We start from the raw sequence: 70689 nt of genomic DNA, 5'->3' as shown, positions 1-70689 counted from the left end.
GGAACGGGTTAATAAAAGTGGGGCTGTCCAGAGTTTTCATTTCTAAAATATTGTTCTGGAGTGTCTCTAACACATCCCACTGTTTTTTGTAGCACTGGCCTTTCCTTAGTGCCCGTTCCAGGCTGTTTTGTGCTGTTCCGGGAGCTTTTTGTCATGGAACGGGTTAATAAAAGTGGGGCAGTCCAGAGTTTTCATTTCTAAAATATTGTTCTGGAGTGTCTCTAACACATTCCCCTCTTTTTTGTGGCACTGGCCTTTTTTTTAAAATTTTTTTATTTTTACCACTGTCCTTTCTTTAGTGCCCTTTCCGGGCCATTTTGTGCTGTTCCGGGAGCTTTTTGGCATGGAACGGGTTAATAAAAGCGGGGCAGTCCAGAGTTTTCATTTCTAAAATATTGTTCTGGAGTGTCTCTAACACATCCCACTGTTTTTTGTGGCACTGGCCTTTCTTTAGTGCCCGTTCTGGGCTGTTTTGTGCTTTACTGGGAGCTTTTTGGCATGGAATGGGTTAATAAAAGTGGGGCAGTCCAGAGTTTTCATTTCTAAAATATTGTTCTGGAGTATCTCTAACACATCTCACTGTTTTTTATGGCACTGGCATTTCTTTAGTGCCCGTTCCGGGCTGTTTTGTGCTATTCCGGGAGCTTTTTGGCATGGAATGGGTTAATTAAAGGGTGCCAGTCCAGAGTTTTCATTTCTAAAATATTGTTATGGAGTGTCTCTAACACATCCCCCTCTTTTTTGTGGCACTGGCCTTTCTTTAGTGCCCTTTCCGGGCTCTTTTGTGTTGTTCCGGGAGCTTTTTGGCATGGAACGGGTTAATAAAAGTGGGGCTGTCCAGAGTTTTCATTTCTAAAATATTGTTCTGGAGTGTCTCTAACACATCTCACTGTTTTTTGTGCCACTGGCCTTTCTTTAGTTCCCGTTCCGGGCTCTTTTGTGTTGTTCCGGGAGCTTTTTGGCATGGAATGGGTTAATTAAAGGGTGCCAGTCCAGAGTTTTCATTTCTAAAATATTGTTCTGGAGTGTCTCTAACACATCCCACTGTTTTTTGTGGCACTGGCCTTTCTTTAGTGCCCGTTCCGGGCTCTTTTGTGTTGTTCCGGGAGCTTTTTGGCATGGAACGGGTTAATAAAAGTGGGGCTGTCCAGAGTTTTCATTTCTAAAATATTGTTCTGGAGTGTCTCTAACACATCTCACTGTTTTTTGTGGCACTGGCCTTTCTTTAGTTCCCGTTCCGGGCTGTTTTGTGCTGTTCCAAGAGCTTTTTGGCATGGAATGGGTTAATTAAAGGGTGCCAGTCCAGAGTTTTCATTTCTAAAATATTGTTCTGGAGTGTCTCTAACACATCCCACTGTTTTTTGTGGCACTGGCCTTTCTTTAGTGCCCGTTCCGGGCTGTTTTGTGCTGTTCCAAGAGCTTTTTGGCATGGAACGGGTTAATAAAAGTGGGGCTGTCCAGAGTTTTCATTTCTAAAATATTGTTCTGGAGTGTCTCTAACAAATCTCACTTTTTTTGTAGCACTGGCCTTTCCTTAGTGCCCGTTCCAGGCTGTTTTGTGCTGTTCCGGGAGATTTTTGGCATGGAACGGGTTAATAAAAGCGGGGCAGTCCAGAGTTTTCATTTCTAAAATATTGTTCTGGAGTGTCTCTAACACATCCCACTGTTTTTTTGTGGCACTGGCCTTTCTTTAGTGCCCGTTCTGGGCTGTTTTGTGCTTTACTGGGAGCTTTTTGGCATGGAATGGGTTAATAAAAGTGGGGCAGTCCAGAGTTTTCATTTCTAAAATATTGTTCTGGAGTGTCTCTAACACATCTCACTGTTTTTTATGGCACTGACATTTCTTTAGTGCCCGTTCCGGGCTGTTTTGTGCTATTCCGGGAGCTTTTTGGCATGGAATGGGTTAATTAAAGGGTGCCAGTCCAGAGTTTTCATTTCTAAAATATTGTTATGGAGTGTCTCTAACACATCCCCCTCTTTTTTTGTGGCACTGGCCTTTCTTTAGTGCCCGTTCCGGGCTCTTTTGTGTTGTTCCGGGAGCTTTTTGGCATGGAACGGGTTAATAAAAGTGGGGCTGTCCAGAGTTTTCATTTCTAAAATATTGTTCTGGAGTGTCTCTAACACATCTCACTGTTTTTTGTGGCACTGGCCTTTCTTTAGTTCCCGTTCCGGGCTGTTTTGTGCTGTTCTAATAGCTTTTTGGCATGGAATGGGTTAATTAAAGGGTGCCAGTCCAGAGTTTTCATTTCTAAAATATTGTTCTGGAGTGTCTCTAACACATCCCACTGTTTTTTGTGGCACTGGCCTTTCTTTAGTGCCCGTTCCGGGCTGTTTTGTGCTGTTCCAAGAGCTTTTTGGCATGGAACGGGTTAATAAAAGTGGGGCTGTCCAGAGTTTTCATTTCTAAAATATTGTTCTGGAGTGTCTCTAACACATCCCACTGTTTTTTGTAGCACTGGCCTTTCCTTAGTGCCCGTTCCAGGCTGTTTTGTGCTGTTCCGGGAGCTTTTTGTCATGGAACGGGTTAATAAAAGTGGGGCAGTCCAGAGTTTTCATTTCTAAAATATTGTTCTGGAGTGTCTCTAACACATTCCCCTCTTTTTTGTGGCACTGGCCTTTTTTTAAAATTTTTTTATTTTTACCACTGTCCTTTCTTTAGTGCCCTTTCCGGGCCATTTTGTGCTGTTCCGGGAGCTTTTTGGCATGGAACGGGTTAATAAAAGCGGGGCAGTCCAGAGTTTTCATTTCTAAAATATTGTTCTGGAGTGTCTCTAACACATCCCACTGTTTTTTGTGGCACTGGCCTTTCTTTAGTGCCCGTTCTGGGCTGTTTTGTGCTTTACTGGGAGCTTTTTGGCATGGAATGGGTTAATAAAAGTGGGGCAGTCCAGAGTTTTCATTTCTAAAATATTGTTCTGGAGTATCTCTAACACATCTCACTGTTTTTTATGGCACTGGCATTTCTTTAGTGCCCGTTCCGGGCTGTTTTGTGCTATTCCGGGAGCTTTTTGGCATGGAATGGGTTAATTAAAGGGTGCCAGTCCAGAGTTTTCATTTCTAAAATATTGTTATGGAGTGTCTCTAACACATCCCCCTCTTTTTTGTGGCACTGGCCTTTCTTTAGTGCCCTTTCCGGGCTCTTTTGTGTTGTTCCGGGAGCTTTTTGGCATGGAACGGGTTAATAAAAGTGGGGCTGTCCAGAGTTTTCATTTCTAAAATATTGTTCTGGAGTGTCTCTAACACATCTCACTGTTTTTTGTGCCACTGGCCTTTCTTTAGTTCCCGTTCCGGGCTCTTTTGTGTTGTTCCGGGAGCTTTTTGGCATGGAATGGGTTAATTAAAGGGTGCCAGTCCAGAGTTTTCATTTCTAAAATATTGTTCTGGAGTGTCTCTAACACATCCCACTGTTTTTTGTGGCACTGGCCTTTCTTTAGTGCCCGTTCCGGGCTCTTTTGTGTTGTTCCGGGAGCTTTTTGGCATGGAACGGGTTAATAAAAGTGGGGCTGTCCAGAGTTTTCATTTCTAAAATATTGTTCTGGAGTGTCTCTAACACATCTCACTGTTTTTTGTGGCACTGGCCTTTCTTTAGTTCCCGTTCCGGGCTGTTTTGTGCTGTTCCAAGAGCTTTTTGGCATGGAATGGGTTAATTAAAGGGTGCCAGTCCAGAGTTTTCATTTCTAAAATATTGTTCTGGAGTGTCTCTAACACATCCCACTGTTTTTTGTGGCACTGGCCTTTCTTTAGTGCCCGTTCCGGGCTGTTTTGTGCTGTTCCAAGAGCTTTTTGGCATGGAACGGGTTAATAAAAGTGGGGCTGTCCAGAGTTTTCATTTCTAAAATATTGTTCTGGAGTGTCTCTAACAAATCTCACTTTTTTTGTAGCACTGGCCTTTCCTTAGTGCCCGTTCCAGGCTGTTTTGTGCTGTTCCGGGAGATTTTTGGCATGGAACGGGTTAATAAAAGCGGGGCAGTCCAGAGTTTTCATTTCTAAAATATTGTTCTGGAGTGTCTCTAACACATCCCACTGTTTTTTGTGGCACTGGCCTTTCTTTAGTGCCCGTTCTGGGCTGTTTTGTGCTTTACTGGGAGCTTTTTGGCATGGAATGGGTTAATAAAAGTGGGGCAGTCCAGAGTTTTCATTTCTAAAATATTGTTCTGGAGTGTCTCTAACACATCTCACTGTTTTTTATGGCACTGACATTTCTTTAGTGCCCGTTCCGGGCTGTTTTGTGCTATTCCGGGAGCTTTTTGGCATGGAATGGGTTAATTAAAGGGTGCCAGTCCAGAGTTTTCATTTCTAAAATATTGTTATGGAGTGTCTCTAACACATCCCCCTCTTTTTTGTGGCACTGGCCTTTCTTTAGTGCCCGTTCCGGGCTCTTTTGTGTTGTTCCGGGAGCTTTTTGGCATGGAACGGGTTAATAAAAGTGGGGCTGTCCAGAGTTTTCATTTCTAAAATATTGTTCTGGAGTGTCTCTAACACATCTCACTGTTTTTTGTGGCACTGGCCTTTCTTTAGTTCCCGTTCCGGGCTGTTTTGTGCTGTTCTAATAGCTTTTTGGCATGGAATGGGTTAATTAAAGGGTGCCAGTCCAGAGTTTTCATTTCTAAAATATTGTTCTGGAGTGTTTCTAACACATCCCACTGTTTTTTGTGGCACTGGCCTTTATTTAGTGCCCGTTCCGGGCTCTTTTGTGTTGTTCCGGGAGCTTTTTGGCATGGAACGGGTTAATAAAAGTGGGGCTGTCCAGAGTTTTCATTTCTAAAATATTGTTCTGGAGTGTCTCTAACACATCTCACTTTTTTTGTAGCACTGGCCTTTCTTTAGTGCCCGTTCCAGGCTGTTTTGTGCTGGTCCGGGAGCTTTTTGGCATGGAACGGGTTAATAAAAGTGGGGAAGTCCAGAGTTTTCATTTCTAAAATATTGTTCTGGAGTCTCTCTAACACATTCCCCTCTTTTTTGTGGCACTGGCCTTTTTTTTTAAATTTTTTTATTTTTACCACTGGCCTTTCTTTAGTGCCCGTTCCGGGCCGTTTTGTGCTGTTCCGGGAGCTTTTTGGCATGGAACGGGTTAATAAAAGCGGGGCAGTCCAGAGTTTTCATTTCTAAAATATTGTTCTGGAGTGTCTCTAACACATCCCACTGTTTTTTGTGGCACTGGCCTTTCTTTAGTGCCCGTTCTGGGCTGTTTTGTGCTTTACTGGGAGCTTTTTGGCATGGAATGGGTTAATAAAAGTGGGGCAGTCGAGAGTTTTCATTTCTAAAATATTGTTCTGGAGTGTCTCTAACACATCTCACTGTTTTTTGTGGCACTGGCATTTCTTTAGTGCCCGTTCTGGGCTGTTTTGTGCTATTCCGGGAGCTTTTTGGCATGGAATGGGTTAATTAAAGGGTGCCAGTCCAGAGTTTTCATTTCTAAAATATTGTTCTGGAGTGTCTCTAACACATCCTTCTCTTTTTTGTGGCACTGGCCTTTCTTTAGTGCCCGTTCTGGGATGTTTTGTGCTGTTCTGGGAGCTTTTTGGCATGGAATGGGTTAATAAAAGTGGGGCAGGCGAGTTTTCATTTCTAAAATATTGTTCTGGAGTGTCTCTAACACATCTCACTGTTTTTTGTGGCACTGGCCTTTCTTTAGTGCCTGTTCTGGGCTGTTTTGTGCTGTTCTAGGAGCTTTTTGGCATGGAACGGGTTAATAAAAGTGGGACAGTCCAGAGTTTTCATTTCTAAAATATTGTTCTGGAGTGTCTCTAACACATCCCACTGTTTTTTGTGGCACTGGCCTTTCTTTAGTGCCTGTTCTGGGTTGTTTTGTGCTGTTCTAGGAGCTTTTTGGCATGGAACGGGTTAATAAAAGTGGGACAGTCCAGAGTTTTCATTTCTAAAATATTGTTTTGGAGTATCTTTAACACATCTCAATGTTTTTTGTGGCACTGGCCTTTCTTTAGTGCCAGTTCCAGGCTGTTTTGTGCTGTTCCGGGAGCTTTTTGGCATGGAACGGGTTAATAAAAGTGGGGTAGTCCAGAGTTTTCATTTCTAAAATATTGTTCTGGAGTGTCTCTAACACATCCCACTGTTTTTTGTGGCACTGGCCTTTCTTTAGTGCCCGTTCCGGGCTATTTTGTGCTGTTCTGGGAGCTTTTTGGTATGGAACGGGTTAATAAAAGCGGGGCAGTCCAGAGTTTTCATTTCTAAAATATTGTTCTGGAGTGTCTCTAACACATCCCACTGTTTTTTGTGGCACTGGCCTTTCTTTAGTGCCCGTTCTGGGATGTTTTGTGCTGTTCTGGGAGCTTTTTGGCATGGAATGGGTTAATAAAAGTGGGGCAGGCGAGTTTTCATTTCTAAAATATTGTTCTGGAGTGTCTCTAACACATCTCACTGTTTTTTGTGGCACTGGCCTTTCTTTAGTGCCTGTTCTGGGCTGTTTTGTGCTGTTCTAGGAGCTTTTTGGCATGGAACGGGTTAATAAAAGTGGGACAGTCCAGAGTTTTCATTTCTAAAATATTGTTCTGGAGTGTCTCTAACACATCCCACTGTTTTTTGTGGCACTGGCCTTTCTTTAGTGCCTGTTCTGGGTTGTTTTGTGCTGTTCTAGGAGCTTTTTGGCATGGAAAGGGTTAATAAAAGTGGGACAGTCCAGAGTTTTCATTTCTAAAATATTGTTTTGGAGTATCTTTAACACATCTCAATGTTTTTTGTGGCACTGGCCTTTCTTTAGTGCCAGTTCCAGGCTGTTTTGTGCTGTTCCGGGAGCTTTTTGGCATGGAACGGGTTAATAAAAGTGGGGTAGTCCAGAGTTTTCATTTCTAAAATATTGTTCTGGAGTGTCTCTAACACATCCCACTGTTTTTTGTGGCACTGGCCTTTCTTTAGTTCCCGTTCCAGGCTGTTTTGTGCTGTTCCAAGCGCTTTTTGGCATGGAATGGGTTAATAATAGCGGGGCAGTCCAGAGTTTTCATTTCTAAAATATCGTTTTGGAGTGTCTCTAACACATCCCCCTCTTTTTTGTGGCACTGGCCTTTCTTTAGTGCCCGTTCCGGGCTCTTTTGTGTTGTTCCGGGAGCTTTTTGGCATGGAACGGGTTAATAAAAGTGGGGCTGTCCAGAGTTTTCATTTCTAAAATATTGTTCTGGAGTGTCTCTAACACATCTCACTGTTTTTTGTGGCACTGGCCTTTCTTTAGTTCCCGTTCCGGGCTGTTTTGTGCTGTTCCAAGCGCTTTTTGGCATGGAATGGGTTAATAATAGCAGGGCAGTCCAGAGTTTTCATTTCTAAAATATCGTTCTGGAGTGTCTCTAACACATCCCCCTCTTTTTTGTGGCACTGGCCTTTCTTTAGTGCCTGTTCCGGGCTCTTTTGTGTTGTTCCGGGAGCTTTTTGGCATGGAACGGTTTAATAAAAGTGGGGCAGTCCAGCGTTTTCATTTCTAAAATATTGTTCTGGAGTGTCTCTAACACATCCCACTGTTTTTTGTGGCACTGGCCTTTCTTTAGTGCCAGTTCCAGGCTGTTTTGTGCTGTTCCGGGAGCTTTTTGGCATGGAACGGGTTAATAAAAGCGGGGCAGTCCAGAGTTTTCATTTCTAAAATATTGTTCTGGAGTGTCTCTAACACATCCCACTGTTTTTTGTGGCACTGGCCTTTCTTTAGTGCCCGTTCCGGGCCATTTTGTGCTGTTCTGGGAGCTTTTTGGTATGGAACGGGTTAATAAAAGCGGGGCAGTCCAGAGTTTTCATTTCTAAAATATTGTTCTGGAGTGTCTCTAACACATCTCACTGTTTTTTGTGGCACTGGCCATTCTTTAGTTTCCGTTCCGGGCTGTTTTGTGCTATTCCGGGAGCTTTTTGGCATGGAATGGGTTAATTAAAGGGTGCCAGTCCAGAGTTTTCATTTCTAAAATATTGTTCTGGAGTGTCTCTAACACATCCCACTGTTTTTTGTGGCACCGGCCTTTCTTTCTTTTTAAAATTTTTTTATTTTTACCACTGGCCTTTCTTTAGTGCCCGTTCCGGGCTCTTTTGTGTTGTTCCGGGAGCTTTTTGGCATGGAACGGTTTAATAAAAGTGGGGCAGTCCAGCGTTTTCATTTCTAAAATATTGTTCTGGAGTGTCTCTAACACATCCCACTGTTTTTTGTGGCACTGGCCTTTCTTTAGTGCCAGTTCCAGGCTGTTTTGTGCTGTTCCGGGAGCTTTTTGGCATGGAACGGGTTAATAAAAGCGGGGCAGTCCAGAGTTTTCATTTCTAAAATATTGTTCTGGAGTGTCTCTAACACATCCCACTGTTTTTTGTGGCACTGGCCTTTCTTTAGTGCCCGTTCCGGGCCATTTTGTGCTGTTCTGGGAGCTTTTTGGTATGGAACGGGTTAATAAAAGCGGGGCAGTCCAGAGTTTTCATTTCTAAAATATTGTTCTGGAGTGTCTCTAACACATCTCACTGTTTTTTGTGGCACTGGCCATTCTTTAGTTTCCGTTCCGGGCTGTTTTGTGCTATTCCGGGAGCTTTTTGGCATGGAATGGGTTAATTAAAGGGTGCCAGTCCAGAGTTTTCATTTCTAAAATATTGTTCTGGAGTGTCTCTAACACATCCCACTGTTTTTTTGTGGCACCGGCCTTTCTTTCTTTTTAAAATTTTTTTATTTTTACCACTGGCCTTTCTTTAGTGCCCGTTCCGGGCTCTTTTGTGTTGTTCCGGGAGCTTTTTGGCATGGAACGGTTTAATAAAAGTGGGGCAGTCCAGAGTTTTCATTTCTAAAATATTGTTCTGGAGTGTCTCTAACACATCCCACTGTTTTTTGTAGCACTGGCCTTTCTTTAGTGCCAGTTCCAGGCTGTTTTGTGCTGTTCCGGGAGCTTTTTGGCATGGAACGGGTTAATAAAAGCGGGGCAGTCCAGAGTTTTCATTTCTAAAATATTGTTCTGGAGTGTCTCTAACACATCCCACTGTTTTTTGTGGCACTGGCCTTTCTTTAGTGCCCGTTCCGGGCCATTTTGTGCTGTTCTGGGAGCTTTTTGGTATGGAACGGGTTAATAAAAGCGGGGCAGTCCAGAGTTTTCATTTCTAAAATATTGTTCTGGAGTGTCTCTAATACATCTCACTGTTTTTTGTGGCACTGGCCTTTCTTTAGTTCCCGTTCCGGGCTGTTTTGTGCTATTCCGGGAGCTTTTTGGCATGGAATGGGTTAATTAAAGGGTGCCAGTCCAGAGTTTTCATTTCTAAAATATTGTTCTGGAGTGTCTCTAACACATCCCACTGTTTTTTGTGGCACCGGCCTTTCTTTCTTTTTAAAAATTTTTTATTTTTACCACTGGCCTTTCTTTAGTGCCCGTTCCGGGCTGTTTTGTGCTGTTCTGGGAGCTTTTTGGCATGGAATGGGTTAATAAAAGTGGGGCAGTCCAGAGTTTTCATTTCTAAAATATTGTTCTGGAGTGTCTCTAACACATCCCACTGTTTTTTGTGGCACTGGCCTTTCTTTAGTTCCCGTTCCGTGCTGTTTTGTGCTGTTCCAAGAGCTTTTTGGCATGGAATGGGTTAATTAAAGGGTGCCAGTCCAGAGTTTTCATTTCTAAAATATTGTTCTGGAGTGTCTCTAACACATCCCCCTCTTTTTTGTGGCACTGGCCTTTTTTTAGTGCCCGTTCCAGCCAGTTTTGTGCTGTTCCGGGAGCTTTTTGGCATGGAACAGGTTAATAAAAGTGGGGCAGTCCAGAGTTTTCATTTCTAAAATATTGTTCTGGAGTGTCTCTAACACATCCCACTGTTTTTTGTGGCACTGGCCTTTCTTTAGTGCCTGTTCTGGGCTGTTTTGTGCTGTTCTAGGAGCTTTTTGGCATGGAACGGGTTAATAAAAGTGGGACAGTCCAGAGTTTTCATTTCTAAAATATTGTTTTGGAGTGTCTTTAACACATCTCAATGTTTTTTGTGGCACTGGCCTTTCTTTAGTGCCAGTTCCAGGCTGTTTTGTGCTGTTCCGGGAGCTTTTTGGCATGGAACGGGTTAATAAAAGTGGTGCCGTCCAGAGTTTTCATTTCTAAAATATTGTTCTGGAGTGTCTCTGTAACACATCCCACTGTTTTTTGTGGCACTGGCCTTTCTTTAGTGCCCGTTCCGGGCTGTTTTGTTTTGTTCCGGGAGCTTTTTGGCATGGAACGGGTTAATTAAAGGGTGCCAGTCCAGAGTTTTCATTTCTAAAATATCGTTCTGGAGTGTCTCTAACACATCCCCCTCTTTTTTGTGGCACTGGCCTTTCTTTAGTGCCCGTTCCGGGCTGTTTTGTGCTGTTCCGGGAGCTTTTTGGCATGGAATGGGTTAATAATAGCGGGGCAGTCCAGAGTTTTCATTTCTAAAATATTGTTCTGGAGTGTCTCTAACACATCCCCCTCTTTTTTGTGGCACTGGCCTTTCTTTAGTGCCCGTTCCGGGCTGTTTTGTGCTGTTCCGGGAGCTTTTTGGCATGGAACGGGTTAATAAAAGTGGGGCTGTCCAGAGTTTTCATTTCTAAAATATTGTTCTGGAGTGTCTCTAACACATCTCACTGTTTTTTGTGGCACTGGCCTTTCTTTAGTTCCCGTTCCGGGCTGTTTTGTGCTGTTCCAAGCGCTTTTTGGCATGGAATGGGTTAATTAAAGGATGCCAGTCCAGAGTTTTCATTTCTAAAATATTGTTCTGGAGTGTCTCTAACACATCCCACTGTTTTTTGTGGCACTGGCCTTTCTTTAGTGCCCGTTCCGGGCTCTTTTGTGTTGTTCCGGGAGCTTTTTGGCATGGAACGGGTTAATAAAAGTGGGGCTGTCCAGAGTTTTCATTTCTAAAATATTGTTCTGGAGTGCCTCTAACACATCTCACTTTTTTTGTAGCACTGGCCTTTCTTTAGTGCCCGTTCCAGGCTGTTTTGTGCTGTTCCGGGAGCTTTTTGGCATGGAACGGGTTAATAAAAGTGGGGCAGTCCAGAGTTTTCATTTCTAAAATATTGTTCTGGAGTGTCTCTAACACATTCCCCACTTTTATGTGGCACTGGCCTTTTTTTTTAATTTCTTTATTTTTACCACTGGCTTTTCTTTAGTTCCCGTTCCGGGCCATTTTGTGCTGTTCCGGGAGCTTTTTGGCATGGAACGGGTTAATAAAAGCGGGGCAGTCCAGAGTTTTCATTTCTAAAATATTGTTCTGGAGTGTCTCTAAAACATCCCACTGTTGTTTGTGGCACTGGCCTTTCTTTAGTGCCCGTTCTGGGCTGTTTTGTGCTTTACTGGGAGCTTTTTGGCATGGAATGGGTTAATAAAAGTGGGGCAGTCCAGAGTTTTCATTTCTAAAATATTGTTCTGGAGTGTCTCTAACACATCTCACTGTTTTTTTGTGGCACTGGCATTTCTTTAGTGCCCGTTCTGGGCTGTTTTGTGCTATTCCGGGAGCTTTTTGGCATGGAATGGGTTAATTAAAGGGTGCCAGTCCAGAGTTTTCATTTCTAAAATATTGTTCTGGAGTGTCTCTAACACATCCCCCTCTTTTTTGTGGCACTGGCCTTTCTTTAGTGCCCGTTCCGGGATGTTTTGTGCTGTTCTGGGAGCTTTTTGGCATGGAATGGGTTAATAAAAGTGGGGCAGTCGAGTTTTCATTTCTAAAATATTGTTCTGGAGTGTCTCTAACACATCTCACTGTTTTTTGTGGCACTGGCCTTTCTTTAGTGCCTGTTCTGGGCTGTTTTGTGCTGTTCTAGGAGCTTTTTGGCATGGAACGGGTTATAAAGTGGGGAACAGTCCAGAGTTTTCATTTCTAAAATATTGTTCTGGAGTGTCTCTAACACATCCCACTGTTTTTTGTGGCACTGGCCTTTCTTTAGTGCCTGTTCTGGGCTGTTTTGTGCTGTTCTAGGAGCTTTTTGGCATGGAACGGGTTAATAAAAGTGGGACAGTCCAGAGTTTTCATTTCTAAAATATTGTTTTGGAGTATCTTTAACACATCTCAATGTTTTTTGTGGCACTGGCCTTTCTTTAGTGCCAGTTCCAGGCTGTTTTGTGCTGTTCCGGGAGCTTTTTGGCATGGAACGGGTTAATAAAAGCGGGGCAGTCCAGAGTTTTCATTCTAAAATATTGTTCTGGAGTGTCTCTGTAACACATCCCACTGTTTTTTGTGGCACTGGCCTTTCTTTAGTGCCCGTTCCGGGCTATTTTGTGCTGTTCTGGGAGCTTTTTGGTATGGAACGGGTTAATAAAAGCGGGGCAGTCCAGAGTTTTCATTTCTAAAATATTGTTCTGGAGTGTCTCTAACACATCCCCCCTCTTTTTTGTGGCACTGGCCTTTCTTTAGTGCCCGTTCCGGGCTGTTTTGTTTTGTTCCGGGAGCTTTTTGGCATGGAACGGGTTAATTAAAGGGTGCCAGTCCAGAGTTTTCATTTCTAAAATATTGTTCTGGAGTGTCTCTAACACATCCCCCCTCTTTTTTGTGGCACTGGCCTTTCTTTAGTGCCCGTTCCGGGCTGTTTTGTGCTGTTCCGGGAGCTTTTTGGCATGGAATGGGTTAATAATAGCGGGGCAGTCCAGAGTTTTTCATTTCTAAAATATCGTTCTGGAGTGTCTCCTAACACATCCCCCTCTTTTTTGTGCACTGGCCTTTCTTTAGTGCCTGTTCCGGGCTCTTTTGTGTTGTTCCGGGAGCTTTTTGGCATGGAACGGTTTAATAAAAGTGGGGCAGTCCAGCGTTTTCATTTCTAAAATATTGTTCTGGAGTGTCTCTAACACATCCCACTGTTTTTTGTGGCACTGGCCTTTCTTTAGTGCCAGTTCCAGGCTGTTTTGTGCTGTTCCGGGAGCTTTTTGGCATGGAACGGGTTAATAAAAGCGGGGCAGTGCAGAGTTTTTCATTTCTAAAATATTGTTCTGGAGTGTCTCTAACACATCCCACTGTTTTTTGTGGCACTGGCCTTTCTTTAGTGCCCGTTCGGGCCATTTTGTGCTGTTCTGGGAGCTTTTTGGTATGGAACGGGTTAATAAAAGCGGGGCAGTCCAGAGTTTTTCATTTCTAAAATATTGTTCTGGAGTGTCTCTAACACATCTCACTGTTTTTTGTGGCACTCGGCCTTTCTTTAGTTTCCGTTCCGGGCTGTTTTGTGCTCTTCCGGGAGCTTTTTGGCATGGAATGGGTTAATTAAAGGGTGCCAGTCCTAGAGTTTTCCATTTCTAAAATATTGTTCTGGAGTGTCTCTAACACATCCCACTGTTTTTTGTGGCACCGGCCTTTCTTTCTTTTTAAAATTTTTTTATTTTTACCACTGGCCTTTCTTTAGTGCCCGTTCCGGGCTCTTTTGTGTTGTTCCGGGAGCTTTTTGGCATGGAACGGTTTAATAAAAGTGGGGCAGTCCAGAGTTTTCATTTCTAAAATATTGTTCTGGAGTGTCTCTAACACATCCCACTGTTTTTTGTGGCACTGGCCTTTCTTTAGTGCCAGTTCCAGGCTGTTTTGTGCTGTTCCGGAGCTTTTTGGCATGGAACGGGTTAATAAAAGCGGGGCAGTCCAGAGTTTTCATTTCTAAAATATTGTTCTGGAGTGTCTCTAACACATCTCACTGTTTTTTGTGGCACTGGCATTTCTTTAGTGCCGTTCCGGGTTGTTTTGTGCTATTCCGGGAGCTTTTTGGCATGGAACGGGTTAATAAAAGTGGGGCAGTCGAGTTTTCATTTCTAAAATATTGTTATGGAGTGTCTCTAACACATCCCCCTCTTTTTTGTGGCACTGGCCTTTCTTTAGTTCCCATTCCGGGCTGTTTTGTGCTGTTCCAAGAGCTTTTTGGCATGGAATGGGTTAATTAAAGGGTGGCCAGTTCAGAGTTTTCATTTCTAAAATATTGTTCTGGAGTGTCTCTAACACATCCCACTGTTTTTTGTGGCACTGGCCTTTCTTTAGTGCCCGTTCCGGGCTGTTTTGTGCTGTTCCAAGAGCTTTTTGGCATGGAATGGGTTAATTAAAGGGTGCCAGTTCAGAGTTTTCATTTCTAAAATATTGTTCTGGAGTGTCTCTAACACATCCCACTGTTTTTTGTGGCACTCGGCCTTTCTTTAGTGCCCGTTCCGGGCTCTTTTGTGTTGTTCCGGGAGCTTTTTGGCATGGAACGGTTTAATAAAACTGGGGCCGTCCTGAGTTTTCATTTCTAAAATATTGTTCTGGAGTGTCTCTAACACATCTTACTTTTTTTGTGGCACTGGCCTTTCTTTAGTGCCCGTTCAGGGCTGTTTTGTGCTGTTCCGGGAGCTTTTTGGCATGGAATGGGTTAATTAAAGGGTGCCAGTCCACAGTTTTCATTTCTAAAATATTGTTCTGGAGTGTCTCTAACACATCCCACTGTTTTTTGTGGCACCGCCTTTTCTTTCTTTTTAAAATTTTTTTATTTTTACCACTGGCCTTTCTTTAGTGCCCCGTTCCGGGCTGTTTTGTGCTGTTCTTGGAGCTTTTTGGCATGGAACGGGTTAATAAAAGTGGGGCAGTCCCAGAGTTTTCATTTCTAAAATATTGTTCTGGAGTGTCTCTAACACATCCCACTGTTTTTTGTGGAACTGGCCTTTCTTTAGTGCCAGTTCCAGGCTGTTTTGTGCTGTTCTGGGAGCTTTTTGGCATGGAACGGGTTAATAAAAGCGGGGCAGTCCAGAGTTTTCATTTCTAAAATATTGTTCTGGAGTGTCTCTAACACATCCCACTGTTTTTTGTGGCACTGGCCTTTCTTTAGTGCCCGTTCCGGGCCATTTTGTGCTGTTCTGGGAGCTTTTTGGTATGGAACGGGTTAATAAAAGCGGGGCAGTCCAGAGTTTTCATTTCTAAAATATTGTTCTGGAGTGTCTCTAACACATCTCACTGTTTTTTGTGGCACTGGCCTTTCTTTAGTTCCCGTTCCGGACTGTTTTGTCCTATTCCGGGAGCTTTTTGGCATGGAATGGGTTAATTAAAGGGTGCCAGTCCAGAGTTTTCATTTCTAAAATATTGTTCTGGAGTGTCTCTAACACATCCCACTGTTTTTTGTGGCACCGGCCTTTCTTTCTTTTTAAAATTTTTTTATTTTTACCACTGGCCTCTCTTTAGTGCCCGTTCCGGGCTGTTTTGTGCTGTTCTGGGAGCTTTTTGGCATGGAATGGGTTAATAAAAGTGAAGCACTCCAGAGTTTTCATTTCTAAAATATTGTTCTGGCGTGTCTCTAACACATCCCACTGTTTTTTGTGGCACTGGCCTTTCTTTAGTTCCCGTTCCGGGCTGTTTTGTGCTGTTCCAAGAGCTTTTTGGCATGGAATGGGTTAATTAAAGGGTGCCAGTCCAGAGTTTTCATTTCTAAAATATTGTTCTGGAGTGTCTCTAACACATCCCCCTCTTTTTTGTGGCACTGGCCTTTCTTTAGTGCTCGTTCCGGGCTGTTTTGTTTTGTTCCGGGAGCTTTTTGGCATGGAACGGGTTAATTAAAGGGTGCCAGTCCAGAGTTTATATTTCTAAAATATTGTTCTGGAGTGTCTGTAACACATCCCCCTCTTTTTTGTGGCACTGGCCTTTCTTTAGTGCCCGTTCCGGGCTGTTTTGTGCTGTTCCGGGAGCTTTTTGGCATGGAATGGGTTAATAATAGCGGGGCAGTCCAGAGTTTTCATTTCTAAAATATCGTTCTGGAGTGTCTCTAACACATCCCCCTCTTTTTTGTGGCACTGGCCTTTCTTTAGTGCCCGTTCCGGGCTGTTTTGTGCTGTTCTGGGAGCTTTTTGGCATGGAACGGGTTAATAAAAGTGGGGTAGTCCAGAGTTTTCATTTCTAAAATATTGTTCTGGAGTGTCTCTAACACATCCCACTGTTTTTTGTGGCACTGGCTTTTCTTTAGTGCCCGTTCTCGGCTGTTTTGTGCTTTACTGGGAGCTTTTTGGCATGGAACGGGTTAATAAAAGTGGGGCAGTCCAGAGTTTTCATTTCTAAAATATTGTTCTGGAGTGTCTCTAACACATCCCACTGTTTTTTGTGGCACTGGCATTTCTTTACTGCCCGTTCCGGGCTGTTTTGTGCTATTCCGGGAGCTTTTTGGCATGGAATGGGTTAATTAAAGGGTGCCAGTCCAGAGTTTTCATTTCTAAAATATTGTTATGGAGTGTCTCTAACACATCCCCCTCTTTTTTGTGGCACTGGCATTTCTTTAGTGCCCGTTCCGGGCTGTTTTGTGCTGTTCTGGGAGCTTTTTGGCATGGAATGGGTTAATAAAAGTGGGGCGGTCCAGAGTTTTCATTTCTAAAATATTGTTCTGGAGTGTCTCTAACACATCTCACTGTTTTTTGTGGCACTGGCCTTTCTTTAGTTCTTGTTCCGGGCTGTTTTGTGCTGTTCCAAGAGCTTTTTGGCATGGAATGGGTTAATTAAAGGGTGCCAGTCCAGAGTTTTCATTTCTAAAATATTGTTCTGGAGTGTCTCTAACACATCCCACTGTTTTTTGTGGCACTGGCCTTTCTTTAGTGCCCGTTCCGGGCTCTTTTGTGTTGTTCCGGGAGCTTTTTGGCATGGAACGGGTTAATAAAAGTGGGGCTGTCCAGAGTTTTCATTTCTAAAATATTGTTCTGGAGTGTCTCTAACACATCTCACTGTTTTTTGTGGCACTGGCCTTTCTTTAGTTCCCGTTCCGGGTTGTTTTGTGCTGTTCCAAGAGCTTTTTGGCATGGAATGGGTTAATTAAAGGGTGCCAGTCCAGAGTTTTCATTTCTAAAATATTGTTCTGGAGTGTCTCTAACACATCCCACTGTTTTTTGTGGCACTGGCCTTTCTTTAGTGCCCGTTCCGGGCTGTTTTGTGCTGTTCCAAGAGCTTTTTGGCATGGAACGGGTTAATAAAAGTGGGGCTGTCCAGAGTTTTCATTTCTAAAATATTGTTCTGGAGTGTCTCTAACAAATCTCACTTTTTTTGTAGCACTGGCCTTTCCTTAGTGCCTGTTCCAGGCTGTTTTGTGCTGTTCCGGGAGCTTTTTGGCATGGAACGGGTTAATAAAAGTGGGGCAGTCCAGAGTTTTTATTTCTAAAATATTGTTCTGGAGTATCTCTAACACATTCCCCTCTTTTTTGTGGCACTGGCCTTTTTTTTTAATTTTTTTATTTTTACCACTGTCCTTTCTTTAGTGCCCTTTCCGGGCCATTTTGTGCTGTTCCGGGAGCTTTTTGGCATGGAACGGGTTAATAAAAGCGGGGCAGTCCAGAGTTTTCATTTCTAAAATATTGTTCTGGAGTGTCTCTAACACATCCCGCTGTTTTTTGTGGCACTGGCCTTTCTTTAGTGCCCGTTCTGGGCTGTTTTGTGCTTTACTGGGAGCTTTTTGGCATGGAATGGGTTAATTAAAGGGTGCCAGTCCAGAGTTTTCATTTCTAAAATATTGTTCTGGAGTGTCTCTAACAAATCTCACTTTTTTTGTAGCACTGGCCTTTCCTTAGTGCCCGTTCCAGGCTGTTTTGTGCTGTTCCGGGAGCTTTTTGGCATGGAACGGGTTAATAAAAGTGGGGCAGTCCAGAGTTTTCATTTCTAAAATATTGTTCTGGAGTGTCTCTAACACATTCCCCTCTTTTTTGTGGCACTGGCCTTTTTTTAAAATTTTTTTTTATTTTTACCACTGTCCTTTCTTTAGTGCCCTTTCCGGGCCATTTTGTGCTGTTCCGGGAGCTTTTTGGCATGGAACGGGTTAATAAAAGCGGGGCAGTCCAGAGTTTTCATTTCTAAAATATTGTTCTGGAGTGTCTCTAACACATCCCACTGTTTTTTGTGGCACTGGCCTTTCTTTAGTGCCCGTTCTGGGCTGTTTTGTGCTTTACTGGGAGCTTTTTGGCATGGAATGGGTTAATAAAAGTGGGGCAGTCCAGAGTTTTCATTTCTAAAATATTGTTCTGGAGTGTCTCTAACACATCTCACTGTTTTTTATGGCACTGGCATTTCTTTAGTGCCCGTTCCGGGCTGTTTTGTGCTATTCCGGGAGCTTTTTGGCATGGAATGGGTTAATTAAAGGGTTCCAGTCCAGAGTTTTCATTTCTAAAATATTGTTATGGAGTGTCTCTAACACATCCCCCTCTTTTTTGTGGCACTGGCCTTTCTTTAGTGCCCGTTCCGGGCTCTTTTGTGTTGTTCCGGGAGCTTTTTGGCATGGAACGGGTTAATAAAAGTGGGGCTGTCCAGAGTTTTCATTTCTAAAATATTGTTCTGGAGTGTCTCCAACACATCTCACTGTTTTTTGTGGCACTGGCCTTTCTTTAGTTCCCGTTCCGGGCTGTTTTGTGCTGTTCTAATAGCTTTTTGGCATGGAATGGGTTAATTAAAGGGTGCCAGTCCAGAGTTTTCATTTCTAAAATATTGTTCTGGAGTGTTTCTAACACATCCCACTGTTTTTTGTGGCACTGGCCTTTATTTAGTGCCCGTTCCGGGTTCTTTTGTGTTGTTCCGGGAGCTTTTTGGCATGGAACGGGTTAATAAAAGTGGGGCTGTCCAGAGTTTTCATTTCTAAAATATTGTTCTGGAGTGTCTCTAACACATCTCACTTTTTTTGTAGCACTGGCCTTTCTTTAGTGCCCGTTCCAGGCTGTTTTGTGCTGTTCCTGGAGCTTTTTGGCATGGAACGGGTTAATAAAAGTGGGGCAGTCCAGAGTTTTCATTTCTAAAATATTGTTCTGGAGTCTCTCTAACACATTCCCCTCTTTTTTGTGGCACTGGCCTTTTTTTTTAAATTTTTTTATTTTTACCACTGGCCTTTCTTTAGTGCCCGTTCCGGGCCGTTTTGTGCTGTTCCGGGAGCTTTTTGGCATGGAACGGGTTAATAAAAGCGGGGCAGTCCAGAGTTTTCATTTCTAAAATATTGTTCTGGAGTGTCTCTAACACATCCCACTGTTTTTTGTGGCACTGGCCTTTCTTTAGTGCCCGTTCTGGGCTGTTTTGTGCTTTACTGGGAGCTTTTTGGCATGGAATGGGTTAATAAAAGTGGGGCAGTCCAGAGTTTTCATTTCTAAAATATTGTTCTGGAGTGTCTCTAACACATCCCCCTCTTTTTTGTGGCACTGGCATTTCTTTAGTGCCCGTTCCGGGCTGTTTTGTGCTATTCCGGGAGCTTTTTGGCATGGAATGGGTTAATTAAAGGGTTCCAGTCCAGAGTTTTCATTTCTAAAATATTGTTATGGAGTGTCTCTAACACATCCCCCTCTTTTTTGTGGCACTGGCCTTTCTTTAGTGCCCGTTCCGGGCTCTTTTGTGTTGTTCCGGGAGCTTTTTGGCATGGAACGGGTTAATAAAAGTGGGGCTGTCCAGAGTTTTCATTTCTAAAATATTGTTCTGGAGTGTCTCTAACACATCTCACTGTTTTTTGTGGCACTGGCCTTTCTTTAGTTCCCGTTCCGGGCTGTTTTGTGCTGTTCTAATAGCTTTTTGGCATGGAATGGGTTAATTAAAGGGTGCCAGTCCAGAGTTTTCATTTCTAAAATATTGTTCTGGAGTGTTTCTAACACATCCCACTGTTTTTTGTGGCACTGGCCTTTATTTAGTGCCCGTTCCGGGCTCTTTTGTGTTGTTCCGGGAGCTTTTTGGCATGGAACGGGTTAATAAAAGTGGGGCTGTCCAGAGTTTTCATTTCTAAAATATTGTTCTGGAGTGTCTCTAACACATCTCACTTTTTTTGTAGCACTGGCCTTTCTTTAGTGCCCGTTCCAGGCTGTTTTGTGCTGTTCCTGGAGCTTTTTGGCATGGAACGGGTTAATAAAAGTGGGGCAGTCCAGAGTTTTCATTTCTAAAATATTGTTCTGGAGTCTCTCTAACACATTCCCCTCTTTTTTGTGGCACTGGCCTTTTTTTTTAAATTTTTTTATTTTTACCACTGGCCTTTCTTTAGTGCCCGTTCCGGGCCGTTTTGTGCTGTTCCGGGAGCTTTTTGGCATGGAACGGGTTAATAAAAGCGGGGCAGTCCAGAGTTTTCATTTCTAAAATATTGTTCTGGAGTGTCTCTAACACATCCCACTGTTTTTTGTGGCACTGGCCTTTCTTTAGTGCCCGTTCTGGGCTGTTTTGTGCTTTACTGGGAGCTTTTTGGCATGGAATGGGTTAATAAAAGTGGGGCAGTCCAGAGTTTTCATTTCTAAAATATTGTTCTGGAGTGTCTCTAACACATCTTACTGTTTTTTCTGGCACTGGCATTTCTTTAGTGCCCGTTCTGGGCTGTTTTGTGCTATTCCGGGAGCTTTTTGGCATGGAATGGGTTAATTAAAGGGTGCCAGTCCAGAGTTTTCATTTCTAAAATATTGTTCTGGAGTGTCTCTAACACATCCCCCTCTTTTTTGTGGCACTGGCCTTTCTTTAGTGCCCGTTCCGGGATGCTTTGTGCTGTTCTGGGAGCTTTTTGGCATGGAATGGGTTAATAAAAGTGGGGCAGTCGAGTTTTCATTTCTAAAATATTGTTCTGGAGTGTCTCTAACACATCTCACTGTTTTTTGTGGCACTGGCCTTTCTTTAGTGCCTGTTCTGGGCTGTTTTGTGCTGTTCTAGGAGCTTTTTGGCATGGAACGGGTTAATAAAAGTGGGACAGTCCAGAGTTTTCATTTCTAAAATATTGTTCTGGAGTGTCTCTAACACATCCCACTGTTTTTTGTGGCACTGGCCTTTCTTTAGTGCCTGTTCTGGGCTGTTTTGTGCTGTTCTAGGAGCTTTTTGGCATGGAACGGGTTAATAAAAGTGGGACAGTCCAGAGTTTTCATTTCTAAAATATTGTTTTGGAGTATCTTTAACACATCTCAATGTTTTTTGTGGCACTGGCCTTTCTTTAGTGCCAGTTCCAGGCTGTTTTGTGCTGTTCCGGGAGCTTTTTGGCATGGAACGGGTTAATAAAAGCGGGGCAGTCCAGAGTTTTCATTTCTAAAATATTGTTCTGGAGTGTCTCTGTAACACATCCCACTGTTTTTTGTGGCACTGGCCTTTCTTTAGTGCCCGTTCCGGGCTATTTTGTGCTGTTCTGGGAGCTTTTTGGTATGGAACGGGTTAATAAAAGCGGGGCAGTCCAGAGTTTTCATTTCTAAAATATTGTTATGGAGTGTCTCTAACACATCCCCCTCTTTTTTGTGGCACTGGCCTTTCTTTAGTGCCCGTTCCGGGCTGTTTTGTTTTGTTCCGGGAGCTTTTTGGCATGGAACGGGTTAATTAAAGGGTGCCAGTCCAGAGTTTTCATTTCTAAAATATTGTTCTGGAGTGTCTCTAACACATCCCCCTCTTTTTTGTGGCACTGGCCTTTCTTTAGTGCCCGTTCCGGGCTGTTTTGTGCTGTTCCGGGAGCTTTTTGGCATGGAATGGGTTAATAATAGCGGGGCAGTCCAGAGTTTTCATTTCTAAAATATCGTTCTGGAGTGTCTCTAACACATCCCCCTCTTTTTTGTGGCACTGGCCTTTCTTTAGTGCCTGTTCCGGGCTCTTTTGTGTTGTTCCGGGAGCTTTTTGGCATGGAACGGTTTAATAAAAGTGGGGCAGTCCAGCGTTTTCATTTCTAAAATATTGTTCTGGAGTGTCTCTAACACATCCCACTGTTTTTTGTGGCACTGGCCTTTCTTTAGTGCCTGTTCTGGGCTGTTTTGTGCTGTTCTAGGAGCTTTTTGGCATGGAACGGGTTAATAAAAGTGGGACAGTCCAGAGTTTTCATTTCTAAAATATTGTTTTGGAGTATCTTTAACACATCTCAATGTTTTTTGTGGCACTGGCCTTTCTTTAGTGCCAGTTCCAGGCTGTTTTGTGCTGTTCCGGGAGCTTTTTGGCATGGAACGGGTTAATAAAAGCGGGGCAGTCCAGAGTTTTCATTTCTAAAATATTGTTCTGGAGTGTCTCTGTAACACATCCCACTGTTTTTTGTGGCACTGGCCTTTCTTTAGTGCCCGTTCCGGGCTATTTTGTGCTGTTCTGGGAGCTTTTTGGTATGGAACGGGTTAATAAAAGCGGGGCAGTCCAGAGTTTTCATTTCTAAAATATTGTTCTGGAGTGTCTCTAACACATCCTCCTCTTTTTTGTGGCACTGGCCTTTCTTTAGTGCCCGTTCCGGGCTGTTTTGTTTTGTTCCGGGAGCTTTTTGGCATGGAACGGGTTAATTAAAGGGTGCCAGTCCAGAGTTTTCATTTCTAAAATATTGTTCTGGAGTGTCTCTAACACATCCCCCTCTTTTTTGTGGCACTGGCCTTTCTTTAGTGCCCGTTCCGGGCTGTTTTGTGCTGTTCCGGGAGCTTTTTGGCATGGAATGGGTTAATAATAGCGGGGCAGTCCAGAGTTTTCATTTCTAAAATATCGTTCTGGAGTGTCTCTAACACATCCCCCTCTTTTTTGTGGCACTGGCCTTTCTTTAGTGCCTGTTCCGGGCTCTTTTGTGTTGTTCCGGGAGCTTTTTGGCATGGAACGGTTTAATAAAAGTGGGGCAGTCCAGCGTTTTCATTTCTAAAATATTGTTCTGGAGTGTCTCTAACACATCCCACTGTTTTTTGTGGCACTGGCCTTTCTTTAGTGCCAGTTCCAGGCTGTTTTGTGGTGTTCCGGGAGCTTTTTGGCATGGAACGGGTTAATAAAAGCGGGGCAGTCCAGAGTTTTCATTTCTAAAATATTGTTCTGGAGTGTCTCTAACACATCCCACTGTTTTTTGTGGCACTGGCCTTTCTTTAGTGCCCGTTCCGGGCCATTTTGTGCTGTTCTGGGAGCTTTTTGGTATGGAACGGGTTAATAAAAGCGGGGCAGTCCAGAGTTTTCATTTCTAAAATATTGTTCTGGAGTGTCTCTAACACATCTCACTGTTTTTTGTGGCACTGGCCTTTCTTTAGTTTCCGTTCCGGGCTGTTTTGTGCTATTCCGGGAGCTTTTTGGCATGGAATGGGTTAATTAAAGGGTGCCAGTCCAGAGTTTTCATTTCTAAAATATTGTTCTGGAGTGTCTCTAACACATCCCACTGTTTTTTGTGGCACTGGCCTTTCTTTCTTTTTAAAATTTTTTTATTTTTACCACTGGCCTTTCTTTAGTGCCCGTTCCGGGCTCTTTTGTGTTGTTCCGGGAGCTTTTTGGCATGGAACGGTTTAATAAAAGTGGGGCAGTCCAGAGTTTTCATTTCTAAAATATTGTTCTGGAGTGTCTCTAACACATCCCACTGTTTTTTGTGGCACTGGCCTTTCTTTAGTGCCAGTTCCAGGCTGTTTTGTGCTGTTCCGGGAGCTTTTTGGCATGGAACGGGTTAATAAAAGCGGGGCAGTCCAGAGTTTTCATTTCTAAAATATTGTTCTGGAGTGTCTCTAACACATCCCACTGTTTTTTGTGGCACTGGCCTTTCTTTAGTGCCCGTTCCGGGACATTTTGTGCTGTTCTGGGAGCTTTTTGGTATGGAACGGGTTAATAAAAGCGGGGCAGTCCAGAGTTTTCATTTCTAAAATATTGTTCTGGAGTGTCTCTAACACATCCCACTGTTTTTTGTGGCACTGGCCTTTCTTTAGTTCCCGTTCCGGGCTGTTTTGTGCTATTCCGGGAGCTTTTTGGTATGGAATGGGTTAATTAAAGGGTGCCAGTCCAGAGTTTTCATTTCTAAAATATTGTTCTGGAGTGTCTCTAACACATCCCACTGTTTTTTGTGGCACCGGCCTTTCTTTCTTTTTAAAATTTTTTTATTTTTACCACTGGCCTTTCTTTAGTGCCCGTTCCGGGCTGTTTTGTGCTGTTCTGGGAGCTTTTTGGCATGGAATGGGTTAATAAAAGTGGGGCAGTCCAGAGTTTTCATTTCTAAAATATTGTTCTGGAGTGTCTCTAACACATCCCACTGTTTTTTGTGGCACTGGCCTTTCTTTAGTTCCCGTTCTGTGCTGTTTTGTGCTGTTCCAAGAGCTTTTTGGCATGGAATGGGTTAATTAAAGGGTGCCAGTCCAGAGTTTTCATTTCTAAAATATTGTTCTGGAGTGTCTCTAACACATCCCCCTCTTTTTTGTGGCACTGGCCTTTTTTTAGTGCCCGTTCCAGGCAGTTTTGTGCTGTTCCGGGAGCTTTTTGGCATGGAACAGGTTAATAAAAGTGGGGCAGTCCAGAGTTTTCATTTCTAAAATATTGTTCTGGAGTGTCTCTAACACATCTCACTGTTTTTTGTGGCACTGGCCTTTCTTTAGTTCCCGTTCCGGGCTGTTTTGTGCTATTCCGGGAGCTTTTTGGCATGGAATGGGTTAATTAAAGGGTGCCAGTCCAGAGTTTTCATTTCTAAAATATTGTTCTGGAGTGTCTCTAACACATCCCACTGTTTTTTGTGGCACTGGCCTTTCTTTCTTTTTAAAATTTTTTTATTTTTACCACTGGCCTTTCTTTAGTGCCCGTTCCGGGCTCTTTTGTGTTGTTCCGGGAGCTTTTTGGCATGGAACGGTTTAATAAAAGTGGGGCAGTCCAGAGTTTTCATTTCTAAAATATTGTTCTGGAGTGTCTCTAACACATCCCACTGTTTTTTGTGGCACTGGCCTTTCTTTAGTGCCAGTTCCAGGCTGTTTTGTGCTGTTCCGGGAGCTTTTTGGCATGGAACGGGTTAATAAAAGCGGGGCAGTCCAGAGTTTTCATTTCTAAAATATTGTTCTGGAGTGTCTCTAACACATCCCACTGTTTTTTGTGGCACTGGCCTTTCTTTAGTGCCCGTTCCGGGCCATTTTGTGCTGTTCTGGGAGCTTTTTGGTATGGAACGGGTTAATAAAAGCGGGGCAGTCCAGAGTTTTCATTTCTAAAATATTGTTCTGGAGTGTCTCTAACACATCCCACTGTTTTTTGTGGCACTGGCCTTTCTTTAGTTCCCGTTCCGGGCTGTTTTGTGCTATTCCGGGAGCTTTTTGGTATGGAATGGGTTAATTAAAGGGTGCCAGTCCAGAGTTTTCATTTCTAAAATATTGTTCTGGAGTGTCTCTAACACATCCCACTGTTTTTTGTGGCACCGGCCTTTCTTTCTTTTTAAAATTTTTTTATTTTTACCACTGGCCTTTCTTTAGTGCCCGTTCCGGGCTGTTTTGTGCTGTTCTGGGAGCTTTTTGGCATGGAATGGGTTAATAAAAGTGGGGCAGTCCAGAGTTTTCATTTCTAAAATATTGTTCTGGAGTGTCTCTAACACATCCCACTGTTTTTTGTGGCACTGGCCTTTCTTTAGTTCCCGTTCTGTGCTGTTTTGTGCTGTTCCAAGAGCTTTTTGGCATGGAATGGGTTAATTAAAGGGTGCCAGTCCAGAGTTTTCATTTCTAAAATATTGTTCTGGAGTGTCTCTAACACATCCCCCTCTTTTTTGTGGCACTGGCCTTTTTTTAGTGCCCGTTCCAGGCAGTTTTGTGCTGTTCCGGGAGCTTTTTGGCATGGAACAGGTTAATAAAAGTGGGGCAGTCCAGAGTTTTCATTTCTAAAATATTGTTCTGGAGTGTCTCTAACACATCCCAATGTTTTTTGTGGCACTGGCCTTTCTTTAGTGTCTGTTCTGGGCTGTTTTGTGCTGTTCTAGGAGCTTTTTGGCATGGAACGGGTTAATAAAAGTGGGACAGTCCAGAGTTTTCATTTCTAAAATATTGTTTTGGAGTGTCTTTAACACATCTCAATGTTTTTTGTGGCACTGGCCTTTCTTTAGTGCCAGTTCCAGGCTGTTTTGTGTTGTTCCGGGAGCTTTTTGGCATGGAACGGGTTAATAAAAGCGGGGCAGTCCAGAGTTTTCATTTCTAAAATATTGTTCTGGAGTGTCTCTAACACATCCCACTGTTTTTTGTGGCACTGGCCTTTCTTTAGTGCCCGTTCCGGGCTATTTTGTGCTGTTCTGGGAGCTTTTTGGTATGGAACGGGTTAATAAAAGCGGGGCAGTCCAGAGTTTTCATTTCTAAAATATTGTTCTGGAGTGTCTCTAACACATCCCCCTCTTTTTTGTGGCACTGGCCTTTCTTTAGTGCCCGTTCCGGGCTGTTTTGTTTTGTTCCGGGAGCTTTTTGGCATGGAACGGGTTAATTAAAGGGTGCCAGTCCAGAGTTTTCATTTCTAAAATATCGTTCTGGAGTGTCTCTAACACATCCCCCTCTTTTTTGTGGCACTGGCCTTTCTTTAGTGCCCGTTCCGGGCTGTTTTGTGCTGTTCCGGGAGCTTTTTGGCATGGAATGGGTTAATAATAGCGGGGCAGTCCAGAGTTTTCATTTCTAAAATATTGTTCTGGAGTGTCTCTAACACATCCCCCTCTTTTTTGTGGCACTGGCCTTTCTTTAGTGCCCGTTCCGGGCTGTTTTGTGCTGTTCCGGGAGCTTTTTGGCATGGAATGGGTTAATAATAGCGGGGCAGTCCAGAGTTTTCATTTCTAAAATATCGTTCTGGAGTGTCTCTAACACATCCCCCTCTTTTTTGTGGCACTGGCCTTTCCTTAGTGCCCGTTCCGGGCTGTTTTGTGCTGTTCTGGGAGCTTTTTGGCATGGAACGGATTAATAAAAGCGGGGCAGTCCAGAGTTTTCATTTCTAAAATATTGTTCTGGAGTGTCTCTAACACATCTCACTGTTTTTTGTGGCACTGGCCTTTCTTTAGTGCCCGTTCCGGCCTGTTCCATCTTGTTCCGGCTTTTACTCTGTCCCTTTAAAGTTTAAGAGATATCTATTCAGTGTTCTTGACTAACTGTGCAGTCTGAATGACAGGTACACTCTTCTAAAACCATTAATTTCCATTTATTTAGAGGGATGTAATTCTGTTTAGGAATGCACTGTGACTCCCCTTATTCAATTTAAGAGAAAAGAGTATACACAAATTCTGTACTCAAATTCCAAGTCTTATAAGAAACTAAGGCCATAGTCATGTGTACATGGCTCTTACTGGGGTATCTAGGGTTTTATTCTACTAGTTTTAATTGTAATGTTTAATTGTGACTTGTAAGCTGCCTTGAGGAAAGAGGGGATATGACCATTTTAAATAAAAAATTACAGTTTCTTTCTAACTTCATGGGCAGTGTAACATGTAAATTGGCTCCTTCATTCTCTACAGGTGGCCCTGGCTTTCCAGGACTGGTACTACTGACTGGCTGCATCCCCTTCCAGTGTGTAGCAGCTGCTAGCTGTGATGTCACTCAAGTTCTTGTTGGTTGGAGAGGCAGGCAGAGGATCATCTCATAATGAGGCAGCTCCATCCAGAGAAAAATACACAGGAAAAATTCTACCCTTCTCTACCAAAGCAGTTAGCAATAATTACAAAATTATTACAATATACTCCTCAGCAGGTCTCCTCAGAAGGAAATCTCACTGAGTTTATAGGACTTACTCTTAGGTAAGCATTCATAGATTTCAGCCTCTGTTGCCTCCTGTGTTTATCTTGGCATTTAGCAATGTACAAACACATCACATACATTTAGAATTGAAATATACATTTCTTACACATTTGTGTATTTGTTATGAATGTGTTTCCCCCCATTTCCACAAAGAGTACTATTGCGTTTTCAAGACCAACTGAGAATAGATTTTCTTAAAGAAGGAAAAAGAGAGGCTGTTACTGGAATTTCATTTGGTTTCAGATGGTGATGCAAGTCTGGTTCAAGATTGCCCCAAGTAAAGGATATCCATTCTTGCTGTCCAGATCCAAGCCACAGTGTTACCTTGACTTGTCTTGGACTGGACAGGTGGTGACACAGGCCCAGGAGAAGACATCAGTTCCCACGCTGTTTACAGCTGAGAAGGAACCTTCTTCACAGTCCATCAATATTCTCCTCATTGTGCCACAGCAAATCATTTCTCAGGTGGGTTGGCCAGAGGGAGAAACTTGGAGACCCAAAGCTCGATGGAAAGGGGGAATAAAAATGCATCAAAAATAAATAAATAAAATTTAAATAAATACATAAATTTATTTAAATCAATGTAGAATGTTCTATAAAGGTGTCCTAACGTCCACGTTGTTGTTATTCTGCGTCTTTCACATCAAAGTTGTTGCCTTTTTAAAAGGGCGCCCTTGTATCTTTAAAAGTTGCAAGGCTGAAGCATTCCTGGGCATAGATGGAAACGAAAACAAGTTAACAGGAAACCTTTGGAATACGGAAACTGTTTTTGGATGGTCCGATGTTAAGCATGCTTATTTGGAAGGAGTCCCTCGGAGTTCAGTGAGGGTAAAGTCCCACGGGAGCGTTCGTAGGGTTTGCAGCCTCATATGAGTCGATGCATGTTTACTCACAAGTAAGTCTACCAAGGAGACACTTGCAGAATTTCAGTGGGGGGAGGGCAGACAAGTCTATTCTGCTTAGAATGGGTATCTTAGATGCAGAAATCTGGGAGTGTTTTTTTTTTTTAACTCCCTTCCGTTCTCTGCGAAAGAGGCAGACGGATTGTCGATTAGTGAGCACAGAGTCGGCGGCGACTGAACCGGAACTCTTTAGGGGCGGGACGGAAGGAGATCTGGAGGGGTGAAAGAAGTGCGCACGTGACCGATACTCCTTGGGCGCCGCATGGCCGAGGCGGGAGAAGAAGGAACGTGTTGGCATCATGGGGCGGCTGAGCAAAGTAAGGGGCGAGGGAGTGGGAGGGAGACCTGGGCTGGAGTGGGTTACAATAAAAAAGAGCGGCTAGTGGCGGGTAATAGATTGAAGAGTTGGGGGGCGGGCGGGGATTTTATCCCGCTCTTCTTCCAAGGAGCTCAAAGTGAGGCGCCTCATTCTCCCCTTCTCCATTTCCCCCTTCCAACAAGCACTGACGTATGGTAGGCTGCGAGAGAGAGAGGCTGGTAGGCAGGCTGGCCCACAGTCACTCACTAAACTTCAGGGTGGGGATTAGACGTCGGGTTTCCTAAGAGCTAGCCTGGTATTAAGATCCCTGTACAACACTGCCTTTCCTTATAGTAGATTGAGCAGGAGGCTGGAGTTCCATGGATTTGAGTAAAAGGGCTGGGTGAGAATTAAATGGCTGGAAAGGGCCGTTTTAAGGCTTTGTGTTTTAGTCTGGATTTGATAAAGAGATTTTTAAAAACTTGTATGGGTTCCAAAGGAGTTGCTGTGTTAGTCAAAGGTGGCACCTTAAAGATTAACAAGATTTTATTCCAACTGCTCTGTCAGTTGTTACAGGTGTTAATGTAGCCATGCTAGAGAAATGGCTAATTACTGCTATTTTGAATAGTCTCTGTACTTTCTTGGCTGTATTTGAATTTTTATATACTTAAATTTCATCCTGTGCTTCTTGGGTTTCGTGATCCTACTGTTCACCCCACTCTGTAACATGTCTGACTAGTAGCAGGCTGCTACGTACATACTAAGCAGGAACAAAATATTGTAGTATTTAATGTGCCACATGGTTCCTGTACATGTCCTATAAAATAAAAACGAAACTTACCTCCCTCCCTCATAACAATAGAACCTAGAAATACCCAATTTTCAGGAGAATTTATAAAAAAAAATAGTTCCGATAATGTAAAATTGACTTAAAGTCTGCTGCCGCAAGATGTGGTGACAACTGCTTGTTTAGATGACATTTTAGGCAGCTTTATGAAGTAGGAATCATCATCATCAGTCATGGCTAAATAGAACATCCTTGTTCAGGAACAGTGGATATTGGTTTCTGAGAATAGGGGTAGCTTCTTGGAAGTATGTGGCTGGTTCTTATGTAGTCAGACTTTTCTTGTTATGCCCATATAATGCATAGATCAGTATTCTCTTTTCATATTGGACCGTTTGGTAGAGATTAAAGTTCTTTCCTGATGTCCTCTGGGACATCTGTGACATGTGGCATCAGAAGGGCTATATGTGACACTTGGAAGTATACTGTGTTGTTAAGCCATCTAAGCTACTGACCATAATTGAATCTAGAGATAGCTAATTCTGTATGCTTGCCTCTAGTTCATATCTCTCCCCCCTTTCACATACCTTCATTTATACCTTGTCTTTCACCCCAGTGGGGACCCAAAGTTGCTTACAACTTTCTCCATTTATCTTCACAACAACTCTCTGAGATAGGTCAGTCTTCGTGTGTATGACTGGCCCAAAGTCATGTAGCAAACATTCATGACAGAGTGGGGATTCAAACCTCAGCCTTCCTGGGTCTAGTCAAATACTCTAACCACTGTACAACACTGATTTCTTCCTTATGAATTAACATATTATTCAAGTTGGCCCTGTGCTAGTGGTGCCCATCTCATTTAAATAGTAGTTCAGTAAAATAGTTTAAATGGCTGAAGCAGGTAAAATAAGTCAGTTGTCACAGGAGAACCACTGTATCACTTGAAAAAAATCTGAGATTGCTAACTAGTTCTGTTCTTACCATCCTTGAATGTGGTAATTAGTTGGACCTGATTGCCTGCCTATCTAGAAAAGAAATTCCGAGAGAGAGTCTTCTCAGCACACTAATACATCTGCCTCATCCAGTTTCCTATTTTACATTGCCTTAGTCTTTTAGATATCAGTGGATATTTCTGAATGAGATGTCAAACAATCATAACAGTGCTGTTATATTTATTTATTTACTGAATTTGTAGTCCACTCTCCCTGCAAGCAGGCTCAGAGTGGATCACATCATTTAAAGACAAAAAATTAGACAAAACTGGTAGCATAAAAGAGCAAATACAATACAGAAAATCACTCTCAGCCGTGCTCATTGCACAGTTCCGTATACAGTCCTTTGGGCCCACGGGGGCTGTTGACAATCAGCAGATGAACACAACAAAGACCAGGGAGGGGACCGCCCCCCTCCATAAGAGGCCGAATTGGAGGCCCAGTTGCCTCAACTACCAAAAGGCCTGGAGGAACATCTCCATCTTACAGGCCCGACTAGGCCCGAGTTGTCACAGAGAGTTCCACATTATAAATGTGCCATTGTGCTTTCAGTCATCAAGACTCTTAGCTGACATGGCTGTTTGAGGCATGATATTCCAGAATTATGTTTCTAATAGCAAGCTTTATGATCTTTAACCCAAGCGAACCAGTTTGGTGTTGTGGTTAAGAGTGGGGGACTGTAATCTAGAGAGCCGGGTTTGATTCCCCACTCCTCCACTTGAAGCCAGCTAGGTGACGTTGGTCTAGTCACAGCTCTCTGGAGCTCTCTCAGCCCCACCCACCTCACAGGGTGTTTGTTGTGGGAATAATAATAACATACTTTGTAAACCGCTCTGAGTGGACATTAAGTTGTCCTGAAGGGTGTCATATAAATTATTATTAGTAGTAGTATTAATATTATTATAAGTATCAGTAGCATCAGTTGATGGGGACCTTTGGAAGGGATGATCAGGTAGAAAAACAGGGAGAGAGAATCTGGAATGGGACAGTCAATTCTAGGGAGTGCCGCCACTCGATGCCATTCCTAATGTAGTTTCCCCTTTGCTCTGCTGCAGACTAAGAATCAGAAGAAAGAGCGTGCAGTTGCGCAGCAACGATCTGAGGAGGAGTATGGCTCTGTGCCTCACTCCTTTGTCTTTCACCGGGGTCATGTTGGCAAAAACCTGCAGCAGCTCATCCTGGATGTACGGCGTGTGATGGAGCCCTACACAGCCACTAATCTCAAGGTGCAGTGCTTTATAGATGGTATACACTGAGGAGATTGCAAAAGATGTTTAAGAAAACGGCTGCTCTTTGTGTTGTGGCAAGGATCACACTTTATAGTGTGGAGGTAGTGTACAGAGGTTCAAGATTATTCCAAGAACATGCAAAAAACAATAATTAAGACCTAAGTTTATGAGATCCCCTTTTGATCCATGACTCTTTCGGTTAGGATATTTAACAGGATCAGTGAGGACAGCACAGAAACACTTATATGTTGATTTTAGCTGGAATGTCAGTTCCTTCCCTTTGGTTGCAAAACCATTTAACTGAATACATTGACTGCTTATAAGCATCTTTGGAAGGGAGAAATGAATGCAGATGTTATGTTTTGGAGAGGTGGACACCATTTATAGATTTCTGCAATAGCATAAAACCAAAAGATGTTAAGAAGGTTCATTGATATAACAGTATTAATCTGTTTATGGAGGAGAAATAAATGTTAATTCTGTTTAGGAATAAAAGATTATGTGGCCCCCTTCCATGTGAGATTGCTGGGTTTTAACTTTAAGATTTTTTTTAATAAGACACAGAGGAAAACGAAGCCTACAGAAAGTGAAACATCATCTAGTGGGGTAGAGTCAAAGAAGGGAAATTGGGGCTTCTAAGTTTGAAACCTGGTTCTGAAGAGAATGAAAGCTGATGATTAAATTTGAGGATAAATAGTTGATTCTGTCTTCCCCCTCCCTGCCACCGCACTAAATGGGATTTAAATGGGTCGAATAGAAATTACAGAGTCATTTCTGTTCAGGGCCCAAGCTTATCACAGTCAGTAATGTTTCCTGTACATTCTCTCCGTACCCTCTATGGGCAAAAGAGACTTAGCTTCGTAATCAAAATCCAGATTCTTTGGACCAAGACATAATTGAAAAAAAGCTTTGAGTTAATTATACACACCAACTTTTATTGAAACTTTTATTGAAACTTGAACTATGTATTCCAAAGAGCCAGTAGTATATTAGCAATAAAAATATTTTTACCTTATTCACAAGACAGAGCTGTGTGGTGCTGTAATAAGCCAGCATAAAGCAGTACACAATATTTTCCTGAACCCTAGAAAATTCCAGAGATATTGCACTCAGATTTTAAAACTCATGTTCATCTCTGAAATGTTCTAGAGTTCAGGAAAAGATCTTGTGCTGCTTCATATCCTAGATTTTGTCCTTGTAGAGTCTCATGACATGGGTCTGTCTTTTTCAGGTGCGAAAAAAGAACACGTTGAAAGATTTTGTGACAGTGGCTGGACCATTGGGTGTGACTCACTTCTTGGTGTTCTCAAAAACTCCTACCACTATCAACCTTGTAAGTGTCAAAGTGAGATACTGGTCAGTGTAGGCAACAAGCAGCCTCAGGATTGGGGTCTTGGACGAGTCTGTAATTTAGGCACTTTGATCCTGCTTCCTTGTTCAGTTTGTCTCTGGATCCACATGCAGCTTGATTCCTTTCTCTTAAAGAGTCCAGTAGCACCTTTAAGACTAACCAATTTTATTGCAGCATAAGCTTTCGAGAATCAATTTCTCTTCGTCAGATGCATGATACAAACTGGTCAAATACAGAAGAGGAGAGGGGAGAGAAGGAGAGGAGGGACAAGATGCAATTAGGGGGGAGGCAACCAAAACATTCCTTTGCTAGTAAATGTAAACATGTACTGACGAAGAGATGACGAAGAGAACTTGATTCTTGAAAGCTTATGCTGCAATAAAATTGGTTAGTCTTAAAGGTGCTACTGGATTCTTTTTGATTTTGCTACTACAGACTAACACGGCTAACTCCTCTGGATCCTTTCTCTGAGGATCTGTGGAATTTTCAGACTTCTTACTTTCAGAAACACTTTTCTTATAAGTTTGCCTATTAAAGATGTCTTTGCTTTGCTGCATACCTTTGTATTGCAGGGGATTCTGATACACGTTCCAGGATGCACAGTCATTTCATATGTAATACTGACCAAGGCTGCTGAGCCTTGTTGGCCCCATGTTTACACAGAAAACATACCTGGTACCTTGCTTTGCCACACTGTCTGGTAGCTGTGCCCAGAAGTGGGTGACCATCACTAGTAGACAAGCTGATTTTCAGAAAAGCTTGACTGCCTAATAAAAGAAGCCCTGATAAACTTCCAGGAAATCTCAGTATCCCGAAGCACAAAGTTTGAAAACTGCTACCCTCTATTAGCTCTAGTTCCAAATGCTACAGCCCCTTTCCCCACTGCATAAATACCTGGTATCCAATAGCTTTGCATGCTTACCTGAATTACTCCATTCCTTTCTGGCCTGGTGTAAATGATGACAATGCATTTTGCTGAGTGAAATCTGTGATTCTCACTTCAAAGTAAACGCACTGATGCATCTGGAGCCAGCCTGTGTAGAACACTGTAGGTGCTGTCCTAGGGGTGGTGATCTACCTGGAAGAGTGGCTGCTGCTGTTGCATACTCCTGAAGTGTATGGTGATGGGTCTCCTGGACTTCATGTTTTCTACTGCTGACTGTTTTTTTTCTTTCTTAGAAACTTTTTCGTCTTCCTGGTGGACCATCCCTGACCTTCAGAGTTATGCAGGTATCACAAGGGATGGTAATGTCCTTGGCAGAGAAGGTTAGATGGGCTGGAGTGGTCTCTGAAAATCTACTAGTTAGAGGCTGTATCTGTTGCTTTCATGACTTGTTCTTTCTAATGTGTGTTACGCAGGCAGCCTAAGTCTTTATACACTTTATCCAAGCGCAAATGTTTATTAACACAATCTCAAAGTCTGTACTAAGAAAAACAGAATTCTTCAGTCTATAAAAATGTGCAAATATAGCAGTGTTGTACAATTTATTTTATTTTGCATACATTATAGTGGCTTTTCCAGGGATCACTAGGAATCATATTCAGTCACCCAACTCACCGGGCTTCTAAGATAGCAGCAGGCATTTTCCCCATTTTCAAGCTTATCTGGCATAGGAGCCAGAAATGCGTGCTTTTTTCATATATCAAAGTTGAGCTGTTCAGGAAGCTAAACCCTGCCAAGCACAACATTCTGTGCTCCTTCAGAACCATGATTTGTATTACAGCCTTGACTGAGTCCCTTATGATAAGAGACTTTTGGGTTTCAGGGTTCACAGGCCTGTGATGTCTGTTTCTCAGCAGCAGTGCAGGAGCTCCTTTCCTTTGCTGCCACTGCCTTACTCCTCCATTCTGCTCCTTGTCTTCAGTATTCACTCATCAAGGATGTTGTGTCATCCCTGAAGCGGCACCGGATGCATGAGCAGCAGTTCACCCACCACCCGCTCCTGATACTCAACAACTTTGGCCTTCAAGGCATGCACATCAAGGTCATGGCTACCATGTTCCAGAACATGTTTCCTTCTATCAATGTCCATAGGGTGAGTGTGTTCTAGCCTGAAGATTATGGAGAACCAAGATATTGGCTGTATTTTGCTGCTCAAGTTTCTCTGGGCTTTGAATTCTGTGTTGTGTGCACCCAACTGTGCCCTGTTATGTCAAGAAAATGTGTGTTTACCGCAGTTGCATCCTGCCCTTCCCTGAAGGAGCCAAGGTTATCCCGTGTTGTCTTTGAAATAGACTTGTTGAGGTAGATGAGGCAGAAACAGTGTAGCTTAGCTCTGACTGAAGTAGTAAATCTGTGGTCTAGGTCATGCAACTTCAGACTGTGGCCAAATCCTTTTTCATTTAAAAAAACCTCTCTACATATAGAAAATGTGTGTTGGGGAAGAGGTTAAGCTTAAACATGCACGTTTTTTATAAGGAAGAAACCTTTTTGTCTGAAGGACAGTGCAGTCTGAAATGGCGCAGTCAAGATGAAGGTTCTCCACTCAGTAGGAACTAGACACAAGGTCACTCGGAGAGCGGCATAACTGAGCAGGGATTTAAACTCTGATCTCTTCAGCACCTTAATATTCAGGAGTGCAACTCTTTTTGCCTTGGCTGAGCAGCCAGGTGCACATATGTGTTTGTATGTATGTGAGAGAGATTTAGATCTTGTCTTGTCGATGGCACCCTGGCCTGGGCTATTTATACATTTGATTGAAAGTGAGTCTGACCTGATTCTGTTCTGCTTATTGATTTGGATTAGAATATCCCTTTTACTCTAGGAGGTGTGGGAGGAATCCTCACTTCAGACAGACTGCCTAAAATGCTAGTTAAGTGAAGGATCTGCTACCTCTTATGCATCTTGGTTCTTATGCTGTAACTTGCTTCTCCCCCAGGTTAATCTGAATGCCATCAAGCGCTGTGTACTGATCAGCTTTGACCCAGATACCCAGACCCTTGAATTTCGTCACTAGTAAGTTTTTGTGAAGTTCTGCTGATGGGTCGAAAGGTGTGTGTCTGGGAGATGAGGGAGGGTCAGACAACGTGTAAGGCCACTTCTGCAAGTGATGTTTAAACTGGCTGATGGGCCAGCAATTCACTGCTGACAGACCACTAGTCTATCACATTGTTGTCTCACCCTTCCTGTAAGGAACTCAGGTGCTATATATGGTGGAGAGGAAGGAAGATAGACAGACACGTGTGTGTGTGTGTGCGCGCGCACGTGCATGTACAGTGGTCTAAGGTCACTCTGAGCTTCCTGGCTGAGTCAAGATTTGAACCCAGGGCTCCCAAATTTCACTCTTATCTTTCTAACCACAGCAGTTCACCTGTATTATACGTTTTAAATGTGTGTTTTTTTGCTTGTAGAAATGCATTGCATATTGTCTTGTTGAGAGGAAAGTTGTCCATCTTAAGGGTAGAGCAGATTATTCCATTTATTCTCAGAACAGATCTGCAAGCTCGTTTAGGCTCTGGTCACCCCAGGGGTTGTATGGTGACTTGAACCCAGTTTTAAGTTCTGAACTGTGTCCACTGCTCTACTGCATATAAATCACTGTCCGTGTGCACAAGAAGAGGAAAATTCCCATCCTCGTGATGAGCTGGATGCAAATGATGAGAGTATAGTCTGCTGATGACTCTCTGATTTTATTCTGAAGTAAACGCTCTGATGCATCCAAGTAATTGGAATTGGGAGGCAGCTTGTTTATTTTACTTTTGGGTTTCTTGAAATCTGAGAAGTTCATCGATCTAGCTTCTCTTTCTAGTACAACAAACAGGGTCTAGAGGCAGTGATAAAACTGTCAAGTTTGGGGTGTTTAATAAGGTGAAGCCAAGATTAAAGATATTGTACTCTTACACACCACCACACAAATTCCTAGATTGTTCCTTGCCATTAGCAGGACATGGAAGACCAACTTTATTTTAAGAAGACAGTATAAAAGTAACTTCTGCTAGCATAGGATCAAGAGGGATATCACCAATGAGGGAAGGAGGCAAGGAGCTAAAAACATCTCCTGTACCCACAGTCATCTTCTCTTGCACAGACAGTTTCTTATGAAGCTGTCGTGTACTGAGTTGGTCCATTGGCCCATCTTGTCCAGTACGGACTGACAGAAATCTTCCTCATCACAGACAGTAGCTGTCGAGGGTCTCAGACTGTTACCTGAGATCCTGGAGGCGGATGGGGTTGAATTTGGGAGCTCAGGGATGCAAAACATCTGCTGTACTCCAGGGCTCCTTCATTCCCAGTAGCAGTGACATTCCTGCCTGCCTGCCTGAATCTTCGCAATCACCCTTCCCACTTCTGGTGTTTTGCAGCAGTTTGAAAGTGGTGCCTGTAGGGATGAGCAAAGGGTTGAAGAAGTTCCTGCAGGAGAAGTTTCCCAACATGAGCCGCCTCCAGGACATCAGTGAGCTGCTGGTCAAGTAAGAAATCTGCTCTGAGTTGAGGACATGTTCCTCCTGGGTACTCAAGTGAGGATGGGCTTTTCTCATTAGGCCATGTGGGGCAGTGATTTCCAGAAGGGGAGTGCCTTGTGCTCTGTTCCATAATCCTGTTCCTCCTTATTTTGGCTCCCTTATTCTGTTCTTCTGAAACTCTCTCTCTCTCTCTCTCTCCCTCCCTCCCTCCCTCCCTCCCTCCCTCTCTCTGCCCATTCTTGCTTTCCCCACCCCTTTTCTGTCCTTCTACTTCAAGCATGAGGCATGTGTCTCTAGGTCTATGTTATATATGATGTCTCATTCATATTACAAGTGTTCTGAAAAGACTGATCATATTTTTCTTCCCTCCTCATTGCATAGAGATGTTGCCCTCTCTGAGAGTGAAGCTGAGCAGGACGGCAGTCACAACATTACAGAGCTGCCCCAGGCTTACGCAGGCCGTGGGAACATGAAGGCAGAGCAGAGTGCTGTACGCCTCACTGAGGTTAGTCACAGGGTGAATTTGCTCATGAAGTGCTGGGGGTAGATGGAGCAACTACAGCACATGGCTAGGCAGATTGAGTGGAAAACTAATTATCCTCATGCTGCTGCCATCTCAGACATTCTGATCCACCTCTCTGGAAGCACATTGGCTGTAAGATTTCCGACTTCTTAGGGCAGTTTTTCTTTGTGCTTGAGAGTGTGTCTGGGTTACTGTTCCCTTTTTTTTTAAAAAAAACAATTTTAATTGAATGGGTTGACATACAATTCATTCATATCTTACAAATACATTCCCCCCTATATCCATAGATGCATCCCAACCCCTCCCCCTCCCCCCTTTTCTGTGCAGACTCCCGACAGCACTACGGTCCCATATTTTCTTATCATTTGTTCTATATTGCTTTTCCTTTATCCCTACTAACTAGAGGTAAAATCCTAATTTACCATTACTTAATACAATTCTATAACTATTAATAAGCTATTAAAAAGCCATCAGAACATATTTCTTTTGCTCATATACATTTCTTCAAACCATTCATTTATCATTCCCATTTTTTTTATCTAAATACATTTAGTTTAATATTTTCCCAAATAACACTATAGATTAAAATTAACAATTTAACCTTTCTCTTATTTCCATCTACAATTATATATAGATTTGCTTAGTATCAATTTGCATAGTTAACTTTCCATTACATTTCCCAATTTTTCCATTTGTCTTAATTTGCTAATTTCTTCATTTAGCTCACGACATTTCATTTGCATCATACATCCCAATTCTACAAACAAACAATTAAAAAAAACACTATTAACAATTTTGCCTTCCTCTTAATTCCTTCTACCATTTTATATATAAATGTATTTAATATCAATTACCTAGTTAACTATACATTACATTTCCCTTATTCACTTTAACCTAATTTACTAATTCTTCAATTGACTTTTAACCTTAAAAACCCCATATCCCACTTCTAAGAAATGAAAAATAAACTCTTCAGACTTTAAACTGTGGCCTTAGTCTTTTAAGTAACTCCCACTTGTAACTTGATTCTTGTATTCGTATTGCTTTTCTCGGCTTTCTTCTTCACTTGAATTCTTCTATCACTTGGTAGCTTCTTCCACTTGAAGTAACTGGGGATGGCTCTCTCTTTCATGCTTGTTGTTAATCCTTGCACCTGATTCTTTAGAAATGCTGATACGTCTTCATTCAGATCTTCTTGCAAGTACTGCTCCGTTTCTCCTCGCCCCTCGCGGTTTTGTTGTTTACATCCTGCTGTTTTGTAATCAATTTCTGCCACCTGCTCGTCTCCTTGAGTTGTCTGCCTAGTTGCTTGCTCTTCATCTTTCAATTCCACAACAGTTTTAAATATATCCTTAGTGCTTTTAATTAAACTTTCTTTCATTTCCCGAATAAGTTGTATCAATTCTTTATGTCCCTCTGCAATTTTTTCTCACAGCGATTTTATAGCTGATCGCATAGCAGCCTGACGTTTCTTCTCCCCTCTCTTCAAATTTACACTAGGTTTCTCCCCCCCCCCCCGACATCTTCTTTATCTTTTGCTTTAAATATTCATATTATTTTAATCTCACCAGATATCGGGCGGAGAGTCTCTATGGCAACTTTAAGGTAGTTCAAAGTGATGAATATCCCCTTCCTCTTGCCTTCTCGCTGCTATTTCTCGCGTTGTTTCTTCAGGGACTTCTTTGCTGCTTTACTTCCTTCTTCCTGTTTTCCAAATCAAGCCTCTCTAGGCAGTTCCGCTCGATGTTCTTCTTGCTCCGTTTTCTTGCGATGTTTACTCAGCCATTCCTCCACCTCCTCCCCTTTTCTCACAGCTAGCTATCTCTCTCCAAACCACAAGTATGCTCCTGTCTTATCATCTCAGTCCACAATTTTCATTTTTAGTAAAGATGTTCCTTCTCTTTTTAAATCCGAAAGCCAAATAAAGTTCTTTTACCTCGATTTGTTCCGTTTGGGTCTTTCGTGCTGCCTCAATCGTTACCCATTAGCCAAATCTGGTTCTGAAGCTTGGGTCCTGGTGGGCTTATGCCGAACAACGACTCAAAGAGTGCTGCAGAGATGTTAGCTCGTCCTTCTTCGAGAGTACCTCAAAGCGGTGTGGGAGATCCATCGTCCTGGACCCTCCCCCCCGCTGAGATCTCGCTCTCTCTGGAACTTGTAGCGTTCTGGCTCCTCTCCTACCTGGAGAGAAGTGGCAGCCGGTGATCTGAGCACCTGGCCTGCCCAAAACAGTCACTCTTGACGGTCCAGCTCCCTGGACCGCTTCAGCCCACCATTAGCCAAACCGGAAGTCTCCCGGGTTACTGTTCCCTGATTGGTTCTGTGTCTGTTCTCCCTCTCCAGATTGGCCCTCGAATGAAGCTGCAGCTCATCAAGGTGGAAGAAGGCTTAGGTCAAGGCAGTGTGTTATATCACAGCTTCAGTGAGTATCTTGGGCCTTCTACCACATAAATCTCTTTCACCAAGGATGAAAGACTCTAATTGTTTGCAGAGCCTTACCTTTGTGAACAACTGTGCTGTGAAAGCTTGCCCAGCCCTTAGAGCTGGGAAAATGGAGAAGAAGCCTAAATGGAAAAGGAATCTTAATTTCTCTTAGCACTAGATCCAGAGGAGTTAGCTGTGTTAGTCCGTAGTAGCAAAATAGAAAAGAGTCCAGTAGCACCTTCAAGACTAAAGTAAAGTTGGTTAGTCTTAAAGGTGCTACTGGACTCTTTTCTCTTACCACTAGGACAAGGTGGGAGAGGAGCAACACAGGGCTGTCTTGGAGGGGCTTGCATGCATTTTAGGCACCTGTTCATAGCAGTCTGGGATATCAAGTCTCAGATTCTTGCATGTGTTTTTAAGAGCAGGCAGTTGGAAAGGAATGGAAAGAGCCAGCAGCCACTGGCTAGGGGCCCTTGACTTGTCTCTTGTGTTCCAGGCTTTAATTGGCTTTGTAAATAAGGCTTACATGACTCATAACCCTCTAGATCGCTTGTAACCTGCTGGTGGCGCCATGAGCTTGGTTTTTGCTGCAGTCCCAGGCTGGCAAAAGCAGCAAGTTGTCAAGGATCTGGCCAAACCATACTATATGGCTGATGGGTCACAGAATGTGTAAGTAGACGTGGTATAAAGCGTAGATGGGTCAGGTCAGCACATGACACAGCCTTTTTAAATTAAAAAAACAGATTGAAATGTGTACTTTAAGAGGGGAGACAGAGTAAGAGAAAGATGGATATGATACAGACTTTAACAGTGGGGTTGAAGTTACAGTCTGCAGAAGTAAAGATGCCTCCCAAGTTTGTGGTGGTGCTGCTGGTAGCAAGATTGTTAATTTTTGTTGTTGTTGTAGCACCCAGTGAAACTGAGAACATCAATGACTTGAAAGAGTCAGTGGGGGAGAGGGAGTCAGCTTGAAGCTCACTAGCATTTTTTGTTTTGTGTAAATTACGTATAACAAGCCCTAGAAATCCTTGTACAGACCCACCCTGTAATTTTGGAATGTTTATACCTGCTAGATCTTTACTTTCAGAGTTTTGATTCTAGCCACTGCTTAGTGGCTGCCTCTGGGAAGCAACTGCTGATGTGAAGTGGATCTACTTAATGAGACAAATGGGTCTGTGGCACTCTTTTCAGTGCTTTCTCTGGTATCAAAACCCTACTTTGGGTAACGCAGAGGTTGGTTATTTGCTCTTCAAAATTTATTGTACTCACTGGCATTGCACTTCACAGAGGGCTCAGACAGGCAACTGTGTGTGTGTGTGCGCGCGCGTGCGTGCGTGCATGTATGCACGCACATATTTCTTGTCTTGTCAATTCTGACTCCTACCTGCAGTTCACAAGACGGACAAAGAGATCCAGGAGGCCCTAGCAAGGAAAGAAGAGAAGTTACTGCAGAAGGCAGAACGCCGCCGCAAGCAGGAGGCAGATGTGGAGCGTAAGAAGGAGCAGAGGCAAGCTCACAGGTAAAGAGGAGGAATTAGATGTCCTCACAATTTGTGTCCCAGCAGACTTAAAGCCAAGAGCCATGTCTTGGGGTTGTGGGGACAGTGTTGGCTTCTGAGTTTGATAGTGTCGCTGGCTTGGGGGCTGCAGGAAGAAGAGCCTGGAAGGAATAAAGAGAAAGAAGAAACAATCTGAAGGAGGTGACAGTGATGCAGAGGATCCTGGGATGCTGGAGGACCAGAACGCAGACGAGCCATCAGATGATGACTCAGAATATTACCGACAGGAAGTGGGAGAAGAACCTGGTGAAGGTTAGTGTCACAGTCATTTTTGGTGGGGGAGGTGTCACGGTACATTCTGTGGGATTCCGTTCATTAAAACTGTTGTGCTGAGCATGAGCTATGTTCTGATGCATCCAGCTTAGAGAAGGGGGTGTACAGTGCATGTGTGTGCTTTTTTCCAGGCATATGATTGGGATGGTCTGCTTGTAGTTTTTGGTGAATTCTTAGTATAACATTCCAGAACTTTTGGTTTTGGCCTGGTTTTTACATACAGCAGAATAAAGTGGAAACAAGATGGTTTTTGCCTCTAATGTTTATTGTAGTCGCATTGTATAGTTTTTAATTTGCGTACGCTGCCTAGAAGTATCCTTCACCTTCCTACAATACCTATATTTACCCCTAACCTGGGACCCTTGATTAATTTCATAGTTATATATGTCTGCATTCTTTTGGTCTCTACGGAGATGCAAAGGGAAATCTAGGAGGGCATCAGAGTTGTGTAGATGTGGTAATGTTAGCAGGAGCAGTTTTTTCCTATCTTGTCAATGTTGTGATTTAACAAGCTGCCTCGACTTAAATTCCATAATCTGCACTATGATGAAAGGGACAGCAACTCTGTTCTCCATTTGTATCTATCCCCATCTGTCTTCCTGTGATGTTAGGCTGCAACCCACTTGTGGAACCCAACTTGCTGTAAGTGCAGGTGTGCTTGTGCTTGCCCATCCTTGCTGATGCTCTCCTTGTTGAACCCACACTCTCTAGATCTGTTTCCACAAAGCACCAAGCGGAAACGAGGCCTTGGCCAATCCGTGAAGCCCAGAAAAAGATGTAAATACTCTCACTCTACAGTTGATCAGAACCCAGAACCTGCAAGCATAAGCTCAAAGGTGAAGCACAGGAAGATTCCACGGCCCAGGCAGGGGTGGCATCCGAGAGACTTTCCTGATGGGAGAGAGCAACAGAAGGACACGAGGCAGCAAGGGAGAGCACAGAATACCAAGCGGAAGCAAGCCAGAAGTCCTAGGCAGCACCGTGCTAAGCAACGGCATGGCTCAAAGCTTCAGGGGCCCTGGAGGCAGGGCAAGTCCAAAATGCAGAGGAAGCAAGCACCAAAAGGAAAAGGAACCTTAAGAAAGCAGAGACGTTCAGGGACAAAGAGACCAGCATAGTTTTGTGGGACTGTGCTTCTCTTGGTGTTTGCTTGTGTAATATACTGCCTCTCCAAGCCGCTTGTGTGCGTCTCGTATGTCTGGCTTGCATCATTGCTGTGAAAAGCAAAATTAGTCTGAATCTGTGTGGGATGAGTTGTAGGCAGATCCTGATTAGGAATGGCAGCTGACTGGGTTCATATAACAGTTACTGCTGAGGGAGAGAGACGTGGGACCGGAGAAAAATAGATCATAGCTAGAATAAGTGGTTTATGCAGGTGTGAATCCTTGATGAATGCTATCTCCATCTCTTTCCTTCTCCTACTCCCCAGTCCTCCATTGCTATTTCACTAACATCAGTGAAGTCACATTTGAAAATCTTCAAGTGCTTCTTAGGAGATGGGGAAAGTGTAGTGGAAGGTGGGCATTTCAACTCTTGAGGGTGCTTTTGCAGCAAAGGTGCTGGTTTCCTTGCTTATTCAGGGAGGGTGTATGCGATCTACACAGCAGGGCAAGATTACAAGAGCAAGTCCCAATTGTAGCCAGGCCATTCAGTATATTCAGGAAAGTAGCTTACCAAGAAACACTCTAGGGCCTTATTGCAGCAATCACTGTGGTTGGGGATTTCCATGTGTGCTGCTGCAACAGCGTTTGTAGATGAGAAGTTTGTGAAAGTAATTCACAAGTCTGACCACTTAGAAATGCGGAGAGGGGAAAAAAACCACTTGTGAGTTGTGAAGTCTGCCTATACCTCCCAAAGCAGAACAGTGGGTGTTTGGGGAGTACTGTAGATGCCATTCCCAGTTGGCTACCCACTTGTGCTTTGAGCTGAGGAGTATGACCCTTGCTAGCTGGAATGCAGCCCTGCTTGTTTTCACAAAGGTGTTAATTCTATGCCTTGCACATTTACTTGGATGTTAACCTCACTGAGTTCAATGGGACTTTCTCTCAAAATCCATACATATTAAAATATCTGGCCTTCACTCAGAATGAATGAATCTTGATTGTAGAGGGTTGGCTCTTTTATTTTTTAACGAATCTTTAGGATGTGGTCATGGGCACAGCCAACTTCTCTCTTCTCTGATCAGAGTGGAATCAGATTCCTTTTGCTTCTTCCTTGTCCAGATCATAGTATCCACAATGGAAAGTGGGGAGGTGGAGGACTGTTTTTATTAAATAGGAAAAAGGGACCTGTTGGTAAGAGGGAGCTGAAGTCCATCCCCCTCCTCCTCCTTTCTTACTATGGTCTGTTGCCTGAAGCATTTTGTCCCAGTCTGATGCCACTGTTGGAAGAAAGCCAAGCAGAAAAAAAATGCTTCAAGAAGTGCTGTGAGATAAGGTGGGATTAACTTCCTTCCCTCAACATGCTTCACTTTCCAGTTTTTTCACAACCTACTTTACACATGAATGGGCAGAATGCACGTGAATAAATAAATGAGTGTGCCCTTGTCTCACACATTCTGGCCCTCAGAGACTGCTGTTGAATTATTTAAACAGATATATCATCCATAGTACACAGTACTCTCCCTGTGCTACCAAATTTACAGCAAATACAGCTGTAAATAATGGCTGGATCCCTCCAACCCACTTTTTTAAGTATTTCATAGAGAATCATCTATTAGCAATCAGTATTAAATAAGACTGGAGTCCAGTAGCACCTTAAAGACCAACAAGATTTCCAGCGCATAAACTTTTCGAGAGTCAAGTTTCCTTTGATATTCAAAAGCTTATTCCCTGAAAATTCTGTTGGTCTTTAAGGTGCTACTGCTCTCCATTCTTGCTCTTCTACTGTGGGCCAACACTTCTACCCACCTGAAAGTATTAGATACAGAACCTGTATCTTTTTAACAACACCTAATAAAGAACAAAGGTGAAATAGAGCTGACCCAAGCATCAGCACAGAGTGTCTTCCCAATTTTGCATTCTATTATAAAGGAATAGAGTTTCCTTTTCTCTCAGTCTCAGAGCCACTGTGTTGTAGGGGGTAGGATGGCATGGTGGACCAGGATCTGAGACAGACAGATTTGGGTGGGCTGCCCATCATCATTTACTTACTTGATTTATAATCTGCTTTTCTCAAATTTGAGGCAGATTATATGGTGTAAAACAATCAAATAGCATGAGATATCTATTAACTTGCACAAATCTGCTAACCTGTGTGCAACAATGCAATAGGACTAAGATTCTATGATTACAAAAGTTAGAAAAATGAAAAAAGCATCAGATTCCACATACGGAATAGTCTGCCCAAAGAGGTCAGATCCCCCCTAATAGAATGGTTTGCCTGAAGAGGTCATGGAAGCCTCCTGCTCTCCTGGCTGTCTGCAAATTATGCAAAACTGAATTATTCAAGAGGGCTTTCCCCCATAGTATACAGAACTGTGTTCAAAGAATATGGTTCAGAAAGATGTATTGGTAAAGGGATAGGGACTGTAGACTATACTACTGAGTACAGTCTATTGCTTTAAATATGCACCTACTAGATAGTTTCTGCATTGTTTAATATGTCATGGCCATTTGCTTACGTTTTGTTTCAGCATTGATTTCAGCTCTGTACTGGATTTCTGCTACTTTTCATTTTTCTGCAGTCATTTACCTATTGCATCTTTATTGAATGTCCCAGCTGTTGATCACATTGACTAAAACTGTGTAATCCACCTTCAGTCTCAGAGAGAAAAGCAGACTATAAAGTAAATTAAATTAAAATATCAAGCTATGCAGAAAATAAAATGACAGTAGAACACAATGTAGTAAGAGCACAATAGTACATAAAATAGATTGCTAATACATAATATATATAGGGGCATACAGTCAGTCCTCTATTACTTCATTACCTTTATTAAAATCCCTTCCCAAACAACACTGATTTACATGGTTTGCGGAATTACAGAAGTGAGGGAGTGTTTGTGGGGCCAGCTTGAGGGGCGAGGGTGAGGAGCAAGACAAAGACACAGAGACCACTACTGGATTTTAAAAGACCACAACTTTATTGATTACAGCTTGAAGAAGTCTTGGTGCAGCATGCATCATGGATCTCTAGTATTGGCTGACCCACCTGCCAGCCAATGACCCCTCGCCCCCTAAGACTACCAGGGGAGGAGGGGCACCACAGGATGATAGCAAGTGGGAACTATCTGAACGTGGATCAGGTACCCATACTTCCCTTGCCTTGGGTTGTATCTCTGGGTACAGATCCGGCCCAAGTCCCCTTGCTTACCCAGGGAAAAGCTTGTAAGCACCCATGCACTGCCCTTTGACCCCTACTGATTTGGTCCCCTTCTTGGGAGAGATGCTGTTCTCAAACACTGCAGTAGTGGGAGAGAGGGCAGTGGCTACTGCCTGCCCCGGGAATCTCCCAAAGAGAGAATGAGTGCCCTGAAAAGCGAAGGCCCACCAATGCTGGGACCATGCCCCAAGCATGTCTTCCCCCTTCTCACACCTGGGACAGCAATTTGCTGGCTGCCAGGTCTGGAGCTGCTCTGAGCTCTGCCGTGAGCAAACACAGCCTGTCCCATGGAGCTGCTGCTCTAGCCACTGCACTGCAGCTCCTGCTGCTGCTGCTCCTTCCACTGAACTGTTTGACATACGTTTAAGAATTTTTGTTGTTTCAAACTTCAGTAATCCTAGTCCCATTGCATTGCTTATTAGATGTCTCATCCTGTGCCTTCAGTTTCATTGAGAAAGGCGGGCTGAAAATAAAGTAGATAAATAATATGCATAGGAACAGGCTGCGAGTAGAATTGTTTTTCAAGTGAACATGCATAGGGTCAGACTACAGTGGCGTAATTCTAGAGCTGCTCACAGGTGAGGGATCCCTTCCCAGCACCTTTACATCTTCAGTCCAAACACTATCACCTCTCCCCTATGAATATTGATTCCTGCGGGTAGTATACATTAGCAAAACAAGTCTTGTGCTCATTTACCTCTGGGACCTAGTCCCTTATTATTTGTCTCTTGTCCTGTCAAAAGCAATTTCCTCAGCAATAAGAAGTCTGCAGGACTGTTGTGGAATGCCATCTCTCCCCCCCCCCCTCTCTTTTTCTTTGCTGTGAGTCTACTACAACACAATTTTCTCCCACTCCTTAGTTAGCTTTTCTTTCCCTTTCTCCCTCCCTGTTTTTCTCCAACATGATTTTACTTCCCACACTCTGCTGCAGGCTTTTTAAAAATCAGCGCAAACTACTAATTCTGCTATAGTCACTTACAGAGAGAATTCACACTTGGAAGATTTATGGCAGAACTCACCCCTTTTCCCTTGTACAAACAATTTACACTTGAAAAAGTACTGCTTATTGACAATTTTTTTATTGGGCACCACGTCCCTTTGCACCACTGTAGCTACAGGCCTGCCCTGGTGGGGTTTCCATGGCAAGAGACTAACAGAGGTGGTTTGCCATTGCCTGCCTCTGCAACCCTGGTCTTCGTTGGAGGTCTCTCATCCAATTACTGACCAAGGCCAACCCTGCTTAGCTTCTGAGATCTGATAAGATATGGCATGCCTGGGTATCCAGGTTAGGGTCCTCAGCTTTTAGGACAGACATAAAACCAGCAGGACTAAAGCTCCCAGTGAATATTAACTGGGGGATCCAAAATTTTGTATTGGTGGGCACTATCTGATCACAAATATAAACTTAAATGTAGCAAGACACACATTTTACTTTAATTCTGTGCCCGCTGACTGAAGTAAAAGGCAAAGCATCAATGGAATCAGGATCAGGCTTTAGAAATGCTAGCTGAAACAAACTGCATACCTCCTGTTGTGACGGGGAAAAGAATCTTGCTTGAAAGTTGATAGCATAGCCTTTCACGGGTGTGTATATGCTGGGCTGTGTAGTAATGAAGAGTCCATGACTGGCGCATTTAGGGTTGTTAGCCTACTATATAAGCAAAGCATCAAGGAACAGAGAGTGACAGAGACCTGAAGCTTGTCTCTGTACAATTTGTCATCTCAGCCCAGCTGCTGACCAACAATAATCAAATATGGATGATATTTACAAGGCAGCGGTAAGTAAGATTTCCATATAGCATGGTATAGTTCTGAATTACAGTGAAAATACAGGAATTACAGTGAAAACATAGGAAGTATTGTTTGGATTTCTTAGAACACAAGCCAGTTCCCTGAAGATACTGTGCCCGTGGGGTGGGGGGCCATGTGTGACACTCTAAGACTGCAGTTTTAGAGTATGTTCCTGGAAGCAAGCCCCACTGGATAGACTTGCGTAGGGTAGCACCCTTTGTTCCTAACAAGGCATGAGAACTACTAGTATTCTTTCTGATGCTACTAATGATAATTAAGATGTCAATGTAACTTTGATAATAAATTTTAACTCTACTAATGTAGAACCTTCTATTTAAGGTTTCCATTTGATGAAAGAAATCTGTTACACAGCTAAGTTTCCTCTTAAGTAATTTCTTCTACAATGTACTGTTGGGTTGCTTTGGTAAAATCTCAGCTGGTTGTATTCTGTGTAAAAATTCAGGCTTGTATATACAGCTTGATTGTATGATGAGTCTGACTTGTTTAAGCGTATTTAATGGGGTGGTATGAGCAACTGTAGGATTTAAATACATTTGGATGATTAAAAACAATTTTAAAATTACTTTCAATTTTTTATGATCGTATCTAATGAAATCTATAGGAAACACAGAATGTCCAACCATTTTTTTGTATATATTAAAACCTTAATTTTCTGGAGTTTTTTTGCCAGATAAATGAGTGTATAGATATATTGTGAAGAAGTTGATGTGGAATTCTCCTCTTTCCCACCCCTAAATATCGACAATGAAGGTGCCCACAAAACTGCACTGTTGTAATGGTTTTCTCTTTGCTTTTAACTACCACTCTGTAAAAGAAATGGTAAAACAAAATATTACATTTAATGAGAAGAAGGAATCACAATCCTAACTGAATTTGGCCAATTCTGATTTTAACCCATGAAGAGGAGTAATCACATAAACTAACTACAATAATATAAATAGTCTAATGAATTCATCTTTCATTATGGGAGGGAAGAGAGTGGAAGTATAGTTCTTGCTGTTCTGGAAATTAATTGGGAGTCTGTTTTCTGTGGTGAAAAGTGTTATGAATCCCTAAGAAAACAGATGGAGAAGGGATGAATATATCCTGGTGAGTGATAAACTCTCCAAAGGAGATTTATACAGCTGCTCTGTGCTGTAAATAATCCACAAAGTGTTTAGGTTGTGGACACACGATTACCTAAAGTATGAAAATCTTTTTTTAAGCAAAAGAATATACAAGAGAATATGGTGCATTTGGTTCCATATGCTTTGCATTGCATACTGAGAAAGGGGGCTACAATCACACACAGACCGCTGAAATTCAGCTGACTATTAGTGGAAGGCAGGGCAATTGTGCAAGGAATTTATTCAATGAATAAGATCATAAATCCAGTGAGGGAAATTTTATCACAATTTTGAAGAGCAATTTTTATATTGGGTTTTTATTTCTCTTAACTTAATCATCCTTACCAGAATTACAAGATAAGTCCCTAGTACTGATGCCATTGTGAATGGTTACTATACACTTGATTTTCATAGAAATTACACAGACTGTACTTCATGTATTTTTGCCAACAAAGGGTTGATGGTATAGTGGTTAGGTGACCGGACTAGGACCTAGAGACCTAGGTTGGAAATTCTTCTTTGTCATGGAAACCCTCTGGATGACCTTGGGCCAGTCATTCTCTCTCAGCCTTAGGGCTTTTTTTTCAGGGGGAACGGAGTTCCGGAACCTCTTGAAAATGGTCACATGGCTGGTGGCCCCGCCCCCTGATCTCCAGACAGAGGGGAGTTTAGATTGACCTCTGTGCCGCCAACCCACTGAGTTCCACCACCTCTTTTCCCAGAAAAAAAGCCCTGCTCAGCCTCATCTACCTCTCAAGTCTGTGAGGATAAAATGGAGAAAAGGGGAATAATGCAAGGCACACTGGATCTCATTGTAAAGAAATGTAGGGAATAAATACATAGATTAAAAATAAGTATACTACAATAATCCTATAGTGTAAATTAGGCTGAGAGATGTGATAGTAAAGGCTTCCTAGTGTGCTTCATGTCCAAGTGAAGATCATGACTCTACAAAAATAACAACGAAAAGCCAGTAACCAGAGAGTCTAACTGGAGATGAAAGAACTAAAGATCTAATTTACTGCAAAATGATGGGCAAATTTAATTGTGTACTGAATGAATCCATCCAATACTTTTAAAATGCAGCTGTTCCAAGTGGATTAAAAGAACCCAATCACCTTGCCCACTCACATATCTTTTAGGCAGGGCTAATTTTGGTACAGTTTCCAGACGCTAGTGAACTGCACAAAGAACACTGCCAGGGACATTTGTCAAGATAAAAGGCTCCACAGATAAATACCATGCCAATCAGCTTCGGTGAACAATCAGTATTCTTACTAGCAGCACCTCAGTCAGTAGGACATAAAAATAGCCTGCATGCCAAAATAGTCAAGTTATGTGGGATGCATAAAAGTGACAAGGGGCAGTTGTTTGCTGTCTCCAGTGACCCTTTTTTTTTCTGCCATCACAATGAAAGAACAGTTCCCAGCTGCTCCACTTCTATCACAGAGGCTTAGATAAAAGGATTTAGATTTCACTATGAAATTCTGCACAGACTTCTTGCTACTATTGTTATCTATAACTGTCCAATACAGATAGTCCTTGTCATCTGTCATCTCTGGGGTTGTCCAGTTCTTTTTTTAATGGAATAGGAGCTTAGTAGGAGAGAGGCGTTACTTTTATAGATCAGTACTTTTATGGGTCAGTTCTGGCTTCACAATGAACTTCATTGTTCATTTTTAAAAAAATCTAAGCTAGAAGTATCAGTTTATTCTGAAGACGTGTTCAGAACCTAAAGAGAGCAAAACAGTTATTGGGAATAAGGAACAATAGGATGACGAAATTCTTTTGAAATGCAGAACAAGCACAGGAAATTGTTGATGCTGTTTCTAGTATTTCTTATCAGCTGTGTACTAGGGAGTGTATAGATGGGCATGATGATGGTGCTTTCCCAGCTGGAGAGCCAGTGCTTGTGAGAACTTGGGGAACAGGAAGGAGAACTCAGGATGGTATATGGGAAAGTCAGCAGATAAACCAAGGGGGGGATTGTTCAGGAAAATCTTTGCAAAGAAGTGAGTCTTGAAGAGGAGGAGGATGGGGATTAGGGCCAAAATGAAAACTCTTAAGTACTTGATGATAAGCGTTGACAAACAGTAAGAATTTAACAGGAGTAATGTAAACAGATAATATTAGGATATATTTTAAGTAATAAACCATCAGTTCTATGATTGGTTGTTACATGCATCTTTGAAGGTGGAAGACCCTTATTTTGGATGAAGTCAGACATCTGAAATTCTGCAAGTAGTGGAAAGTTTTTTAAACAACTAAAGCACCAATATATCTTTCAAGAGTTCAAGAACAAAATGTAGATCATGTGATTACAAGTATCCTGGCAAGGTTCCCAAGTGAACAGGTTTCATCCTTTCTTTAATCTGTGTATCATTGGGGATATCATCATTTTGAATCCAGCTTTAATGCAGCTTAATTTTTTTCTTTTAAAAAAAGCATAGGGCAAAGCATGCCTAAAACTGGAAAATGGTAGGTGAGCATCACACAATCGATATTTATTTGTTGACTTCAGCAGTTGTTTTTGTGAGTGATTTTCAGTTCAATCCTAAGAACAATTTTCCAGGGAAAAGCCCCATTGAATCAACAGGAGCAGGTTCCTGAGTAAACCTGAGTAAACCTATCTAGGATTGCTTTCTTTGGCTTGTTGATATAGTTTTATGAATTATTTGACTCCATGTAGTTTTTCTGTAATCAGAAGAGTGGTTTGAACCGTGACATGGGAGACTGTAATCTGAAGATATGTGGAAACATTGTAAAATAGTTCAAAATTACAAAATCTACTGAGAAAGTTAACGTATTGTATTAAATTTGACACACAAAGCAATCGTGTAAATCATTATTCAGTACCCCTAAATGAGGAGCTAGCTAAAAAAAAAACAATAAATGAAGATATGGTTCTTATTAAACACTAGCAACAGAGCCCGTTGTATGGAAGAATTCAACAGGCTCTACAAAACAGATTGGCAGGCCCCGGCTGCAGGGCCTTTGGAGGGCTGTAGTACTGTGCCTGACTTCTCTGTCACTTCTGTGGCTGCTGTGTGGCCTTTGGAGGGCCACACTGCGAGGCCGGGCCTCCTTGCCACATCCGTGGCCCTTCAGAATCTTGGAGCAGGGGTAGGGTTGCCAGATCCCCTTACCCTCCAGATGGAAGACCTAGCACTCACCTTTGGGTCATCCTCATGTGTGCGCAAAGCATATGTGCTCCTGGGCTACATGATGACATCACTTCTGGGTTGTGACTTTATTGTGCTGGCCATGTGATGCTCCAGGGAGCACTTCTGCGCTCCCTGGGGCATCAGGCTTGATTTGGCTTGAATTGGGCTGCTGTGGAGACCAGGAACACTTCTGTGGCAGCGCAAGGGGCCCTGGAGTGCTCCTGCACTCTGCAGTGGGCTTACTGCAGCATGCAGAAGAGCACTGCACCACCACAGAGTGTGCCCTGGCAGGCACGTTGCCCGCTCCCAGTGGGGGACTGGCAACCCTACGCAGATGGCAGGGAGACCTGGTCCAGTGGTGTGGCCCTCCCAAGACCATGCAGTGGCCATGCCGCCATGCTGGGCCTTCCCACCGCCATGTTGGCCTCTTTGGGGCTTCCAAGGCAAGCTGTGTTGCTGACAACTCACTTTTTATCCCCACAGAGGGGCGTGCAAGTGTGCCTATGTGGGGTAAAAAGTGAGTCGTCACCAATACAGCTTGCCTTTTATGTAGTAGGATAGAATCAATTAATTCAGGTGATGGGGACAGGATAAATTATTTCTTAATCAAGCAACATCCGATTGTGGTATGTCTGCAGTTATGGTCTATCTCTATGAGATTTGCAGTGGCATCCTAAGCAGCGTTACACTCTTCTAAGTCCATTGAAATCAATGAGCTTAGAAGGTATAACTTTGTTTAAGATAGCACTGTGCTTGACTGAAGTAACAAGATGATAACAAGATGACTCCTTGCACTTGTAGAAGACTTCTTGTATGAGAAAATTGCATATTATCTGACTCAAATTCTTTATTATATAATAATTGTTTTTTATATATATATAAAGGTTGAACAGCTGACAGAAGAACAAAAAAATGGTGAGTGAATGCCACTTAATCTTTCAAAGAATGTGCTCCATTGTCAGACTATAATTGGAGTAAAAGGACTGACAGTCACCAGTTAATCGCTACCCATGAAAACCAGCCAATATCCACCCCCCCCCAAAAAAACCCAATGCAGCCTTAAAGAGCTGGTTGATTTTATACAGTAATATTTTGGCAGCATTGTCTGGTCTTCATATTTCTTCTTCAGGACTGAAATACTCTTTTCAAACCCTCCTCCCCCCCCCTTAACATCCTGAACAACAGATGTCTCCTTCATATAGGGGTAGTATTTCAGCAGTGGAGGCAGAGAGCTGTACCTTTCAGGGCTAATATCCTACTGTAAAAGCCCATCAAGCTTCCAGATTCATTTCATATCTCTAGGAATAGTTTTTCTTTTCTTTCTGGGCTGAGCAGGTTGTTTCAAACTCCTTTTAGAAAAACTCTAAAGCAGCTGCTAGCATTCCAATCAAGCCTGAAACTCTGGCTCATTGGAGCTGAGCCCTTTCGCTACCTGAACTTTATCTAGGTATGCAGCATGGAGATTTTGATTTATTGTTTGAGAGACAGGAATGTAGCTTTGTTCAGTTGTTCAAAGTGTGTCCAGTTCCAAGCACACAGAGGAGAGCCCAGTTGTGCCTATTGGCACCACCCCTCCCGACACATATACAAATGGCTATGTACAAATGATTGAGACACTTCTTTTTGCAGGATTCTTAACTATATCTACAAAGCCTATTGATATGTATCATACGGGTTGATATTGATATGTACATAGGGTTTAGCCCTGTTTCATGAGATTCTGCTTTGAAGAGATGAAATGTTATAAAAGTGCAGCAAAATTCTTAATTGCTACTTAATGGTACACACACACATGATGGAAGTCATATATTTTTCCTAATGAGGAAACAAGAGATCTCTGCTAGGCATCTCCTGACTAGAGATGGGCACGAACAGCAATACGAACCAAAAAGAGCCACGAACGGCTCAATCTGCTGTTCGCGAACAAGCTGTTTGTGAGGCCCCATTCTAAATGCACAGGTGGTCGTTGCAAGCCTCATTCGTTGCTGTTCATCTTGCTGTTCATCAAGCCAGATAGTCTGGCACCTGCAATCAATTCCCTTGGCAACTTAGGCAGGGATTGTCTGAACTCCTTCTGAACTCCTACTGTTGCCCTGGAAACCCCAATCTAAGCCCAATTTCACTTGATAGACAGGTCTTCCTTTCAAGTGTGGAGCTCCAAATTTGTTACAACAAGGGAGAAAAGACCAGGGGAGAGGGGGGCTCCCAGCTCTGACTTTGCAGACAGTGGAGAGAGAGACAGTTGCTGTTGGCATTTTGATAGAGAGAGTGCATTGGAGCTTGAATTTTCTTTGTGTGTGGTGGGATAGGGATCTACCCCTTCAAGTTCCAGGGCTGCTGCCAGGCTCTGGGCCAAGCTATTATTTATTATTGGTACCTCTTCTGGTGCCTGCTCAGGTCAGGTTTCTGGGAGGAGTGCAGTAGGGATCTTGATGGCTGGAGGAGAGCCTGCTGGCCCCACAAAGAGCCAACCATGAACATGTTTGTGAACAGAGTCATGTTCGTGGTTGTTCGTGAGTCCCTGTTCGTGGATGGCAACGAACAACCAACATCATGTTCAGGTTTTTTTTTCTGTTCGTGCCCATCTCTACTCCTGACCACCATGGCTGGGAAGTCTGCAATCAATTTGACTTTGTGAAGTTTTGTGTTGTTAAAAACAGCACAACAATAAACACTGATTTCATTTCTCTCTATAGAATTCAAGGCTGCTTTTGACATCTTTGTCCTTGGTGCCGAGGATGGGTGCATCAGCACAAAGGAGCTGGGAAAAGTCATGAGAATGCTGGGGCAGAATCCTACCCCTGAAGAGCTACAAGAGATGATTGATGAAGTAGATGAAGATGGTGAGCAACATCTTCCCGACTTGTAGATGGTTAAACATTGAGAAAGGAAGCTTTAAATATCATGGAATATTTTTGGTGGAGGGATGATGGGAGGCAGAAAAAGAAAAAAAGGTGGTCTTCAATGAACTCCCTTCTTAGGAGTTCTTTGAATTCAAGGGGTGAATGAAGAAGGAAGAAGTTAAGAAAGAACTTTTAAACCTAACCCTCATACAAGTTTTCCAATGTCAGATAACGAGGAGTGATAACAACGTACACTGTGATCCCTTAAAGTAAAAGCTATCCTCAACCGTTTATAATTTTTAATTTTCTTTTCATCATATTTGAAATCTAAAGCACAATTTATTGTCAATTTGTTCAAGCTGGGAGATGGGTTACACTAGCATTTTTTTAAAATTCTGTGTTGTTGACAGGCAGTGGCACTGTAGATTTTGATGAGTTCTTAGTTATGATGGTCAGGTGTATGAAAGATGACAGCAAAGGAAAATCAGAAGAGGAGCTTTCAGATCTCTTCAGAATGTTTGATAAGTAAGTGCCTTGATTAGTATACATCATGGACTAATGGACTAATCACAATGAGCTGGCATAAATATTTATGCTTAAGAATATTATACTAAACCCGTGAAGCCTTTCAGAGGAGGAAAACTCCCATCATCCCCACTGGTCCCCACTTCCTTCCCTCATGCTTGGTCCCACTGATGATCTGAATAGCACATTTACCTCCCCCTCCCCAACCTTCTCACCACTTTCATTTCCCCTTCCTAACTCTTACTTCAGGTGCTTTCTTCCCTCTCCCCAATTTTCCAGTTACATGTTTCCCCCCTCGATTTGGTAACTTCCTATCTTTTAAAAAAATGTTTTCTTTTTCACAATGTTCATACTTATGCAGACATTATGAGTTACAGGGAAAGGATGGACAGGCTTTTAACAACCTACATTACTTTTTATTTAAAATTTTCAGATTTAGGGTTTCCCTAGCTTCGCAGAAAAATCTACCTAGCCCTGGATTGCCCCATTGTATAGATTCTTTGATCCACACAGTGGGGTCAGCAGTGTGTGTGTGTATTATGTGCCGTCAGGTAAGGTGTCCTTATGAATTAAGGACTTCCCAAATGTTATTGACAGCCTTGCTCAGGTCTTGCAAACTGAAGGCTGGAGCTTCCTTTATTGAGTCAACCAATCTCATGTTAGGCCTTCCTCTTTTCCTACTATCTTCAACTTTTGCTAGCATTATTGTCTTTTCCAGTAAGTCTAGAAAGCCAAGCATGAGAATTACATATATGAAAAATCCAAGCATTCTGGTTACCTAACATGGCTGCCTGTGAGGAAAAAAAATCCTCCAAGGTTAAAGGCCAAAATAGACAATGACAGGATTCAATTGCATTTATTTATGTTTCTGTCTGTTAATCTATAAAACATGTGCACGTGAGTGTCTATTTTTAACATAAAATTGAGAATACAGGTGAAGGGAGTTAAGCATTGCCTCTTTCCCCTCCTTTCCTCATTATGCTTCATTGCTTTAATATGTCATTATATAGTTCAACCAAAGGTTATAACAACATAAAAATGTCAAATACAACTTAACAAAAGGGAACACTAAATTCAAAGCCACATTTCCACTATGCCTCAAGACCCCTTTCCCTTTGACTTTTAACTGCCATCAGTAGCCCTCAAAAGGAAGGCAGGAAGCAGCACCACACCCCTCTGTAAAACCCTGATCCAGTGGGCAGCTACTCCCTTCAAAGAATAATTGTATTAAATTTTATCTTTTGTATTAGATTTTGAATTCTGATTAACAAATTATCTCATTTGCATCCAAGTAAGTGTCTGTGCCAAATTAACTTGTGAGAATTATTTCCTTAACTAACTGGCACTAGAGAACTCATTGGAATCTATGTAGGTAAGGTAGACTAGAAAGACTATCTTTTATAGAACACTTAAAGAGTGAGTTAATTTTTCAGAGGTAATTTTTTTAAAAAATAAAGCATAACTCTTTTAATCAGGCAAAAATTTAAGAAATATATAACTAAATCTTGCTATTGTTGAAAAAGCTCATCCAATGAAAATCAAATCACCCAACATTTCTCAAACCTAACTGAATATATAAAATTTAAAGCTATTCAGGTTTTTAGCTGATTGTTTAGAATGCTTTGAATTTTTTAAAAACCCAATATACCCAGAAATATCTCACTTAGATTTTCTTTTTAGAAAGCCATCCACAGATACTGCGACTGTCAAAACTAAAACAAGTTTTTATAATTTTAACATATGATTGTCTCTAGATAAAATTATTGGTCCTCTAACAGATGATGAGATAATCTGCAGGTGCATCTAAAATAAATCCGATATTGCTCATTAATTTCTGCAGCAAGATTACAAAGGCCAAATTTAGCACTTATTTCCAGTTATCAGAAAAATGAATCACAATTTCTTCAGCTATTTTTAATTAATTATCAAAGATGAAAGTAATACTGAGCTTATTTTTGACCATCAGGTGAATTTGTACAGATATAAACAACTACAGAGATTAACAAACTACATGAGTATGAGTATTTGTGATTTAAACCAAATTTATATAAAACTATGAGGTATATTGGGAGCCAATTTTTAGTTGAAAAGCAGGATACAAATATAAATAACAAATAGATAAATGAGTAAGCAAGTTAAATAAACACACAAATACAGCAAGAAACATTTGCCTCAGTTTCTTAGTAGCCACAGCCAATTCAACAAGACCTGAATACTCTGGAGAAGTGGGCAGCTGTGAATAGGATGCAATTCAACAAAGACAAGTGCACAGTATTACATCTGGGCCACAAAAATGAGAAGCACAAATACTGGATGGGGGATACACTTCTGGGCAGTAGTATATGTGAAAGGGATCTTGGGGTAAGAGTGGACTGTAAACTGAATATGAGCAGGCAGTGTGATGCGGTGGCAAAAAAGGCTAATTCAATCCTGGGTTGTATCAAAGGGGCCATAGCATTGAAATCGCAGGAGGTCATAGCCCCTCTCTATACTGCCTTGGTCAGGCCACACCTGGAGTATTGTGTGCAGTTCTGGAGGCCTCAGCTCAAAAAGGATGTGGACAAAATCGAGAGGGTGCAGAGGAGAGTGACAAGAATGATCAGGGGTCTGGAGACTGAGCCCTACGAGGAAAGGCTGAGGGCCTTAGGAATGTTTAGTTTGGAGAAGAGGAGGTTGAGGGGGGACATGATTGCTCTCTTTAAATATTTGAAAGGCTGTCATTTGGAGGAGGGCAAAGAGCTTTTCCAGTAGAGGGTAGGACGCGAAGCAATGGGCTAAAACTACATGCACAAAGGTACTGGCTGGATATTAGGAAAAACTTTTTCACGGTCAGAGTAGTTCAAAAGTGGAATCAGCTGCCTCGGGAGGTGGTGAGCTCCCCTTCACTGGCAGTTTTCAAGAAGAGGCTGGATGAATACTTGTCAGAGATGCTTTAGGCTGATCCTGCATTGGGCAGGGGGTTGGACTAGATGGTCTGTATGGCCCCTTCCAACTCTATGATTCTATGATTCTATGTCCCTCTGTATGAGATCAATTGCACTGTCTTTGATACAGTGGGAAACTGTCTGTGCTTTAAGCATTTTTCATCTAGACCAGCTTGCTTCTGGAATTATAGCAAAGATTGGGGGGAAATGCTTTAAACAGTGAAAATATAGTGAGGTAATGATGGGGGAGTGCATGCCATTGTATGAGTGACACACACAATTTGCGTGCACTGCAATCATCTACAGTAGCACGCTAGGCTGTGGGTTGGATCCTTAAGAACCACAAAACAGCAAGTTAACAGAAGACATTTTTGCCATCTTCCCTTTGCCACTGTAGCCCAAAGTGCCCTGTGAACTTCTGAGGATCAGGAACTTTTAGGAATGTTAAGGTATGTGGCACAGGAGATTCACAGGTAAACATGGGCACAAACCGCATTATGAACCAAAAAAACCCACGAACCGCCTGATCGTCTGTTCGTGAACCGGTGGTTCATGAGGGTCCAAGGCCAATGAACCAGCATTCGTTGGAAGCCCGGTTCGTTGCATTCGCCGTGGTTCATGAAGCCAGATAGTCAGGCACCATCAATCAATTCCCTTGGAAATGGAGCTGGGGGAATGCCTGAACTCTGTCTGCACTCCTTCTGTTGCCCTAGAAACCCGGATCGAAGCCCAGCTTACCTTGATTGGCAGGTCTTCCTTCCAACCATAGAGCTGCAAATTGGTTACAATTGGTTACATGGGAGAAGACACCCGGGGGAGGGAGGGGGAAGGGGGGTGTTCTGTAGCCATGGACACTCCAATCTCATCCCTGCCAACCCTGATAGGCAGTTCTGACGGCCAACCCCTTGTACACTGGGCCAACATCAACTGGTGGCTCTAATTGTATCAAATGGGAGTTTCCTGGGGGCCTCGGATTGGAGAGGGTATAACTCCAAGATCCCTATTGCAATTTTGACCAAACCTGGTTGCTGGCTGGAAGAGAGCCTGCTAAACACTCCCTGGGAATATGGGCTCTCTAAGTCCAAAAGGGGGCGTTCTGATGCCCATGAACCACGAACCTCGAACAGGTTCCAGCGGGAAATGTTCATTTTGGTTCATTAGTTCAGGTACATCGGCGGCACCAAACCATGAACCACTGGTTCATTACATTTTTTTGGTTCGTACCCATGCCTATTCACAGGCAGTTTCTGGCATTGGGGGCTGCAACAGGAAGGGGGAAATGAAAAACATCCCTTTTTGCAAATACTTGATTTGCAATTCTTTAAGATTCAACACATTTTAAGTAAAATGCACACTATATAAAATATAATTTATTTATTTCATTACATTTATATTCCGCTCTCCCTGAAAATCAGGTTTGGAGGGGATCACAGAAAAAATATAAAAGAGGCAGCATGATAATTAAAACACATTAAGTAAAAACATTGTAGCATTCTTATTGCACAAACTCTCTATATACAAGAAACCCATGGGGGGAGGGTGGCAAGCTGTTTGATGTTCGGCAAACCAGGGAGGATTATATCCCCCTGGTGGGAGGCTGATTGAGGGGGGAGGATGCTTGCCTCAACCACAGCATGCCTGGAGGAACAACTCCATCTTGCAGGCCCAAAGGAAAGATAATAAATCCTGTTGGGCCCAAGTCTATACTAATGGAGAGTTCCACCAGGTTTGTGCCAGAGCCGCAGGTATGTTGGTCCCAGTCTGCTAAGAGCTTTAAAGGTCAGTGCCAAGACCTTGAACTTAATCCAGAATTCCACTGGGAGCCAGTGCAGCTGGCACAAAACTGGTATTTTATGTGACTGGAACAGAGTCCTGGTCAGAATGCACACTGCCGCATTCTGGACTTCTGGAGTAGGGACAAGGATAGCCGGGCATAGAGTGAGTTGCAGTAGTCCAATCTGGAGGTGACCATTGCATGGATCACAGCAGCAAGGTCAGGGGCTGAAAGGTAAGGAACACACTGCCTGATCAGGCAAAGGTGGAAAAATGCAGATTGGGCAACTGCTATGACCTGGGTCTCCATTGATAGGGAGACATCCAAGGCCACGCCCAGACTCCTCACAGGTGTGAGAGGTGCCCCATCAAGGGCTGGGAGCCAGATTCCAGAACCCAAGAACCCATGGACCAGGTGCATAGAATTCAACTTCAGCCTGCTCCGTTTCAACCGTCTAGTCACAGCCTTCAAGAGCCTAACACTAGGGGTGTGCACAGGAAAAAAAATCAGTTGATTTGGTTTGGTAATACCAAAATGGGGGTGGGGGGATTCAGAATTTGGGGAATACCGAATTCATTCTCCAATTCAGTTTGGTAATACAGAGCAAATTCAGTAAAATTCAGCCATTGTTTCCTATGGGATACTCAATTCTGCCAGCAGCCAGTAGCAGCAAGCAAGCAAGCAAGCAGTGTCTCTCAGTCTCCAGGCCAGAGCAAAATGGAGATTGACTGTGGCAAGCCTTCTAATTTAACTCCTTCCAGCAGTTTTTAAAAGACACTCATTCAGAATATCATTGACTAGAAAAAGAGAGCTGGTGCTAGGATTGGCCACCTCACACTCCCCTTTCCTCTCTGACTCACTCCCCCTCCTCCCCCCTCCCATTGGGTTAAAAAAGGCAGAAAGCAGTGTTTCTTTGCTGTCCTTTAGCAAAGGAACAGCAAGGAACAGTGCTGTGGTGCTTCCTGAATTTTACTGAATAAATTCCATAAACTTAAATTTGGTATTGCCAAATTTCAGTTAGGTATTACCGAACTTATCTCAGTTCGGTAATACTGAATTTTACTGAATCAGATTAAATTCAGTATTTTTGCCAAATTTCGAACTCGAATTGCACATCCCTATTTAACACTACTAAATACATGTCTAACAGTAGTCGCTCAGAATTAAGACTTTAAACACATTACAGTGAGACTCAAGCTTTGTTGGTCCTTGAATAGGAAGTGAGTTCCATGACTGTTGAGAATCCTCTAAGAATGTTATTCTGTGCTTATATATATTATACACAGATACTGAGAGAACATTTGCTATTTCAGGAGGTTTCACAGAGAATCTTTGTTAATTATTTTAGAGATTTCAGTGTACAAGAGAAAGGAACAGCTGAGCTGACACTGGCTGCAAGTTTTCAGCTGTACCTATAAAGTTCTTCAGCCTCACATTTCTGAAGACATAAATAATAGCAGCCAGATCTGAATTGCAAAGAAGGCTCACAAGCTTCTCAATAGACTGGACGACTGAAAATGGCTATCATTGCCACTGGAGCTTTGAGACTTCATTCACAAGACTTGTATTGTTCAAGCCCCCCAGCCTCCTGCTTCAGGCGCTGAACACAGCTACTCTTGACAGGCAGGCAGGAGGGAAGCTTGATTCTTTTAAAGTTTTGGGCTGAGAGTTCTGCCTTCACCAAGGCCTTGACTCTGCAGCCCCTGGGTTCATTTCTGGGTTGCACTCACGCTTCAGTCAGTGAACCAGACATTGCTTGAATAAAATATCTTTTATTAGGTTTTAGAGAGCGTTTGCAAAGCATTAAGCACTCAAAGAAGAAAAACAGGCAAGAGATACAGAAAACAACCTAGCTGTTGCAAAACTAAAATTATGTCTGTTTAAAACTTTATCTTGTTTAAGCTCCTATGATGGACATCCAATAGTTTTTCAGCTTACCCAACTGGTAGCATGCAGGCCTTTTCAATGCCAAAGTGCAGCATGGGGGCTTGCTAAGATGAGGCACCAGGTGGGTCTTTCAGTCTCCTCTGCCCCTTCTTCCTGCCAACATGTATTCAAAAGCCTTCTTTTCTAACCCCTTGAGCAAGTCACCAGGCAACAGAGAACCAACCAAGGCACAACAACTAATTGGCAGTAGTGCTATCAGAACATTCAGGGAAGACAGCCACTGGAACTCCCTGAGACTAGTTTTCAAGGTTGTTTGTCAAAGGCTCAAAGGTTGTCACTCGCACAGAGAGCCTTTTCCAGCTAGCCAGGAACTGCCAGCACTTAGTACCCTGAACCAAACTGAACCAATGTCCAGCCATGCTAGCTGAAATCCTACCTTTTAGGATAAATTTTCTGACAAGACTGTTCACTGTTTTCCAGCTGCCATTGGTTTTCCCTCATATTTGCTAGCTTTTAAGTAGGAAGAAAAAAATCAGGTTCATATTTTTGTTTACCCTATTAAATTATCAGTCATTTGCTTGCAACCTTTCCCCTTTGTAAATTGTAAGATACCCCACACCCCGCAGGATCGTATCCTTTGATATATAAAGATTAGCGACAAGTGACATCTCCTCACTTATTTTCACAATATATTAGGGAGAGGAATTAATATTTGAACAGGCACTTAGTATATGTAATGCATTCCTTGATGAAAATTTCCCAGCCCTAAATAAATATTTGTGAATAGACTACTTCCTTTTATGAGCATTTGAATTATTTCACAGAAATGCAGATGGATACATAGACCTGGATGAACTAAAGCTCATGTTGCAGGCTACAGGAGAAACCATCACTGAAGATGACATTGAAGAACTGATGAAGGATGGAGACAAAAATAATGATGGCAAGATTGACTATGATGGTAAGCATCTTTTTGCCCAACAATCACAGCAGGAACAGCAGTGTTCTCTCAGACAGTAACTTGTAAAAAGAATCAGGAAATGGTCATGCATTTTAGTTTGCCCAGAATTTTCAAAATCCAGAACCACATTTTAATAATCAAATGTATTTCCTTCTGTTAAATGGAAGTCTTAATTTGCATTGCTGCAAATGAGCTTCTGAATTCAAATAACTGTGCCTTACAGTCCCTTGTTCTTGTCAGTTTTCAATAATTCATGTGAATCTGTTGTTTAGTTTTCAGGATATTGAATTAGCTTTTGATGATAGTTCCAGAAAAAAGAACAAATAGAAAGAAAAGAACAGGTAGCAGGATGAGTTTGGCCTAGAAGCTGTATTAAGTAATATAGATTAAGGCCATGACCCAGCCCATACCCTGCACACAGCAACAAATATGCATAGCCTATGCATAAGCACAGCTCTCTGACACACAGAGGCAAGACCTAAAAAGGGTGGCAATCAGGAGTGGGGAATCCCAAACAAGAAGCAGTACAGGGGGGATTAGGAATGAAGGAAAGAGGGAAGCACTGGATCATCCCCTAACTCTTCAAATGAGATATAATTACGCTTGCATCTTTTATTTCCTTTCTTCGGCAGAATTCCTGGAGTTTATGAAAGGTGTTGAGTAAACCTCAGCTGCAAGCAGAAGCAGCCTCCTCTTTTGAACACCTCCAGTTTTGTCTTGTGCCATTTCATCAGTTCTGTTGCCCTTGTTAGTTGCATGAAGACATGTACCAAACTTGGTGAACTGAACAATATGAAAACATGAGCCATTTCACCTCAAATCATCACCCTGTAGATATTTATTGAGTCAGATTATTGTAATCCTTTTATTGCTGTTGGTTTCAATGACTATAATTTGGTCCTTAATGCATTAATGGGTTATCCTGGTCCCAATGAAAAATGTGCTATAATATGGCAGTCACATCTTGAACGACTATTGAGATTCTTTAACAGTGGAGATTGCTGTCTCTTCCTTCCTGTAATCCTCAGCTGATCTCATGTGATATGTAAAAATACTGAGTGTACAAAAATTAATTTTTTTTGAAATGCTAATAAAATAATTTAAAAACTAGAATGGCTGTTTGGTTTAAGGAATCCCTACATCATGATTGAGGTGCATGGTTATCATTGGATAACCGACTGGAGTTCATATTAGTGCTTCCTTGTGATGGCCTTATTGAGCATATTATACTTTCCTAAACACAATCTGTCCTAGAACTCGTTTTAAATGCCAGTGGAGCTAGTAGGTATATTGGGGCTGCACAGCAAATCAGCCCTCTGCTGGTTCAGCTCCCACTACTGCCCCGAGCTGTGCAGGTGGCCTTGGGTAAGCCACTCCTCTCAGCCCCAGCTCTGCAGCTTTATTGTGGGGATAATAATAACACTGACCTTGTTCACTGCTCTGAGTGGGGCACTAATCTGTCTATAAGTGTGGTATAAGCACTGTGATTGTGGTTGTTATTGGCTAATGTCCATAAGGGGGTGAAATAAGGAAAGAGAGGAAAGGTCCAGGAAGGGGGGAGGAAGTATAAAGAAAGAAAGAATGGTCAAAAGACATTGATAAATGGACACTGTTGGTGGAGCTGAGATGTAGTGAGAGAAGATGTTGGTTATATATGAATGACACTGAAATGAATTGTGCTATTTGTATTTTGTTATGATGGCTTGTCTAACTTTTCTGAAATGTACTATGCTATGGGGTTAGGATGTTAATGGCCGACGGCTACAACAATACATTTTTTTTGTACTTTTGTATTATATGAACGACATGGGTTTGGGAGAAACCCCCACCCTTGGCATTGTGTACTAACTAAACCCTTGTCTTATTTTAAAACAAGCAAAGTTGCAGGACTGCTTCTTCCTGTACGGCCCACTACATCAGTTAAGGTCCCCAAGCACTTTCCTCTGTGTCTCTGCCTGCAGAGGTAAGGCATGTGGTGATTAGAGACAGGGTGTTTTCAGTGGTGGGTCATCATCTTTGGATTGCCCCACATCCCAAATATCACCCAGTACCTTACTTTACTGACTTTTAGGCTCCCAGTCAAAACCTTTCTATTTATCCAGGCTTTTAACTGAAGGGTTTTTTTTAGTTATTGTTTTAAGGTCTGCATCTAGCCTGAGAACTGTTTATGAATACTATACTAGGTGACTGAATATTGTTGTTTATGTTGTTTTTATGTGACTAGAAGGGTCTTGCTTGTTTTATTGCTGGGTTTAATACTGATCATTTTTATACTTGTTAGTTTTATTCATGTATCGTTGTATTGTTTTTACATTGTGGGCTGCCTAAAGCAGATCTCTGGGGAGATAGCACAGAATTTTTAAAAATTAAATAATCACTAAATACAAGCACTGTTCCTCCCATTGACTTCCAGAGAAGTAACTTATTTGTTAACTCTAGAAAGCAGATCATGAGTGACCTGGTCACTAAAGATTAGATTCACATTTATGCTAAACTGCCAGAAAAGTGTAATCCGATACAACAATAATAGCCAGTGTGCCTTTGTAGCTGTTTAGTCCCAAGCTTTAAAACATATTGCACATTTCTTCCCAAGGTATAAAAAGGTATCTATATTGTATCTATAGATAGTGCCATTTGTAAGAAGCATAGCAAGAGAATTAAGAGAGATTGTTAGGCCTTGCATTCAGAAATCATCTCATACAAAAGCTGAATTATTCTGTTTTCTTCCAGCACATCAACAGCCCTAGGCATCAGTTCATCATGTAACTCCATTAACTGCTTGGACTAGGACAGAGAAGGAGATATACACTGGGTCTCGGGGTGCTAAATTCATGGTTTATTGTCCATGTTTACAGGTTTCTGGGTTTACAGCCCAGAAAATCTACAACTAGTTCACAATTTGTTGCTGGGTTTCTGTGCTAACAATCAGGCACAGATTTCTCAGGGCTCCTATTAATTGTGCAGTGGTAAACTTGTCAGTTGTGGTGGACATCTTCAGCATAATCAGCGGACTCTGCTGCACCGTAGATACCAATCTGCAAGAATACAGCTTTCAAACAAAACTGTTCCGCGTCTTGCAGGGCTTCTTTGCTGTTCTGGTAAGTGCCAGCCCTTCAATGGATTAATAACTTCAGATCACGCATCCCCCCTCCCCCCACCATTATGGCAACATCAGACCCCAGTTTCTTGTTTCTGTGAGAATTATGAGCATATTACTAGCTTCTCTCTGTTGCAGGTAGTTTCAAGTACTGATGAGATTGGGCTTGTCTGGACTATCTGAGTCAGGGCCAATCATTCCTCCTTCCTAATGAATATTTTGTATCTGAATTTCTATTCCAGACTGTCCATTTAAAGTGGGGTAATGATTTTTTGTTTGGTTTTGGAAAACAATTGCCATAGTCTGGTGATTTCTTACATGATGTGATGTGCTTTGATGTGCTTACACAGCTCCTCTGCCTGCAAGTGCTCTCCATATTTATTTATTATTTATTTATTTATTTATTATATTAGATTTTCAGTCTGCCCTTTCCCGCCAGGCGGGCTCAGGGTGGAGTACAACATTCCAGTTTACATAAAATCCAATTTAGAACAGATAAAACATTACAGTAAAATTAAAATAACTGTATACAATAAAACGTATCCTCAAGATGGTGAAGGTAAAATACTGTATTTCAGGCATGGCCTATGTGTATATAGGGGGGTGGACATGTTTAATAATTGCAAAAGGTAATGTGCATGGAGGTACAACTTCCCTTGAAGCAAATGGAGAAGAAACCTCCGTGCCTATGGCCTTTTTTGCACAGGGGATTTTTGCTGCTTTTGGCCCCATACCTCTTCAGGTCTTCTGGACAATTAACTCCCCCTTCAGATTTCAATGCTGTGTTTCAAGGGTTCTCTTCCAAGTTTTCTGCCTGCACTTTTTCTGTACAGGGAGAAAATTCAGAAGAGAATCCTTGAAAGGCTGCATTGAAATCTGGAGGGGGAGTCAATTGTCCAGAATTTGGAAGAAAACCCGAGGTATGGGGCGCAAAGCGGCAAAAATTGCCTGTGCAAAAAAGCCGTAAAAGTCCTCTTGTGAATCATGGCTCTTGATCAGAGGCAATGTATTTAGAATCACCTCTGACTTGAGCAACCCAAGTAAAAGTCTATAATTTTTCACCTGATGTTTAACGCAACAAAGAAAGGGGAAAATGGAGGAGGGAGAGACCATGCATCTTTGGAGGCTGCACATGCTCATGCTTAGCTGGGCTCCAGAAACAACTGCCTGACCTTAATTAAAACATTCAAGTTAGGTATGTCCTCTACACAATTATGACTCGCAGTTATTTATAAGCACATTATTCCAGGGCATGCTGGGAATCCTTAGTGCAGGCACTGTCAAGCAGCTGTCACATCCTTCCATCCATCTATTGTTGCTCCCAGACTTGTTCACATCTACAGAGCACTGCCATGCTTTTAGTCAAAGCATTTGAGCGAGGTGAGGGATGTTCATGGGATTAGAACTGCCACAAACAGCAAGTGATGAGAAAACTATTTAGAGAGCCCACTGTCTTGAAAGACAAAGAGTAAAATGTTTTCCTAGAAACAGAGAAGAAGAAAATATATGGAATTTCCTGCATTGCACAGGGGGTTCGAATAGATGGCCCAGAGGTCCCTTCCAACCCTATGGTTCTATGAAATCTGTGCAATTCCTTATGTCATTTTCTTTGCCTGTTTCTTGGGAAATTATGGGACTGATCTAAAATGACTGAACCCTGTGTTTCAAGGTGAAACTACCTGTGATGGCAGCATTTGAACCTGCCTTCAAACCCATATCTCTCCTGTATAGTTGGGGCTGGGAGGCTGATTTAAAGGATAAAAAGGATAGATGGGGAAGGATAGATGCTGATTCTCCCCTTCCCACCTTTTGCTCTTACCCAAGGATCCCACTCATCAAAGAACTTTGCTTCCAGCAGGCTCCAATATTGGAAATTATGCCAACTGGGAGAACAGGTGTCTGGGTGGGAGAGTTAAGAAAGGTAAGGAAAAGGTTAATCACCCTATGGACCTTTAAATCACTCTTACTTCCAGCTTTAGATATGACCAGGGGCAACCCTAGCCCAGGATCCCTCCTTAGGTCCATCTGGCAGCAGCTCCCTATGATCTCTTGAGCATTGGACTTTCCCAGATCTGACATCTTTTTAACGGAAGCAGCTGGGGATTGAAACTGGGATCTTCTGAATACAAAGCAACTGTTACTCTTCTCAAGCATGCTGGCTATCATATATCACATATAAATCAACATACCTCTGTACCACTTACTTGATTGGGCTCCAAGTTAGTAATGAAATAGGAGAATCAAGAAACGTAAAAGGAATACTAATTCAACTCAGCAAACGATAAAGACTATTTTATTTATTTAGAACATTTTTATGCTGCCTTTCTACTCAACTTAAGGTCCCAAAGATGGAAACAATTTGGAACCCTTAAAATAGATTTTAAAATTACTTATTAAACCAATTAAAAACAACAATTAAGACGCAAAAACACAGGTGGTTCCACATGATTGGGACACAGCGGATGTACACAGCTCGCTGCAGGCACTTTACTGAATACACAGATGGTGAAAGCAGGGCCAGCAGTCTGACCTCACTCCCCTGTTGTAGTTTTTATACTTTCCAGTTGGATGGTTTATGCAGCTTTTGCTATGACCAAATTGGTGAAGCCAGAAGTGATTATGGACTAACCCACCCGCCCCCGCCCCCAGACCATCCCCATATATGTGACCCAAACAAGCACCATACATAGTCCAGGGCAACAACAGGTTTATTTCTTTCTGTGTTGAACAAACAGGTTTGAACAAACAGGTTTATTTCTTTCTGTGTTGTGTTCCTCAGTGGTGCATTTTCAGCATGGAGGCTTTGCTCATTTATAAGAAATGCAGCGCCTAGACATACTCAGATGTGTGCCAGAGTGTCTTAGGCTTCAAATAAGGAATGATTTTTTCTATTTAACACCTCAGCCCAGTCAATTGACTTCCCGCATGCTACTATGTCTGACTGTAGAAGAGCGAGAAAATCTAACTGCACGACTTCATACATGATTAAGATGACGGCTGAAGTCTTTCATTCGAAACAACATGAACTAGAAGATATACAAATTTCTAGCAGGCTTCTAATGGAAAGGCACGTGGAAACTGAAGAAAAGTTTAAATTTAAAGCCTTTTTCTGCTCCTCTGAGTTAGTTAAGTGCTGCTTTAAGTTAAATGTTTAGTAACATTTTTAGACTTAGGGCTGGCTTTAAGGATATTTACACAAGCCCTCTTGAGGTGTTCACTGAATATGCATAGCAGGAAGCAGGATTGTGTCCTCTGGCCCTGCATCTGGCATTCATATATTCACCTCAGTATCTGTAATGAGCCCCTGCAAATGTAGCAACATTGGTAAACACATTTCCCCCCATAATTGAGACCCAGGCTTTGGCATTGATTGAGCTATATGACTGTAAGCACATCACAATACAGAAGGAACAAGATTGCCATCTAGAAAGCTTTCAAGCTGCCCCCCCCCCACCCCGGATCTTAGGTGCCTGCTAGCAGTGGGCAATCTCCCAGCGGTTTACCTGCTTGCCCAGCAGGAAGTTTCTGGCCACCTGGGGATAGCTCACCACTGGCAGGCACCCTGGAAGCACACAAGGCATGTGCTCTCCCAGCATACGTGACAACGTAACTTCCGGAAGTGACATTGTTCTGCCAGTCGCCAGAGTGCTCCTGTGCTTCATGTGGGGCCAATTTTGGCCCCAAAGGGGTTGATTCTTAAAGTGCTCCCACTGTCAGGCTATGGATGACAGGATATGATAAACAGGTCTCTGTACCATTGTAACAAGAAGTCCAAGCTCTTGGTTACATGGTTTTTACTGAGAAATCCAATCTTTCCATATATATGCCCATAGAATTACTCAGAGGCAAGAAAGCATCCAAGCAGTACATGCTTCCTTGATAGGAATAGAAACTTGAGAAAAGTACTGCTCTAAATACTCAATAATTCCCCCCCCTCCCAAACCACAAGTTTGCACGAGAAGGAGTCTGGGAACTTCTGCTGTAGTTTATACATCAGCTAGACAGGACAAAGAGGCATAAAAGAAACGGCAACTTTTCAGACAGTGCAAGGTCACTTCAGAGAGCTTCAAAGAAAGAAATAACACAGCTGTGTTCTCAGGCTGCTAGAGAGAGAAACGAAAGTGATGATTGTAGCATCTGCAAAATGAAATCAAGACACAGTATTAGTAATGGTTCAACACCTAGAACTTTGGGCACACAAAGAGAAGATTCCTGGTAAGTACCAGATCCTCCCCCCTCCCACCAGGAGGATATAGGGATCTGAGAAACCTACACAGCAGTATGCC

At 42.5% G+C, this 70689-nt stretch overlaps 2 protein-coding genes across 2 annotated transcripts; both read left to right on the top strand.

The window, feature by feature from the left end:
- The first annotated feature begins 28367 nt into the window (after positions 1-28367).
- Positions 28368-47791, top strand: PPAN (peter pan homolog). Its single transcript, XM_054975797.1, has 12 exons — positions 28368-28467; positions 31280-31450; positions 32685-32786; positions 33984-34034; positions 34670-34840; positions 35684-35760; positions 37107-37214; positions 37590-37713; positions 40075-40153; positions 41546-41675; positions 41806-41966; positions 42699-47791. Exons 1-12 carry the CDS (start codon positions 28450-28452, stop codon positions 43103-43105), a joined length of 1599 nt encoding a protein of 532 aa, XP_054831772.1. The 5' UTR covers positions 28368-28449; the 3' UTR covers positions 43106-47791.
- A 182-nt stretch (positions 47792-47973) lies between these two features.
- On the top strand, positions 47974-64419 carry TNNC1 (troponin C1, slow skeletal and cardiac type). Its single transcript, XM_054975798.1, has 6 exons — positions 47974-48088; positions 53277-53307; positions 55089-55235; positions 55646-55760; positions 63170-63306; positions 63939-64419. The coding sequence occupies exons 1-6, from the start codon at positions 48065-48067 to the stop codon at positions 63968-63970; spliced, it is 486 nt and encodes a 161-aa protein (XP_054831773.1). The 5' UTR covers positions 47974-48064; the 3' UTR covers positions 63971-64419.
- The last annotated feature ends 6270 nt before the right edge of the window (positions 64420-70689 follow it).

This window comes from Eublepharis macularius, chromosome 4, assembly GCF_028583425.1.
Source record: "Eublepharis macularius isolate TG4126 chromosome 4, MPM_Emac_v1.0, whole genome shotgun sequence".
In the NCBI taxonomy this organism is placed as follows: Eukaryota; Metazoa; Chordata; class Lepidosauria; order Squamata; family Eublepharidae; genus Eublepharis; species Eublepharis macularius.
Note: the sequence above shows the minus strand (reverse complement) of the source record. Positions and strands in the feature narration are given on the sequence as shown.

Coding starts and splice junctions, on each gene's coding strand:
- TNNC1 (XM_054975798.1), top strand. CDS start 48,065: ATGGATGATATTTACAAGGCAGCG. Junction 48,089..53,276: donor ATGATATTTACAAGGCAGCG/GTAAGTAAGATT, acceptor ATATATATAAAG/GTTGAACAGCTGACAGAAGA. Junction 53,308..55,088: donor GACAGAAGAACAAAAAAATG/GTGAGTGAATGC, acceptor TTCTCTCTATAG/AATTCAAGGCTGCTTTTGAC.
- PPAN (XM_054975797.1), top strand. Junction 32,787..33,983: donor CTCCTACCACTATCAACCTT/GTAAGTGTCAAA, acceptor TTTCTTTCTTAG/AAACTTTTTCGTCTTCCTGG. Junction 41,676..41,805: donor GAGCAGAGGCAAGCTCACAG/GTAAAGAGGAGG, acceptor TGGGGGCTGCAG/GAAGAAGAGCCTGGAAGGAA.